Source organism: Musa acuminata, chromosome BXJ2-7, assembly GCF_036884655.1.
Source record: "Musa acuminata AAA Group cultivar baxijiao chromosome BXJ2-7, Cavendish_Baxijiao_AAA, whole genome shotgun sequence".
NCBI lineage: Eukaryota > Viridiplantae > Streptophyta > Magnoliopsida > Zingiberales > Musaceae > Musa > Musa acuminata.
The window spans coordinates 31,985,223-32,054,751 of record NC_088344.1 but is presented as its reverse complement, the minus strand read 5'-3'; the positions used below and the strand labels follow the sequence as shown (position 1 = coordinate 32,054,751).

General features: G+C 38.5%; 7 protein-coding genes across 10 annotated transcripts in view; 3 read left to right on the top strand and 4 right to left on the bottom strand.

Moving 5' to 3' along the window:
• The window catches only part of LOC103992302 (NAC domain-containing protein 92), a 2,250-nt gene extending 428 nt beyond the window's left edge, over positions 1 to 1,822 (bottom strand). The window contains exons 1-4 of one of the 2 annotated variants that reach the window (XM_009411949.3): positions 1,669 to 1,822; positions 1,305 to 1,522; positions 527 to 798; positions 1 to 262 (exon numbers count right to left, since the gene is read on the bottom strand). The exon at positions 1 to 262 is cut by the window's left edge and continues 428 nt beyond it. In XM_009411949.3, the coding sequence (XP_009410224.2) occupies positions 1 to 262; positions 527 to 798; positions 1,305 to 1,479 (709 nt within the window). In that variant the 5' untranslated portion in view covers positions 1,480 to 1,522; positions 1,669 to 1,822. Of the gene's footprint in view, positions 263 to 526; positions 799 to 1,304; positions 1,523 to 1,595 lie in introns of both variants that reach the window. The other variant, XM_065118001.1, reaches the window with a different exon arrangement.
• A 7,339-nt stretch (positions 1,823 to 9,161) lies between these two features.
• Positions 9,162 to 16,369, top strand: LOC103992301 (DNA-binding protein BIN4). Its single transcript, XM_009411948.3, has 10 exons — positions 9,162 to 9,295; positions 10,603 to 10,816; positions 10,992 to 11,062; positions 11,390 to 11,440; positions 11,810 to 11,927; positions 12,705 to 12,751; positions 12,870 to 12,896; positions 14,537 to 14,612; positions 15,200 to 15,318; positions 16,030 to 16,369. Exons 1-10 carry the CDS (start codon positions 9,248 to 9,250, stop codon positions 16,126 to 16,128), a joined length of 870 nt encoding a protein of 289 aa, XP_009410223.2. The 5' UTR covers positions 9,162 to 9,247; the 3' UTR covers positions 16,129 to 16,369.
• A 1,277-nt stretch (positions 16,370 to 17,646) lies between these two features.
• LOC103992300 (protein CHLOROPLAST IMPORT APPARATUS 2-like) lies at positions 17,647 to 20,330 on the bottom strand. 2 transcript variants are annotated; one of them, XM_065117999.1, is made up of 4 exons: positions 19,676 to 20,268; positions 18,396 to 19,588; positions 18,009 to 18,179; positions 17,647 to 17,900 (listed from the first exon to the last, which is right to left on the bottom strand). In XM_065117999.1, exons 2-4 carry the CDS (start codon positions 19,416 to 19,418, stop codon positions 17,841 to 17,843), a joined length of 1,254 nt encoding a protein of 417 aa, XP_064974071.1. In that variant the 5' UTR covers positions 19,419 to 19,588; positions 19,676 to 20,268; the 3' UTR covers positions 17,647 to 17,840. The 2 variants fall into 2 exon arrangements, with proteins under 2 accessions (XP_064974071.1, XP_009410222.2); XM_009411947.3 differs by having other exon boundaries at positions 18,015 to 18,179; positions 18,396 to 20,330.
• Positions 20,331 to 25,147: 4,817 nt separating this feature from the next.
• Positions 25,148 to 29,006, bottom strand: LOC135617603 (beta-glucuronosyltransferase GlcAT14A-like). The gene is made up of 5 exons (XM_065117998.1): positions 28,512 to 29,006; positions 27,559 to 28,169; positions 26,682 to 26,757; positions 26,477 to 26,592; positions 25,148 to 26,111 (listed from the first exon to the last, which is right to left on the bottom strand). Exons 2-5 carry the CDS (start codon positions 28,064 to 28,066, stop codon positions 25,576 to 25,578), a joined length of 1,236 nt encoding a protein of 411 aa, XP_064974070.1. The 5' UTR covers positions 28,067 to 28,169; positions 28,512 to 29,006; the 3' UTR covers positions 25,148 to 25,575.
• Positions 29,007 to 30,901: 1,895 nt separating this feature from the next.
• Positions 30,902 to 38,998, top strand: LOC135617602 (uncharacterized). 2 transcript variants are annotated; one of them, XM_065117996.1, is made up of 9 exons: positions 30,902 to 31,350; positions 33,456 to 33,656; positions 33,813 to 33,915; positions 33,998 to 34,077; positions 34,367 to 34,444; positions 35,504 to 35,595; positions 36,539 to 36,650; positions 36,800 to 36,925; positions 38,649 to 38,998. In XM_065117996.1, the coding sequence occupies exons 1-9, from the start codon at positions 31,060 to 31,062 to the stop codon at positions 38,772 to 38,774; spliced, it is 1,209 nt and encodes a 402-aa protein (XP_064974068.1). In that variant the 5' UTR covers positions 30,902 to 31,059; the 3' UTR covers positions 38,775 to 38,998. The 2 variants fall into 2 exon arrangements, with proteins under 2 accessions (XP_064974068.1, XP_064974069.1); XM_065117997.1 differs by having other exon boundaries at positions 36,800 to 36,938.
• A 3,144-nt stretch (positions 38,999 to 42,142) lies between these two features.
• On the top strand, positions 42,143 to 57,600 carry LOC135617601 (serrate RNA effector molecule-like). The gene is made up of 12 exons (XM_065117995.1): positions 42,143 to 42,635; positions 42,762 to 42,865; positions 44,420 to 44,459; positions 53,619 to 53,693; positions 53,850 to 53,924; positions 54,023 to 54,070; positions 54,325 to 54,393; positions 54,478 to 55,281; positions 55,357 to 55,405; positions 56,480 to 56,739; positions 56,819 to 57,013; positions 57,188 to 57,600. Exons 1-12 carry the CDS (start codon positions 42,244 to 42,246, stop codon positions 57,246 to 57,248), a joined length of 2,172 nt encoding a protein of 723 aa, XP_064974067.1. The 5' UTR covers positions 42,143 to 42,243; the 3' UTR covers positions 57,249 to 57,600.
• A 3,167-nt stretch (positions 57,601 to 60,767) lies between these two features.
• LOC135616211 (uncharacterized) lies at positions 60,768 to 66,522 on the bottom strand. The gene is made up of 7 exons (XM_065115404.1): positions 66,229 to 66,522; positions 64,528 to 65,197; positions 64,374 to 64,451; positions 62,188 to 62,283; positions 61,908 to 62,100; positions 61,389 to 61,801; positions 60,768 to 61,049 (listed from the first exon to the last, which is right to left on the bottom strand). Exons 2-7 carry the CDS (start codon positions 65,152 to 65,154, stop codon positions 60,831 to 60,833), a joined length of 1,626 nt encoding a protein of 541 aa, XP_064971476.1. The 5' UTR covers positions 65,155 to 65,197; positions 66,229 to 66,522; the 3' UTR covers positions 60,768 to 60,830.
• Between the last annotated feature and the right edge of the window lie 3,007 nt (positions 66,523 to 69,529).

The following is a 69,529-nucleotide window of genomic DNA, read 5'->3' as shown; positions in this document are numbered from 1 at the left end:
CGGCAAGAGTGAAGGCTCCTCCGGGAAGGTTGAACTGCGGCTGGATTGGCAGGTTGAATCCATGGGCGCCTCTGGAGAACCTCGAGAGCTCCATCAACTCGGCGTTGGAGAGATAGCTCCGAGCTGCGCCGAAGTGGAACGGATCGTTCTGGACCAGAGAAGGTATCATGGGGACGTGGTAGGGGTTGAGCCGCGGCTGGTGCGTGGCACACTTCTTCCCGCCGGAACTCTTCATGAAGACACGGCACACGACCCATTCATCCTGTCACACGAAGGGCAACAGATGCGTGATCACGTTGCATGATGCAAATGCTGCATCTAACGAAGATCAAACTGTTGCAACTTCTGGCTTGGATATTATTATGAGACTTCCTTGTTCGCTTGATATGACAGCATAAACAATCTTCATCTTGTTGCAGTAACAGTTATTTATAGGATCCGAAGTAAGAATCATCCAAAGAAATAATACAGTGTAACATTCGGCAAACCCTAATCGAAACATGCATATGATAGTTGATAGTGTTACCTTGTTGCCTCTTAAGGCAGATTTAGAATGAAGGCGGTACTCATGCATAACCCAGTTGGTCTTCTCCCCTCTCGGAGCCCTGCCTTTGTAGAAGACCAGTGTCTTCTTCATCCCCACCAGCTCCGACGTGTCGCTGTTGAAGATCTCCTTGTCCTTCCCGGTTGTCTTCCAGTAGCCGGCGTTGGTGGCTCGATTGGTTCGGACTCCGGTCGGGTATTTCCGGTCGCGCAAGCTGAAGAAATACCATTCCTTCTCTCCCATCTTGGCTTTCCCTGTTGACAGGCTTGGAGGGTTAATTGCTGTGTCTATACTCATCAACTGCATCTCAAGGCTATAACTAGAAGACGGAAGAAAGAAAAGAGAAACCTACTCATTCTTAGCTTGCTATCAACTTCTAAGAACATAAGATATCCTTGACCTGTTAGGGTAAATAAAGGTTGCACATCCCTCCCTTTCCAACATATGTACAGCAGATCGCAAGATAAAAGAGGAGACTATCCTCTTACAGGCAATTCATGCAGAAAGATGGGCAAATTTTTGGCTTGGACGTGTTGCACTTGATCTTGATACATAAAGAACCCAAAGTAGAACTTTAGCAAACCCAAGTATGTCAAATCGAAGGTCGAGTATGATGACACGATGAGTTACTAATCAGAAATACTGTAGCATATCTGCTTATTTGTGATTCTAATCACATGATCATTCCTCTTATAGGATCATCCTTTTACTTCGGTAAGAAAAGAGCGCATGTTAGAACTCACTGAGAATTGGATTTTACCTGGGAGATCCCATGGTTCGCACTTATTGAGATCGACATCTGCGATGGCTCTTGCACCGAAATCTGCCTCGGTGATCTTGTTGGTGAGATAGTGAGTGATTAGCTCTTCATCAGTGGGATGGAACCTAAAGCCGGGAGGCAACTGTTCTTCCTCCTTGACCGCTCCTCCTTCCATGTCTATCTCCCTCCAGCAGACGGCACTTCAGCCCTTAAACACACTGGAAAGCACAAAGATGTTATGCTTCTAATACTCAAGCTAGATGATCGATGATGGTTTCCTCCCATACATACATAGCGAAGGGAAGGAAGCCACGAAGAGGGAGGATGGAAACGAGCTATGCGCTTAACGAACAGCAATTACTACCTAAAGGTGGGAGATGAAGAAGATGCCGGTCAAGGAGAAACGCACGGCAGCTCCTGCAGAGGAAAAGCGCCAAAGAGTCGTCTTCTCCACACTGTGACGAGAAGGCTAAGATTTAAGTCTTTTGGTGGGGGGTGGAATGTGTTGGTGAAGCTCTTACCAACTAAGGGTCTTCACTCACAAGCTGCTGAATGAATTAATTAGAGCCAACCGCATGCTCATCCAAACAAAAAGCTATGGGTGGTGACGAATTGTCCCCTCTTGCATGCTCTCTGCAATTTTACTTCTTTATCCATGCCTCGACCATCAATAATTAAGCACTCTACGCTCTATTTCTTGGAACTCTTCATTCTCTCTATCGATCTCTAAGTAAAACTTCACTCTTATACTTGCAAATCAAAGAAGTTGGGGTTAACAGTTGTTTCCATGCCTTGATATATAGACTCGAACCCAAGTTAGCTCGACGAACACCATCGTAGCCCATGCATGGTGCTTGCTCGAAGATTACTTTCGTTTTTTCTTTCGAAGATCACTGGAAAGAAGGGATTCAAGTCGATTCCAGTCTTCCATCTTAGGTGGTTGATCAAAAGATTGCCTAATCAAATCTGCATGGACATCATCTTATGGAGCTACAAGATCTAAAACTGGAACAACAACCTCTTTGATGAAAGCTTGTAAGGAAACCGTTGATGAAACGCAGTTGTCAGTCATTAGGATACGCGGATGTGATCGATGGACAAAGTTGGGAAACGAGGCGTCCGTCCTCCGAGTAGGAGTAGGGCAAACCAAGACGAAAGACCAAGCCGACAAGATCACGTATCCCGGACACAGTCAGATTCTGACCAAAACCCCTTCCCCACGGAGGTGGTCAGCAACACGCCATGTGGTGGTGGGGCTCACGTGCTCCTTGGCCCCCAGCCCCTCGTGCAGCTCCACGCCAGCCCTGGCCCCACCCCCACGTCACGACACCCGTTTGACCGGGAAGCAGTCGGTCATGCGAGCCGGGTTGGGGTCTCCCCACGCACAAACCCTCTCCCAGTTTTCTAAGACACCATCACCACACCACTACTCTTTGAATGAAGAAGATGCAGCTGTATCCTGCTTTGGATCGCTCAAATTTAGGATCTCATGGTAGCCATCGGGTGTATTATATCATATCCAACGTTCTTTTTCGTGGTCAATAATTGTCCCTATTTTGTTCCTTTTGTTGTGTCTTTGTACGTGAATCGGAATTTGATATTGTGGTGGCGTTATAAGACATTGATAGTTATTTCTGAGGGACAACGAGACATGGATAGTTGAAGGCAATAATATTACAGATTTTGTTTGGGTTTGTGGAGTTAATTCCCATGAGAACTAAGTTAGGTAGAGCAAGTTCTTTTATTAGTATGCATTTAGCTGCACATTAGTCTGACATACTCTCTGAGGAGACACTGATAATTGAATGCTTTTGTGCTTTTGTCGACAGGCTACAAATATATTCTCTTTATGTACATGAATTGTTGCATAAAAAAAGATAGGTTTCTTTCCTTATGTTTTTTCTTTTATTTTGAGGTAAAAGTAAGGTTTATATTGCTTCAAAAAAAACTCTAGTATGCTTGGTTTTTTGCATGTATGTGCTTCATACTAAATTTACAATGTTAATCTATTGGTAAAGGTGACTAGTTATTATGTCATATTGATGTTGCATTTGCAGGTGTTAATCTGTATGTGTTGCCTAAGATATGTGGGAGCATCTCCCAATATTGCTGATTGCTATTGTCCATAGTTTACATCCTTGGTTTGTTTCATCAGAGCAACAACATCCTGGATTTTGTAATCTTGATCAATGTGACTGAACTAGGGTTTCTGAAATGAGTTACTTGATGTTGATAAGTACCATAGTAAGATGTTTTGTCTTGAATCTGTGTGTGAGATGAGACAAAACAATCTTGCTCCTCAGATAGCTTTAAATATGTAAAGATTTTAGCAGCAATGTAGTGATTGATACACTTTGCCAATATGTCAGTGCTATCACAAATCCCTTTCTGCTGTTACTTATCAAGTACTTCATGACCTTTTTGAGCCATTCTACTGAGATATGTAGGTGGTCTCTCAATGTATATAGTTGTGTCTTTCTCATTTGCATACCTAAAAGGGTTTTATGATATGTTAAGCTTGATTGAGGTGCTTGATGTGCATCTATCTCTCTAGATCAGTTTCACAGTCATGGGCAAAAACAAAATCATTTTCCGGAGTAGGTAGGTTGCATATTTCAGTGAAGAAGAGGTTTTTGCATGTGAATATTAGGGTAATCTTGAACATGCAATCATTCAAACCATCATTGATCATGAATTTTTCTCCTAGTTTCTTGATCTATATATCAGTGTGATGTCCAAATTCATGCATTTGTTGCATCAAGCAATCGACAACATTCTAATGTTTTTATGTTACCTTAAGGGTTTATGCTTGCATAATTTGTTGGAGACATAATTCCATCATGTTTTCAACCTCATTTCTCATTTCTTAAAGTTGTCTCACGTTTTCATATTAAGTTCAATCATGTTTTCCACATCTTATCTTTAAGCTGCTTAGGGATGAAATGAACACCATGATAACCAATTCTGAAAGTTGTTTTGACAACTCATCTCATATCAGAATCAAAAAGATTAAAAAGTAAGATCAGAAGAAAATTTTTATGGTGCTTTTGTCATAAATAAAGATAGATTATACACAATATGCCTTATAATTCAACATAAAATTCATGTATGCATTTATATGTATAAAGATGGACTCAACTTTAGGTTTCACACTAATTGTATGTGGAATATGTCAACAATATTAGATACTCTCATGTTCTCTTGCTTTTTCTTATGTGATCTGATGTTCTAATGAATTCCAGTTGTTGGCTGATCATATTATATAGCACAAATAGTAATTGTTCTTTCATACTTGCTTGTCAAACACTTCAACTATAAAATCCACCAAGGTGTCATCTTCATTATCTTCTTTAATTCGACTAAGAGCTTGTTAAACCTAACATCCAAAAACTAGAAATTTTTTATACCATTACCGAATCATACAAATCTTCTAAGAAGAACAAGTTAATTGTGTTTTTTTTTTCCTTAATTCAACTTCAGGAAGTTATTGGTGGTACAATGCAAGAAACAAGTTATAACTAGTCCTATGTCCAAATCTGAAAACTAGATTGCAGCAAAGACTCATCACTACAAGTGCAATCATACTTCATACAGATCTTCATCCATTGAGTGCTACTTCAATGGTGAAGATGTTTTAAAGACAATATATTGTTTGTCTGCATGAAATCAACATCAAGAGAAAGCATCAGACAATTTTAAATTTGCATCACTTTATTACTGGTTGTAATTATGACAATCTACATGCTCATGTTGGACTAATTACTAAGAATCTTCTTGATTAAGCATTTGGTTACACTTTAGTTATTCAGAAAATGGATGTCATTATGATATGGTAAAACGAAAAAAGATACAGAAGCAAGTCTCATAATCATTTGTGCTTGTATAATTTAGACCTATGCAAAATCCTTAATCGTTTAGCATCAGAAGTAGTCAGAACATAGATTTGTGAATCTTTCTGATAATAATTACTTTGATGCACATTAATGCCAAGCCCGAATAAGAAATTGACTTATGAGGAGAAAAATATGTATTCTATAATGTCTGCGAAGACTAGAGAGCAGTTCTCTTGGAAACCAAATGGAAGTTTCAGTCACTTTTGCCTCATTATCAGAAGAAAAGTCTTGACAGAAGAAATAGTAGAATGATTGATCAAGAACTATTTTTCATGAATCTTTGCCGACTGTGGTGTCGAATTGAGAAGTATTATAAGTTGACCCGAAAACTACTCCTCATCGACCCATTTCAAGGTGGATCATCTGTGATGTAATTGTTCAAAGTTGTTCAAGATCATGCATGCATCTAAAGACACCATTTCAAAGTGTCCATGCCCATCAATCTGCATGTTAGAAGGATGTGCACACTACCACTTGTTGGAGCCATGTCAACCTTTGATTTGTTCAGTGACCAAGTCATTTTGAGGCCATCTTCTAGAGAACCTACTCCTGAACTATCATCAAGACAAAATTAAATGGTCTATATTGATAATATCTTATCATTATTTTGTGTCAAAAAAGTGTAAACCACAGTTTACAACATGTCGGCGAATCTGATGCAGGCATGACAGGCTTCTGCAGGTAGCTGCTTAGAATTACTACTCTTACAGAAGCCTATACCTTTTTGCAATAGCTAGATTGCTGCTTGGGAAATGAGGAGGGCAGAACAAAGTGAGAATGAGATGGGAACTGTGTCCAAACCATATTAGAATGGTCATGAAGAGTAGGTAAGACTGTGACATATAGCTATCCCTATCTGTGGATTTACTTACGAGACACTTCAGCAATTTTTTATCTCTCATTCTAGATAACTTCCTGTGCAGTCACAATCTACTTAGACTGATAGATTGTCATTTATGTTCAGATCAATTGTCACTGCTTGGTGCGGAATAATTACAGTAGTTCATAATGTAAGGATAAGGTCATACTGTTTTTGTTGCTTTCGTTGCATTGCTACATTAAAGAATCAATATGAATCCTAAAGAAATAATTGGTTTTCAGTAGGAAAACAGCATTAAACATCTCATAGATTTAACATAATGTCAAATGAGATTAAATCTTGGACCTCAAGGTAACCTTTTAAGTACCTCCATCTTATTTTGGTATCATCCTTTTTACTAACCTGATAGCCCATGATCCTTTTTCTCTTTCTTTAGTCATTCTTTTAATTTTACTCATGGGAGCTAGGAAACTTCGGCTCTAAAAAAAATTAAGATATAAAAATCTAATTCTTCTATTACTATACCTAGGGTTTCAATTTTATAGTTTACAAGCTAATTTTTTCAACTGATTTTGAGTAACCTAAACTTTGAATTTATCTTTGATTTTTGGTTTGTATGGATCTCTTATGATCTTAGATTAGTGCATAAAGTTATTACTATCCCGATTTGAGTTACTTAAAATCTTCTATTTTTCAAAAAGGGATTCTATTCAAGCTAAATTGACCTACTTAGATATATTATTAGGCTTTGTCTTTTTGATATATTTTAAAATGTTACCTTAGGGTTATGTGAGATTGGAGTTGAGTGAATATCATTTATGTGCATCAAAATATAAGGTTTATAAATTCAGATAGTCTTAACCTAGTTGAGCATAATAGAATATATATTGGTAGTTGAATTAGAATGGTAGTTTAGCCTTGGAATGATTTCATTTTAAGTTAAAATTTGATGTATATTTAGTTTTATATATCTTTAATTTTTTTAAATTTTAAAGATAATTTAGGATCATTTGGTTAGCCAAAATTATGAAATAAAATTTCTTTATAAAATTATATAGTAGTTTGATTGATACTAACTAGTTTATTTGATTATAGAGTGAATTATTAAAAAAATAATGATGAAATTTGGATAAATTTTGGGTTAAGTATAGATTATTTTATGAGAGATTTTATCCACTTTTCTATGAATTATTATAATAAATTATTTTAAATTAATAATTAAAGATGTAGTATTCTTAATTAAGATATTTCATAACTCTATGCTTCTAATTTGATAGGTGTATCGCTCCCTAGTATACTCAATTATTAAGGAATATAATTTTTTATTGATATTTTTATTTTTGAGTTCAATTAGGTAAGTATAAATTTAATATTATAAAATAATTATCATATAAATTATTGTATTCATAATATATTTTTAAAAATATATTTCGAATGATTTGATTCTCATGAGCTAGACATGAGCTAAATATGAATGCATATATTTTATAAGTATAAAAATATATGATTTGCAAGAAAAATGTTATGTATGAATACATATATAATGACGAACAAAGTGAAATGAAAGTGCATGTGGTGTAGGAGTAAACGAATATATTATGATATGTAATATATGTATATGCTATGATGTGTAGTATGGGAGTATACACATATATTATGATATGCTGTATGAGAGTATACATATATATTACGATAACATATAATGTATAATTTTATGCATACATTATAACATGCATTGTAGAAGTACATATATATAATTATATATGATGTGAGAGTGCACGTATATATTATGATGATGTGCTGTGTGAGAATGTATGTACATGCTATGTTACATGGAATAGAAGTTTATGAATTTATTATGTTTCTTGTATGTGCATATAAGCATTCAAGAGATTATAAGATGATGTGACTATTGTTAATTATTGCTAATGATATTAAAATGTTATATATATGACATTATATTTGCTCACTTGTAAAGTTATAAAGATTTATACTTATTAAATGATTATTCACTATAGATTATATTTTGCAAATATGAACAATGAGCAGTGGGTATTTTATGTATATAAATTTTGGATATGTTATATTATATATTTTTTGTTTAATTATCATAATTATGTACAAGTATAAAAAATAATATGCAAAAAAATCTTATCATTATGTTTAGTAAATTAGCATGTTTTAATTTTTACACTTATATCTATAGCAATAATAAAAATTTAAATATAATATCCTATCTTAATCATACATACAGAGTATTAATGAAGTTAAAAATAAAATGTTATCCAGTAACTTTTTTTGCCAAGATAAACTTATATGAATATAGTAACCATTGGATAGGAGACTAAGAAAATAAGAAAAATCAGTGACTAGTTGAGCATTTTTGAATCAACCAAAACAAAAACTGAGCAGATCTTTGATCTGTAGGCTAAACTGGTGTCAAATTAAATTCCTCAATATGAATTGTACCCTCAGAATTTGATTTTACTGGATTTAAATTCCAAAGTAAAGTCAGTTCAGCTATTCTTGTAAATTACAACATTCCAAAGTATACACAGATATTAGACATTTAGATGGGATGATTTCTTCATTAATATTTTATTTTCAATTCTGCAAATAGTACACATGATTGTCTTTTGGGAATGAGAGAAAAAACTGATTGTATTCATTATAATAATAAAAAAATGTAATAAAGATTTTAATTGAATATTCAACAATCCCAAAGGTTTATGTGATTAGAAAAATGATATGCTCTAATGTGTAGTCTTAGACCCAATAAACAAAATCATGAGTATTGCATAAATATACTTAAATCAAATACAGGATAAAATAAAAAGATATTGTTGTGGAATTCATGATCTTTTGATACCATCATAAATAATTTAAATAAATCGATCAATAATCCCAAAATTTTAAACTATGGAGAAAAAACTCATAAATATTTTAAATCAAGTGATTGATAATCTCAAAAGTTTAAGAATATTTATAGACTTTAACTGTATGTTCGATCATTTTACGTTATATTATTAAAGGAATTAAAAGATAAATGTATGGCATTTACTGCTGCAGTATGTTTGGGATCTATCAAATGTGATTTCTGCTTTGAGATCCGCATCCGCATCCGCAATCGAATTCGGACTCGAGCCACTACGACCAAAAGGGCTCCACAAAGAGAGCCGCGAAGCGAGAGGGAAGAGCGGCAAAATCCTTTTCCTCCTCGCCGGACAACCATGAGCGAATCCCGCGAGGGATCCCCCGATTGGTTGCGGGAGTTCCAGGTGCGTTTTACTGCGATCTCTTTCTCCTTTCTCTGTGATCTGCTCGGATCTGCTGTTGTTTTGTTCGTGGTTCGCTTTTTATGTCGATGAAAGCTAGCAAAAGTGAGATGGGAACTAAAGATCCGATTTGTATGCTTGGTTCTAGTGACGATTTCTTAGTTTTGAATGATTTTTACAAGCGTCACTGCAATATCTTTAATCTATGAACTCATTTTTGGTCATTGGTGAAGTGGATTGCACCTCGAACTTGATGCTGTTTTAGTTTTGGGGTATTCTTGTCCTAGTATGTCTCCTCAGTTAGCGGATCATTGCTTGTTGAGTCGGGAGCTTTTGCCTGCCTGTAACCTGTTTGGTCGAATGCTTATGTAGCTTTGCCTAATTTTTGTTTCGTTCTGATGGTTTGGTGCTTGATGTTAAGTTCATCTGAATTTGAACCAATGGATCATAGTTTTAGTTTAATCTAATCAGTTGCTGCATTAGATCACGTTAATAATAAGAAAGCTAAGAAGCTTTTTGTTTTAATGAAGTGGTACCCTTGTTTCGGTGCTGCTTTCTTTTGGCCAGTATTCTCTTTGACTTGATTTATGTATTGTGTTGTGCGGAAGTTTGTTTAGGCTATCATCTGTTTGCGATACCTCTAAGATTTTTTCTTTATGTCATTGGAATTCATCATTAGCTTTTGGCTCCACCCCCTCCCCCACCCCCTCTTTTTTTGATCCTATAACATTGAAAAATTTAAGTCCCCGAAATTCCATGTTAAAATATTTTGGTGTAGCATTCACATAAAATTTGTATCTGCAGAAAATTGAACTTGATTTTTTTGGCTTGTTATATAAGCATATGGTAAATGATCTTTACATTAGCTAGCTTTATCTTTTTTCTTGAAGGCATGCTTTGGTGTCATAGAAAGGTTGCTTCTTTTGCCGTCTTAGTGACAACATTACAAGTTGCAAAAGCAATCTCCCCTTTATGAAGGGTCACACTATGTAATCTTCCCCAAACCCCACATTCGTGAAACTATTGTGCACTAGGCCACTGTTTTTAATCTTTTTCTTAATTTTCTGATGAGTCATATATTGATGGCTTGATGATACTAGTGATTTAGTAATGCCAATTTGCACCTTGTATCTGTTCTCAGAGACTAGCGAGGTCAGTTGGACTTATTTTGATTTTAAAGAAAAAATTCTGAGCTGAAATGACAGTTTGAGAGGCTTAATTTTCACTGAATACTTGTTCCTATGTATTAAAGTTTGCATCCTATCTTAAGTCCATGAATGTTTGTTTGATGTGTTGAACACTTTGAGCAGCCACCAAGCAGGACCATTGTGACACTATCGTCTGGATCTGATTCATCATCAGAAAAAAGCCCAACCAAGTCTACTTGTTTAGATTTAGAGGAACCAGGCAGACATCAGAGACAGCAGGATACCTTCCAAATTGATAGTGGTGAAGACAGTGTTTTTATTGAGACTAAGAAACCAACAAATTTAGAAACTGAAAATGATCAAATTCTAAGCCAAGGTAAAATTAAAAATGTTCTTTTTGCTGCTAAAAATTGAAACATTTTTATTTCCTTTTCACATAATTTCAACAATATCCACTCTGTACATCACAAAGCACGAATCCTATTATTTTTGGTCTCAATTACTGCTGTTTGCTGACCTTTGATTTTGCTTCATATGGTAAAAAAAAATAGATGCCTTGGATGTGAATGAGGAGGGTACAGCTGAGCAAGATATAATACGAAGGAAGCCTGCAGGACCTCCTGTAAGATGCCAATTCTTGTTTTTCTTTTTTACCTGAATTGATTTCAGGTGGAGTAAAGTTCTTGCTTTACTTCATTCTGGTACCCATACTTTCATCATGCCATTTTTTTTGCTGTTTTACTGAAGCATATTAATAACATTGCTTACATGACTGATTATGAATTTGAGTCCTCCATAAAGTTAATAAGTTTTTACCGTTCTAGAAATCAAACAATATGGGATTTATCATACAATTTATCATGGATTCCTGCTTCTTCCTGTTTGTTAATGCTTTTCTAGTTTTCCTCTTGCAACAATATGAAGATTCTAATTGCCTTGTGTATTTCAGGTTTCCTCTAGGTTACCTTTGATGTTACCAGACAAAGTCCAACGATCCAAGGTATATTTTATTCATTTTTGCAGATAGGATGTTTAATATCTAAGGTTTTTGTTACTACATGGCATGTTAGCTCCTAAATAGGATGCTCTAATTTATGAATGATAGTTGATCCTTCAGGATCACAAATCACCATTTTGGTTTAAGTAAGATATCTGTCTTATGCGACAAACTATTCATGGAGTAGTTATTTAACTCAATCTTTAATCAAATTACATTGTAAACTTAAGTTATTTTATATCTGTTAAGATCTATGGGTTTCACACAGTGACATAACAGGTTGCTTACGTTCATGTACACAAATTGATTTTGATAAGGCTTATTGCATTTGATCTATTTCATGTTTTATAAATTACATGTTTTTGCACTCAGGCACTCATTGAATGTGATGGAGACTCCATAGATCTAAGTGGAGATGTGGGTTCTGTTGGACGTATAGTAATTTCAAATGGTCCTACTGGGAACCATGAAATGATGTTAGACCTAAAAGGTAGTATGTATAATACTTAAATGATGCCTTATTGATATTTTTGAAACAATGCTAACTTACACATGATTGCTTTTTTTATATATCATGCTCCCTTTTAAGTGTTTTTCATAGAAGTTTATAAAAAGTAAAACTTGACATTTGCCTCCAGATTATCTGAGTGATTGCATGCTCTAGGTTGTCTAACATCTGAACCCATTAAACATTTCCAACAGATTATCAATTTGCAGTGCAAAGTATGCTAATCTACATAAGCTAGCTTTAATCTGGTTGACATCTGCTAATTGTTCATTGTGCCTGCTAGGCATGACTAAAAGATAACTAGATTTGGAGTTTGCAAGATGGAACAACCAATTTGTCTTATTTTCTTTTGCTCCAAATGTCACAGATCTTTTAATTGTTTGTAAAAGAAAGCAGTGTAAATTCTACAATATAACCTTAAAGATGTTGCTGGTCCTTTTTCCAAATTCCGCATTTAAAGCATATTGAAGTTCCTGTTGATGAAATAATTTCCTTAGTAGTACCTCGTTTTCGACCTGATCCAATTGAATCATAGATTCAATGTCAAGCATTAAGTTTATTTATATTTGTGTTTTTATTCTTTAAACTTTCTATTTTTAGCTTTTTACAAATTCTTATTATAGTCATAGAGTATTTGCAGCTAATTGTACATCAGATATTTTTGCCTATGTGTTTTGTTGTCTTAAATCCGTCTGCTGATAGCATATAGGAATATTATTTGATGGACAACTAACAGTTCTCATGTTTTACATGTCACAGGGACCATATACAAAACAACTATAGTTCCTTCAAGAACATTTTGTGTTGTATGTCCCTCATCCCATCCTGAGCCCGGGACATCTTATTATTGTAGTTAAACATTTGAACACACTTCTTTGAAAGTTGATTTGTGATTTTCTAACTCCCTGTCATATTTGTTTTCAGGTTAGCATAGGACAATCAGAAGCAAAGGTTTGTCATTAGAGTAAAATATTATTGATGCAATCTATGACTTGGTAAAGTAAAAAATTTGAAGATCCCTTGGTTAAAATTTAAATAAAATTTATCCAATGATTTAAATGTGTTCTCTTATCATATTAAGGCACACCTTCAGTTATAAATTGATATGACTCCCATGGATGACCATTTTCATTTGTTTGTCGTTATTGTATAACTAGCTATGTGTTATTCTTTTGTCAAAACTGCTAACCATGCATCTTAGAATTTATTGTCATTATTTTTGAGGCAATGTTATCCTGTCAATCTTTTAATGTCTCTGATGACTTCTATTCTCTAAAGCTAGAAACTTGATAAATCATTTTTATGTTGGTTGTGCCATTGATATTGATAACAAAAACATGCACTTACATCATAATATTTGTACATCATAATATTTGTCTAAGAAGCACAAACATGTGCTTTTGGTGGATGTGTCCATGTCAGACACGTGTTGGACACGGATACGTCGTCGGCATGGCCGTACATGTGTCCAGCACATGTCCAGTCATGTATTTTTTATTTATTTTCAATTCTATTTGTGGGACATGACAGTGCTCCTGCACACATCGTCGCGTGGCCCTCACATGAGGGTCATTTGCTTTGGATTCTGTGTGGAGACGGATTGTCGGCATCGCAAGGAAAGAAATCTGAAGATCATTGCAAGGAAACATATATCAATTATAATTGGACATTGTTAAATATTATTTGATGTACTCAATCTTTATTTTGAATACTTACATTTTAATTGTAATTATTTCAATTCTATTTGATGTACTCAACCTATTTGATTAACACACTTCACAATGCTCGATTTATAAAATTTATGTGTAAATACTATAAAACTCATGTTAATCAAATTATATATATATATATATATATATATATATATATATATATATATATATATATATATATATTAAAAAACACATATGTCCTTGCCTTGTTCGTGTCCTAATTTAAAAAAAAAAAGACATGCTGCTGTCTGTATCCGGTGTCTGTGTCTGTGCTTCTTAGATTTGTGTAGTTCAGAGCTTTTTGATTTATCAGATACTTCTGTGTAACTAGAAGTCTACAACCTGATCTTTATAACACTTTTGCCACCTCAAGTAGCAATATTAATAGTTCAGCTTTCTAACTTCTAACCCGTTGTTTAAACATTATATTTTTTTCTTAACTTAATAACATAATTGGTGGTGACCTAAAAGGATTTATCAACATCTGTCATCCAACTGTTCTCTTGTTTTTAGTAATGTGAATTACTTATGGCAATAGATGAGTTGTTGAATGTCAGTTGAGGCTCATCTACTGTAAGAAATGTAGTAACTAAATAATTTTACTGATTTCTTCATTTTTGATCAAATTATTCAATTTAATCCCATGTATCTAAAAATTTGCTGCCTTAATATTCTACTCTTTGAATCTTGTTGATTTATTGGTCAAAAATATATGTTCTTATGTAGATGGGCCGACTATGCCCCTTGAGATGCATCTATTTACATGGGCTATAACGCAAATAATCCAACAAGATGCTAGCGTTTGTGTATCTTTATTTTATTTTCTTTGCATTGCATATATGACCATGTTTTTTCTCTATTTGAAACTTGGCTTCACAGATAGAGGCAATTATGAATGATTTCATACAATTGGAGCCCAAGTCAAATGTGTTTGAATCTGAGACAATGGTTGAAGGTAAAGGATTTTAATATGTGATTTATATACCATAGATGAAGGCATATGCATACATGTTATGGTTTTTTTCTTTGGAATAAATAGATGATTACTGACTAAAATGACATGGCTAAGTGGTGGATTAGAATTCTGTCATTAACTTATTATTAGAAATTGAACAGAAGGAAAGGGTTTTGGTACAGTGACTTTGGGGTTTCTGGATTTTGCATGAGTCTTTCTCTCTAATAATCTTTAGCTATTTGTAAGGCTGTACTCCAATAACTTGTAAGTAGCTGCTCGCTCCTTCCTTTCTGCTGGTTCATGTGAAATGCCTACTTTGATTGGTTGATTTCCAGACTTCACTGAACTTTTAATCTATTAAACTTCAGTAGTTTTTGCCATTCAGCTAAGCCTCCTATTCATTTTGTAGCTCTTCATCTAGGGTCTTCTTAGATCTTCATGATACATTACCAGACTATCTCACTGTTTTTTCTACCATTATACTAATTTTGACTGCATTGCTAGCCTGCTATGACTACAGTTATTAATTTTATTCCTCATTTCCTGTCATATTGCACTTATAATGTGTAGCTTTATTCTTTTGGCAGGAACTCTGGATGGTTTTTCATTTGATTCAGAAGAAGATATAGACAGGGTAGCAAAGACTTCTGCCCATATATATGATCAGAAGGATGAAAATGGAGATAATACAGAAACAAAGACCAAGGTAAAAAAAAAAATTCATTGAAACCTGCAAAATCTAAGTTTCTCACACATTTTCAATCATTGAAGAATTACGACATAAAGATTTTGCAACATAGCCTATTATTTCAAGATTATATTTAGTGAATATATAGAAATTTTTTTATCAATTGTTACTTGTGCGGCTACATGTGCTTAGCTCTTTGATTATGTTTAGTACCTTAGTGTAGTCACTTGTATAGGTATTTGTTTATTTAATATGTTGCTTATGTTCTGTTCTGAAGGAGTGATTTATTAGGTGTTGTCTCATTTTCTATTGGATTCTTGAAATGACACATGGTCTTCCTTCTAATTTACACCAATGAACCATAAATCCCAAATGCTTAGTGTCTGCTCTATGAAGTCTTTCCTGAGACTAGTTCTATTGAGTACTATATCACTAGTCAAACTAAGTGCCATCAAATCCCCTTGTACTATTTCTGATAAAGTTCTTTTTAGGTCATCCTCTACATCTTCTTACACCATTTATTTGAATTATAATCAAGTTGGATCACCATCAGTTGGGCCAAATCCTTCGTGATATCAGTACCCAACGGGACTTCAATTTCTATTGTGAATGATATTGCTCCATGAACTACCTGCATTGAATACATGCCCTTCCTTTGCATCTGTTACATCTTTGATATCAGTCCCCATTGGGAGAATGCTTTGCTTCAATTCTAGCATCTATTTGCAGGAAACAATGCATAAGAAGGCAAAAACTAGCGCCAGATCTGCAAAGAAAGGAACTAGAAAACCCCTAGTTTCAAAGAGAACAAAGAAGTCTAAGAAATAGTTGATGTGCTTCTTGTGCTCTATGCCCATTGTTAGAATGCATTAGCTGTACTAATTCAAGTGACGGGGAAAAAGATATAGTTGAATCTGACAATGCATTTTTATATTCTTTACATTGTGTATGTATTTACACTTACAAATGAAGCTGCAGACAGCAGGGCCAGAAACTCTCTTTATTGTTCTCCAGAACTTATTATGTTATATTCATTTGACCGGAAAGTATTCTGGTTCTGATTATTGTACATGGCTTCACATGATTAGCTATGAGAAATCTTTCAGGAAGAATGCTCAAAATCTCAACTTCCCTCAGACTGTCAAAATTATTAATATTATAGTTTTTACAAAGGGTAAATGATGAATGTGAAATCTGAGTTGGAAGTTTTTTAGATGATTTACCGATATCTCTATCAGACAAAATTAATTAAGAATCTTGGGATATTATAAAATTTTTATGTTAACATTTCAAGGGGGAAAAAAAAAGGTAATTACACAAGTAAATTTTACTTAAACAAGTGTGTTGAAGCCGAATCAAATACATGGATTTTAGGATTTATATCACCGAATTAGATGGTGTAATCACATGTAAGTGCTTTTTATTTTAATTGGTAGATGATAAATCTGATGGTTGATGGGTGGGTGGGTGGGTGGGTGGTGGCGTCCTGTCTTTCTACAGATGGTTTTGTCGGTGATGCACACACGTTTCATGAGATGCGCAAGTCTCCGAGTAATAATAATCAACATGGACAGAGCTCCGCACTCTTTCATCTTTATTCCTCCCTCAAATTTCATTTCACAAGTTGAATTTACCATTGCCTTTTTTTTTTTTTTTTGCTATTCTTTTCCCTACATGAATTCCCGAACGTAAAATCAGAACACCATCGACATTACATCGTTGTTAGTCGACGTAAAACTATGTTAAATCTCATGAACATATATCCTAATCGATCTTAATAGTTATATATACGTAAAAGAAAACGAGAAGAGAGAGAGAGAGAGAGATTAAAGTAGTGTTGGGAGGTAATTATTCTGCCATGACATAAACCCAAGGGATGACTTTTGTCTTTCACTTTTTCTTTGTTTTTAATGTTTAAAGAGCATCTAGTTGTCCAAACGAGAAGAAAAAGACACAATTATTTGCGTTGGATGGTAGTGATCGTGAGAAATGCTGCCTGATTCTGTTCTCTCCTTGCAGTAAAATAATGTAAATCGATTTCTTTTCCCTCGAGCAGAAAAAAGCAAGTCTCTGAAAACTGCAGGCTACCAACATGGAGCAGCCCCATGATTGGTGGATTGATTTGCCTTGTAAGATTTATGTTCTTTAACTATAAAGATAATTCCAGAAATGTCCTTTTCTTCCTAATTTTAGATGGACAAACAAATCTACAAAAAAGAAAGAAAAAATGTTACTTGGATATAAACTAGGATGAGTCTGTTGATGCCTCATCTGCTAAAAGCCAACTTGTATTATGGATGGGTCAATCAACTGTTAAAACAAAGATTTAGAATCCCACCCTTATGCTGGAAAAAAAAAGTCTTTTCAACTTTGCCTCATTGAGAAGATTTCAAATGATACAGTGGAAAAAGAAACAAAAATATAATATCAAGGGGAGACAAAATCTCATCACATTCATGTCCCCTAAAAGCATTTGAGAGCTTAAAGATCAAACAAAACTTTGGCAAATGCTTCATCACCCATGACCTCATGTTGTGGTTTCACTGGCTCTCTTCCTCTATTGCTTGCTGGAGGAGGGATGGACTCCTCACAAACCTGCCCTGCAAATAGCAACAATCGAAGCAGAAGCCAAAGCTTCTATCACAACTATGTCTTTTGAACCAACACCAGCTCACTGGAACAAACTCAGGTTGAGAAAGAAAGCTTACACTTGCCTTCATCCTCGGCCGTCGGTCGGCGTTTGCCTTCCTCACCTGGTACCTGATCTTCTTCGAGAACAGCCGGCTGCGCCGCTTCTCTCTGTACCGGAGAACGCTAGCTTCCCTCACCGTGCCGGCGCCAGTGGCATCCGGAAAAAGATCGATCTCTGCCAACTTGGCCTGCAAAACCCACATCTTTATGTCAACGAGGATGCAGTCACTCACATTCATGAAGAATTCAGAGGAATGCTTCCGTGTTCATTTGGAAGTACTGAAATGCAAGCGTTGACTGATGAAACAGTAAGAATTGTGATGCTTGTGCTACTGTACTGGTTGCTTGTAGCATCATGCAATCTGCATTGGATTTGTGCTTTTGGGAAGAGACTAGATGCTTACGAGAGCGTCGGCAGATGAACTTGGCGAGTCAGGCCCGTCGGAGAACATGGAGCCACGGCCTGACCATGCCTTGAGGACCTCCTCATGGTTCAGCTTGAGCCCCAAACCAGCCTCCTTTGATGGCGTGGATGTTGCGTTTGTGGTGTTCTTCATGCCACCCGTTTCCTCTTTGGCCGCCTTCTTCTTCTTCTTCTTCTCCGGTGCTGGTGCTGGTGCTGGTGCTGCCGTCGCCGACTTGAGGTTTGGAACGAGGTCTTGCACCGGCACCGCCGGTGACCTCCACCAGTCACCTTCATCCCTGTTCCTCAACGCACGTTGCAAGTTCCTTCCGAACCTGAGCCCGAGCCCGAGCTCGAACCGGCCGCACGTTCTGTATCCGATGAGGCTATGAAGCATGGGATTGACGGAGGCATTGCAGGTGTTCAGTCCCTCATTGTTGTTGTCCTCGCTGGGAACGTTCATGGTGAGATTCCCCATGATGCTATCGATGCTCTCCTCGACCTCTCCGTCGAGAATGGACTCCGCATCGAAGTTATCGTCGAAGGGGTCTGGGGAATTAGGCTCGAAGGAGACACTGCTCATCGGGCTTGTGCACTCCTTCTCGATCGGCATCTTGTACTTGAGCTCAAGCCGGGTGGCGGCCGGCATCTCCGGCTGCGGATTGTGGATTAGGAATGCGGCATCGCTGAGGACCGGGAAGGGCGGAAGAAGGTCGGAAGTTTCCGGGAACGAGTCGAAAGGTTTTGTGTCCTTGGATAGCTTCTTTAGGCTCTTGGAAGAGAAGATGTTGGGGTAGATGGCGGAGAGGAGCGCGGCGGCCTCGTTGTAGGTCTGGTTCGGCCGCTTCCGAGGAGTCCTCGCCTTCTTGATGGAGATTGCGCGCGGCGAGTTGCTGGATTCGGAGAGGGTGGAAGAAGGCGACGAAGAATGCAAGGAGCGGCCCGAGGACGAAGACGACGGCTTCACGATGTCCAGGTCGAAGCCGTAAGTCCGGCCGCCGCCGCCGCTGAGGCACGACGACATGGTACCTTGAAGAAGACGTACTTGTACGGCCTACAGGCCTTAAAATTCTTCACTTCTGACGGGTATGAGATCGAAACCGATCAATTTTGTCCTAAAAATCGAATCTTTATGGAATTCTCCTACACAATTCCACTCCTTAGAACATGCAACCTGGGTCTTAATCTCAACATCTGAAAAGATTCGCCACAAATGGTGAAGAAAATGAAATGAAGAACAGAAACAAGGTTTGGAATTGTGCCAAAAACCCTAAACCCTACCTCGGAAGGGGATTATATGGGTTAAGAACCACAAGAAGAGAGGGAAGCTAACGAGTCTGGATTGGATTCTGCGCAAAACTCATGCTCGATTAGCTGCAGCAAAATCCTATCTTTCGGAAGAAGGCAGAAACAACCACCGGGATTTGGGGACTGAACTGGTGGTACAACCAGATGGAGCAGGCCAAAATCCAACGTTTTGATTCCCGATGATTCCAAAGCTCGTTGCTTTACTCTACCGCTCGTCTCAGAACCCAGAAATTTTCACCTGGGAAGAAGGTAAATGGAACCAAAACGAATCGAGAACCGGGAGAAAAAGCTTCCAAATTCCAAGCACCACCACGTCCCAGAAAACTACTATTTCAGCGAACAAAACAGGGGAATGTCCTGAGAGCTAAATCGAGATGGCGAAGACTAGAGCAGGAATTCAACGGATCCGCGGAAGCACTACAATAGGAAGGAAAGAAGAGGGGTTTTGGAAAGGGCAAAGACGTTGGCAATCACGAGAGTCGCGAAAAGTTCGTTGAGAAGCTGCAGGAATAACAGCAGAGTACAGAGCAGAGGTGGGAGCTTGCGGAGGAATTCGAGAGGAGTGAGCAGGCGTGGGAGGTGCTTTAGAAAGAGAGCAAGACGGGAAGCGACAAGTCTCTGTCGTCAGCCGGGCTGCCCTGTTCTGCTGGACCACCGCAGGCGTCTCCATCGCTCTTCTCATTGCCATTGGTGATTTGGTACCCTTATGGAATTACTCCATTGCTGTGTTTGACTCTTATGCCCCATGACTGCTTTGATACCACTGCAATAGCTTCATAAACAATGTGCACTCGCAATGCAAAACAATTTCCCACAAGAATGCATTTGTCATACACTGCAACAGTAAAAGATTGATGCAGAATATAATACATCAGGCCTTCTTTTCGTTTGATCTCCTTCCTAAATGTTGTCACTGTATCAGACTTGCACATTAGACAAGCAGAAATCAGGATCTGAGTCTTAGGCTTACAAAGAACACCTAAGATATTGTTGTCCAGCTACTTGGACTACAGGGCTTAATTGCAGTTACTTGGTGATTTCAGAGCAACAAGTCTGGCATGGAAGAACTTGTAGTATTGGCATCCATTAATACCATTTCCATATTCACATTTGTTCTGAAACACTTGTCAAAATGATGCATTTAGGATTTCATCCAATTCAGTATCTATCATCATACAAAATAAAGCATTTAAGAATGACAATAAATTCAGCTTTTTTCTGAGTAAAGTCTGTAATTTTTGCCATGCAGTGCCTTTTACAACATGCAGCAATGTATTATTTAATGTTAATTGTCTTTGTTTTAAGAAAAGGATTAGGAGTGAGTGATACCCACCAAATTTATCCCAAAACTAGGCTTTATGTGACAATCATATAGGCTCAAGATCATATATTAACTCAAAATACTGCTTTTTGAAGGGATGATATGTTTGGTTATTTTTCTTACTTTTTATCAGAGACCATTGTTAATCCAATTCTAATATGAATCTCTCCTTTGCCTCAAGAACTTGTTATTACCTTTCTACTCATCATCCAGAATTCCCATTCATAATCCAACCTGATTTTGACCCATTAGCTGAGCTAATATTAGATGGATTAGCCAGGAGTTAATAAAGAAATGAATGATATCAACAAATACAGAATAAACAGATCACAACTTATGTCTTTTTGGTGGAGAAAAAGGAAAAAAAAAACTTTGACATCAATCTGCAAGAAGAAAAAAAAAGAAGATGTTTCAAGATATATATAGTGGCTGAACAAGTGATGTTATGACATGATGTCCAATGAATGCAACCACACAGGTTTGATGTAAGAATACTAAGAAATTATTCCTTTAAGCATTTGATTCCTGCAGCAGTTCCTGAGGCCAGGAAGGGGCAAATCGGTCATCTCCCTCACCTGAGGATCACATATGGGGGTGCTTTGCTTATCTCCTGACATGGCTCTCTCTCATTGGTCTCGCTAGATTTTGAGGCCTACGTGGCCTGAACTCGATTGGCCACCAGGCTTTCACGTGAACCAAGGTGCGGCTGTGGCCCTGTCTCCCTTGGGGGTCTGGTAAGGAGATGTCGATGATAAGAACAATTTGGCCTTGCTTTGCCATTTGATGTGTGGCTCATCTTCCTCATACGTTGCCTCTCTTGGATTCAGTCAGTAATGATGAGGGGCTTTTCACCTCCACAAGTGTTGTTTCTGCTGAGATAGGATGGTTTGAATGACTGGGATTCGTGTAGAAACTGAGGAGGGGATATTACTCCGGATAGTTCGCTAAATATCTAGAAGGTTATCCAGTTTGTGACATGTCTTGATGCTCCACGGAACTTTTCCCATTGATTCCAATGTCCTGTCCTGTTCTTCTAGGAAGATCTCTGTAGACACCTCTCGACATGAAATCTAGATTATTTTCTCTTCCACTATTATGTCGTGACTATCCGGTTCCATTTCATGCATTACAATTATCGATAGGTGAGTTCAAATTTTATTAGCATGATTAAGAACAAACCACAACATGTTGATATGCTTCTTGCGGCTAAACCATTGGGACTGTGACATGAATTCAGAACCTGCAGCAAGAAGCTTAACATCTGAGTCCTTCATGGCTTCATCCCTCTCGACTTGCTGTGCCTTAACCCTCATTGGGTGATTTGGAGAAGTTATGGCCTACTGATATGGATAAAGCCACCCACCCACATGAAGCATGATTGAGAGAGAGAGAGAGAGAGAGAGAGAGAGAGAGAGAGAGGGGGGACCTCAATCTTCAGAAACTTTATATTAATCAAGAAAGAGGAATCCAACTCCCAGAGGAGCAGTACTAGTTCAGTTTCTAGATCTGTAATGTACTGCTCTCTACTCCCAAGTCTACTCAAGATCAGAATTAACCTCTCCTTTGTATTTGAAGAGCTTACACATCATTCGGCTCTGTTCTCTGTGTGCTGCTCCAATCTTGGTGAGAATTAGTGAGAAGAAGACTCCAGTCCACTGTCTGGGTGACAAGCCGACTCCCACCTTATCACCTTCCATGCATGAGACTTGGAACTCTTGAGGTCCTCGGCATGGACACGTCGTGCCATGTCGATCTAATGTCCTTTTTGGAGCTATTGTTGGCATGGTTCCAAGAAGAAGATCCACTATCCATTTCAAATGAAGCTTCTCCATTGCCAGTATACGCTTCTTATCTGATCACAACTTGTTTTGTGGTCGTGAGTTCTCTGTGCTGTCCTAATGGTCATCAAACATAGGTGATAAAGCTATCAATCGTTTCGTATTAGAAACTGCGTTCTACTGGTGTGGCTGAGATATTAGGATGAGCATTTGGTGATGGATATGAAGATGAAGATATCAGCAGAATATATATATATATATATATATATATATATATATATATATATATATATATATATATATATATATATATATATATATAATCAATTGTCAGTTCAATGGATCACTCAAATAGAAAAAAATTATAATATTTTTACAATGTCAAAACTTGCCTCAAAATTACTTACCCTTTTCAAGTACAAATTTCTAGTTTCCTACATCAATTTTTTATTTTTAATTTACATTTACTTTTTAAATTTTAAGGTTCGGTGAAATTTGAATTTATTGATTTTTAAATTTAATACATGTTATAACCAAAATAAAAATAAAAAGACTATTGTAATTATCTTTTAAATCAATATATACATTTCTGCCTACATAGGTGTTGGGTCCAACTCATAGGTGAACTTGGACTAGTAAATTTAGGTATTGAGTTGAAATCTGATTTATTGTAAAAAAATAGGGAAGTGGAGACGTGTGTGGGTGGAAGGTGTGTGTGAACGATGGAGTCTGTAGCTGCACATAATCAAGCGACTAAACTTTATCGATTTTAATTCAACGAAGAATTCTTATAATAAGCTTTACAACCTTAATGGTACCGATCTATAATTTATCTTCTATGAAATATTTTTTTGTTATACTCATTTGATGAAATCTAAAATTTTCTTTTTATGAAATTCATCTGGTGATGATGATATGTTATTGTTGAGTCAAGATCTATGCTCTTGATGTTATTGTGATCATCTAGTTATTTTAGAAAAGATTTATTGTAAACCTATTATCATTATTGGTGATAGTGGAAGTTTAAAGTGGACTACGATCCGATAGTTTTTTTCGCATTGGATTTTTCATGTAAAAATTTGGTGTTTCATTTTGTGATTAATTCATTATTCTATTGTTTATGTTACTTGGTTAATATTTGCTTTAGGTAATAAGTTGGTATTTTATTGAATAACCCATTTTGATACAAAAAAAAAAAATTATTTCGATATAATAATTTTTTTATATATATACTTATGTAATAAGAAAAAAAATTTTCACAGCGTAACGCATATCGACCATCAATTCTATAAATAAGGGCATTCAAGAGGCCTCTAATCATGCCCATCTTATTTATAAGTTTAGAGTAGGATTAGTCTCGAGTTTTTTTTAAAAAAAATATTAATTTTAATGTTGATATATTAGATAAAAGATTGAAGATTCGAAATCTCATCCACTAGTTTTTTAGAAATTACTATATTTTAAAGATTTTATCATATCATCGCAATATTATAAAACCAAAATATCATTCACCGTCAAATCTTCTATCTACTTTAATCTAAAAATAATTAAGTTATTAATGAAGATCTCCTTTAACATCAAACGATTTCAATCTCCTTTAACATCAAACAATTCCATCAAATTGAGTATGACTGTATGTGTGATAGCATCTACTATACCACGAATATCAATGAACCCAATTCTTGTAATTACTCAGGATATCCTCTTTTAGCTTCTAGATCTATTTCTTAGTTTAAGATCCCTCTTACTAATTAGAATAAAAGAATTAGTAGATCTGAACCCAAAACGAAAATAGATTGGGATTATGAACTTATAATCATGAACCTTTAAGAAAACCAAAACAAAAAGATTAGTAAGACATTTATTTTTGTCCATACTCTGCTGACTGTTTATTAACTATAAACAGAAGTTCGTTTATAAACAATCTTTTGTATGCTGTTTGTATGAGCATTCACAATAAAGTTTCTCAGTGAAAGAGAAACTTTCACATCAATAATTTTTTATGAGCCTTTGAAGACCACTTCCATGGTTTATGTGAGCTTAGCAGATCTCATAATAACAACTCCCAAAGATCTAGGAAATGGACCAACTTGCTTGTGGATTCTGGTTTCTAGAACTCCCTTAGTCCAGTAAATGCTGTGTAGTGATTATAATCTTTAAACATACCCAGAAATCATGCCTGATGGAGTTAATCTTGATCTCAAAACCCCAAACTCAACTGCTCCCCAACTACAAAAGTAGATGGGAATCGGACCTGGACTTTGCCAAGTTATGTGAAACAGGATCCTTCCATGTTCTACATGAAAATATACCATCAGAAAATAAATGGAAACTTCAAGATGATGATACTGAAAAGACATCATTATTAGTGATACAAGCGCATTGATTTCTCTGAACTATGACCATAGTTTATGTTCTAAAAAGAATCCAGTGTCTAATAGTTGTGTGAACAATCAATATGACATTAAAAGAGACATATGACTACATTGTCCCTCTATAATCCTCTATCAGCCTATGACTCCTTCCATCCCTCTCACCCCATCCACAAATGCAAAATGCCCCAAAATATTATAACACAAATCTATATAAAGGAAGCTAAAAAGAATTCAGTTTCAATTCGTGGAACCCTGCTGCCCGATGAGCGCCCCAAGCACTGGCCATGTGATTCATCATGCTGGCTGCTGGTTCAACTGCACTCTATGAATGATTTTGCACTGATTTTTAGAGAGATGAGCCAAATTGCTGAACTTCCAAATCATAACCAGGTCATATCATCAAACTTTACATTGGTTTGAAAATAAGCTCGCCTCTGAGATGAGCTCCAGCACCAAACTTTTTAACCTTGCTGCTGATGGGCCTGGCTTGACGGTGTTGATGTCAACCCCGCTCGAACAGGTATCGCCTTTCAATGTCTTCTCTCCCTTAATGTTTAGCTGGGCCGAGCACCACTGTCCAAAGCCAACTCCATTTTGTGCCCGCTTTAGTATCTTCTTATCCACCTTCTTCAGCACTGGATCATCTTCCATGAATCTCCTAGCAAAGGCTGCTCTGCTCTTTATCATGGCCTTGTAATATGATTGGTTAAGAAATAGAGGCTCCAACCCTGGTGGGTTGTCCCAAACTATGTATCTTAGGTCAGTATTGACTGTGGTGTTCTGGAATTCAGGAGAGTTGCATATCACAGTTTGGAAGTAGGATTCCATCGAGTAGGCTACGTTGGCAAAATACATGAGTAATTTCCTAGGGAGGTTATCTGAGCCATGTATACAATGCTCAACGAAAGCTCTGCTAAGAATCACCCATGGAGAACCTGTTTCAGGTCAAAAAAAAGGATAAAACAGTACCATTAACTAAAATGAGAAGTTAATCAAAGAAAGAATAAAGCAGTACCATTGGCCAAAACGAGAATATTAGCAATATAACACTTGATGACCTTGACGTTATCAGGACAACACTCGGATTATAAGAGAATCCGGCCAACTTCATGCTAGACATGATCCCAAAGTAAAAAAATTTTAAACAGCAGGACACAAAATTCAGCTTTCGCTTATGTGATAACAGTGAGTCTAAGATTTCAAGAAAACAGAAAATGAAACATCAAAGAATAGGAGGACATAACACTGGTGAGAAATGGGAAGAAACATTTACGATACGCTCTTTGGCAAATGCAGATACCTGTGAAGATCTTAAAAGCATCTGGTGTTTTACGTGTTCCAGAAGAAATAAGCAATTGGGAATTCTTGTCCATATAAAGGCTGGGGTCTACAACAATTTTGTCAAACCTGTCATACCTACATCAAAAAGGTGCATTATAAATTAAAGAGATGCTTAACAATATAGATAAACATAAAAGTAGCCATAAATTTGGAGCTAGACTCACTCTTTCCAACCAAGATCACTTGTGTGATCAATGAAGTTCAGATTCCTGGGCAAAGAAGTGAAAACATGAAGAAGATCTGTACAGCAATGAAATTTTAAACATCACAACAAAGAAAATAGGAGCATGAAACACACAGGATATAAATATTTGGTAACTGAGCAAACAGCATAAAAATGGTCCATTAATGCTATGGACAAAAGTTACTCATGCTCGACAATTTGATATTTCTATGACTTAAATTTCTAACCTGAAAGCATAATTGTTGAGTTTTTGCAGGCAGAAGTCTAAAAGATCATCACAGTAATGTTTCATGAGTTGACATTGACATTCCATATCTCAAAAGCTACCCAATATTTTTTAGTGCCTGCATGTGATGCAGGACTAAATGCATGCTAACATGGAGTCTTAACATACCAAGACATGTCAAGATGGATCCTAATTTTTCGCCTCCTTTGAGCATGGTTATCTCATCAAATTTAGGGTTTAATCATGTAGACCTGTGGTTACCCTCAATTACATGCCACAATCAGATTGTGGTCATGTGAGAATGAGAAGCCAGGCACAGAGTTTAAAGCAAGAGGACAGGATAATATTCAGATAACTAGAGCCACTGTAGATGCAAAAGAGAAGATCTTGATTATCTTGATAAGAAAAATCTCTGCTTTCAAGAGGCAGTCCGTCCCACATATTAGTTTGATATGTTCTTTCACAGAGAAAGCAGATTAGTAATACCTCTGATTGTTAACTCTAGCTAACATAAGGTTTCAAAATAACTATATTGCAGTAAAGCAATCTGAAATGCTAATCGTTGAAGGTCAAGGTTACAACCTAGCCAGAACAAGATAAGTCAGCATGATGCATGAACACAAACTCTTACCATCTTGGGTCATAATTGGATAATCTGAAGAACTCAAGGTGATAAACCAGTCCCAATCGGCACTAAGCCTTAGCAAAACCGCAGCTCCATGAAGTGTTGCACTGAGTATGGAAGGACCTGTTCGATCAACAGCATAATTTTGGCCAATAACATCAACATTTCTGAAAGCTCTGAAGAGCCTTTCAGACTGAATTGAGTGTGCCAGGTTGATCCTCTCAAGAGCTGAGGAACCTGCATCTAGGTGCAGAACATATCGGTTCCTCGGATGATACACTGCCTTCAACAACCTCAGCATCTTCTGACCTTCATCACCAGTGCCCGAAATCCAATACGCGAAAACCGGGGGATCAGCAGGCCCCTTCAACAGAGGTCCAACAACTAGCCCAAGGTTCTGGTCAGCAACCGATGCCCCTCCTCGCAGAAACGAATGGGAAATGATTCCCAAGATGAATGCAGCAAGGACGAACACCAAGATCCCAATCCATGGAGAAAACTTAAGCAGCCTCATCGGACCACCTGAGTCACTATTCAATTTTTTTTGTTTTGCATCGGATAATTCAAGCTTTCAAAATCACATTCTATCAGACTCCATGCGTGGAAGGCCGACCAAACTGGAAATAATTAGACAGCATATCTGAATTAGTAAGATCCAAATAAGGAAGCACAATAGGGTACGTGAGAAACTTCCTAATTAGTACTTCAATAATTTAGAGACGGCATCCTAATTTGGATTTGGCAAAATTCATGAAGCAAATTCCAGGAGAGAAGGATCTAACTATTTATAGGAAAATTACCCTGACTCCAACAAAATCACGACGCAAACAGGCAAAAAAGAAAGAAGAAATCAAGGTTTATCACGCCAAGATTATATATAGACCGATCTAAATCGGCCAACAAAGAAACAGGTTGAGAAGAGAAAATTCGAATGGAGAAAGAAGATTGCAAGACGCCACCTTTCCTCAGAATCAACGCCAAACCCAAGGAAACGGGAATGCCTGGCCGAGAAAAACGTAGTTTTGTTCAAAGACGCAAGTGGGGCATCGGTGGTGGATTCCCGCGCACGTCGCGGAAAGGAGTGATCCTTCGGAGCGCCCACCGCGGCATCAGCGAGAGGAAAGACGAGATCTTTCCCTGGTGACCCGAGGAAACCGTCCTATTCGGGGATGAAAGCGAAGAAAACGGATCCAAAGCGGGTCAAAAAGTGAACGCAAACCGCAGGGGCACAGCAGGGTGTGGGGGTTGGGAGGGCGAACGACCACCAACTGAACACTCGAATGGAGTAGAAAGATTGGTCACGAAGAAGCGCCGAAGCAGAGGGGCAGTGAGTGCCGGAAGAAAGGCTTGAACTTTGCGATCCGGCAGCGCGGAGAGGGAGAAGCCGAGAGACTCCAAGAAATAATAGTACGGGGAGGACGCGAAGGAATTCGAGGTGGTTCCGTTGCCGTCCTCTTCCTTGTCATAGTTCACATACACTGGGAGACGACCGGGGCCCACGACACAGTACTGTAGAGAGAGAGAGTGGCAGGAGAAAAGAGGCGAGAGAAGTGGGTGTCATCATTCCTCGAGCGGTGGTGGTTCTGCGGTCGCTTCACAAAGATGATAACGTCCGATATAATTGCACGACCCGAGAATAACCGGTATAAACTTGTCAGTTTCATCGTTCGGACTCTTCACCGACATAGTAACGGCCGATATAAACTATGTCGGACTCCATGTTAATGCGCATTGCATGATAACTGTTACGATGCAACTCGACTTATTCCTTGTTCTTCCATGTGAAAATTGCAGGTGACAGCTGACACAAGACAAATAAATACACCATGGAATCTCCACCATTTCACATGTTCTTCTACCAAAGTTTTCAGGGATGTGAAGGGTGTCATATCCTTCACTTTAGCATCACTTGAGCTTACACATTTGCGGCAATTCAATGCGACCATCACCAAGTTTCTTCTCTACTTCAATTTAGCATTAAATGGCAGTGAATGCTCATCTGAAACTATGAGGCTTCGTCAGTGTGAAGTAGCTCAACTCAAGACATCAGCTCCAGTCAGTGGAATCCATTGTCACTTGTCTGCAACTGCAAAAGCTGAGCTTTCAGTCTTGTCAAAAGTCTGTTTCTTAAACACAGAAGAAGTGAATGCTTCTGTGTTTGTCGTCGACATGATAATTATATGGGTTGAGGACACTATTAGGCAGAAGGTACAGCACTGCTTTCTCGATCATCTTCAACATTATTCCTTTCAACTACAGATGCACAGAGAGTTGATGCCATAATGAGAGGATCTATCAACTTTTGGCTGCCGGATAGAAACAAAAAAAACCTCTATAAAGTTGCCAATCATTCGAGGCAGAACCTACAGTGAGATCTCAACAAAGCTTCCTTTTTAGAACAATTTACATCAATTGGATCAGTTGATTCTTTCAGTTCGTGGAAAATCGATCAGTTAATTCCTGATTTTTCAGTCTATCTCATCTCTCGGATCCAATTTTATGGCTATGATTCACACAAGACTTTCTTCTTTTCTATGAAGATATTAGTTCATAGAAAGGTACTTGCAATACTGATAAGAAGGGAAACTGGGTCACTGTCAGTCCCCATCTACAAATCGCAATCTTTGCACACTGAAGGCAGATGTGTGGCAGAAGAAAGTGGTCGATCCGAAACCGGGCATATGATGTTTGATGGGAGTAGCAACTCTATCCGTGTTGGAAAGAAAGCATAGCAGATGTTTCTTAAGCAACAATATCTGAACTTTGATTTAAGATTTTTATTCAGATCAGATACCGAGGGTTTCTTTGGCATCTGGCTGTTTGTTTGCTTCTGCTACTAATCATGGATTATGAACACCAACCATGAAAACATATTAAACTGAGAGAGAGAGAGAGAGAGAGAGAGAGAGAGAGAGAGAGAGAGAGAGGACATATTTTCAATATATGGAGTGCATAAGTAAGTTGTTAATCTTGAAGGAAACCTGAAATCACCTTACAAAATCTTCAAATGAGACTTGGTGATTTATAATGACAATTAGATCTTTGAAATTATAATACCAGCATTCTTCATTGAGGATTATATTTTTATAATATATACAAAAAAATAAAAAGGAAAATTATATTTATGAAAATATTTTGTAATTACAGAATAAACTAAAAAATTAATTATCAAAAGATAAAAATTCAAACTCCAAGGAAAATTATATTTATGAAAATAATTAATTATAAGACGCGAGTTCATTCGAAATTTGTCCAAGGAAAACAATGGTATTTGGTGTTTGGGACGATCCAGCTAATCTACTACCAACCTCGGAGATGAGGCAAGCAAAATCCAGTCCATTACATTCAGTGCACGAAACGCCCACTCAGCGCAGTGAAGTCGCCATCTCCCCCGGCCATCTCATCTCCTTCCCGACTGCTCCCATCGGCCGCCTCCTCTTCCCCTCTTGCTTTTCCTTCCTTTCCATCTTAATATTGGAGTGATCTGCTGTTTCATCTTTCTTTTCGATGGAAACGCTATCGAACACCATCTTGCCCTCCGGGCTCGCCGAGACCTGTCCCCCGCGCCAGTTCCCGGTTTCTCCCTTTTTCAAGGTCTCGCCCTTCCGCCGTGGGATCCTACGAACACAAGAGAATCCATATGTTCTGCGGCTCTCGATCTGTCAGTCCGATGCCTTGAAGTGTTCCCCGAGGCTTCGAGCCCTCGCCGGTGATGTTTCCGGGAACAGCGAAGGAGGAGATGAAGCGGTGGGTCGTGGCTCTGGGTTCCTCCCCGCCGAGGGTGGTCCCTTGATCGAGGTACTCTTGTCATCAAGATTTGATCTTTTAGTGTTGTATAATACTTTTGTTCCTTCTTGGTACAGTTGTGAAGTTACGTTACAATCAATCGCATCTTGACTCCGATACCGAAAAATTCCATTTGCTTTTGGCATCTGTGCTGGTAGATTGGCTCTTTGCCTAATTTGAGTGGAACATGACCTTTGAACGCTCTCAATTGTTTCTAGATTAATGGCCATTGTTGCCTATTGCTCCGAACCCTATTTGATAACCCGTAGGCTAAGATTTGTGCTTATGTTTTTCTTGGTCAGCTATCCTGCCAAGTCAAGTTTGACGCTGATCGGTTTTTTATCTTGAATATAATCTCACAAAAATCATTGGCTGTTTGAGATGGATAATTGACACATTAATTTGTTGAGTTTAAACTACTGACTTGGAATTGCTTAAGTCAAAGTTCTTGATAGTACACCCATCAAGTCTCTATGAATTAATTGAAATTTTTTTCCACTTTTTATATGACACTAAAGTGGGGGTGTTACAATGGGATTGCTACGTTTATCTTCATCTTTCAATTTCACATCTCAAAGTGCACAAAAGTTACCAACTCTTGCAACATCTAGCTTATTCTTTTGCATAAGATGTCCAAGATTTAAGATGATCACCCCTTTGATGAGTGCATTTGAGATTGATTAGTTACTTTCTTGTTTAGTGTGCATACAACTTCAGCGACCATCTTGGTCAAATTTGCAAAATCCTATGTATTTTTGTTATTGATTGTTGGATTTGGGAACAAGATCAAAACTGATCAGATCTTCGTAAAACCACTTGGATTCAGTTGGTATCTGTTTGAGACCAACTAAGACCTTCATAAAATCAGCTAAGTCATATCCCAGATCAATTGGAACTACTTAGGTACCACCAGGACCAATAAAATTTTATCATGTATCAGCCAAAACTGCTAAAAAGCTTGACTGAACTAGCTAGAAACCAAATGTAACAGAAATCAAACAACACAATGAAAAAACTATTGGCCAATTGCTTGCTAAATTTAATAATTTCTCATATCCAGTTACCCTTCTTGTTTAGGTGTCGATATAGTTGCAGGATGGACACAATCTCTATTGGAATATCTGGATCATGATTGGTTAATCCGGTGAATCGTGAAGTTGGTCCGCATTTGAAAGGTTGATATATGACATTTTAATTTTTTTCTGTTGCTGTAGGCCATTAAATGGTCCAACACACCTGTATCAAGAGAACCACCAACCATGTAAGGGTGCCTTCCAATTGGTTTGTAGCACTCTTGGCCTGCCTGCTGAACTATTGGCTAGGGTGCCGATGTGTAAAGTTAGTGATCTTTCATAGGGCCTACACCACTGACTGATGGGAGGCAGTCCTTCTCTGGTTGGTGGCTTGGCTAAAAAATAGAAGTCAAACCTCTTTATGGAGGAACAATCTACTTCTTAACAGCTTATTAATCTTCAAATAGTTCGTCGACAGCATCCATTTATTTAGCTTTGCAACTTCTTGGGTTCTTTGAAGTCTGAAAGAAAATCGTAGAAGAGCAAAGCAGCTATTGTGTTCTCTAGTGAAATGTTGCATACTTGAACCTTCTAGTCTAAACTCCATATTGTATAAATCTGTAATCTCATGGCTTGCTTATAAGGCATTCAACTATGAAAACTTTTAACTTTTCGATTTGCCAAACTATCATCCTAATGCATACCTCTTACAAACTTAGTCCAAACAGTTTCTTCTTGCTTGAATAGATCTCCAATCATATATTTGCTATTCTTTTTAAAAGTTTAAGCCATAAGAAATACAATAATACTTTTATTTATATTCCTTTTTGCAGCTTGTGTTGTCTACATCCAATATGGATCCAATTTTTGGTTTTATTGAATTCTCCCTTGGTGTATATTAGAGTTGATTAGGATGAAATTTAGATATAGGAAAGAGGTGATTTATGAAAAATTGGCAATCTGCATATTTAAAAATGTTTTTTGATATATTTGTAAGCTTGCAGCATCCATATCATAGATATCTTCGACTTCTCTGCTTAATGAACAACTGGGTCATTATTTAAATAAATAATCATTCTGATTGTTATTGTTATTCACTTGAAGAGAGATTTAGACCTCGGTGGTAGCCATGAGATGGGTGTATCAGAAAACCCGGACATGGTAAGACCTATCGCTGGAGGAAGTGGATCAAGTGGGTCTAGGTCTGGGCTTTTCAGGACACCGATTTCAGGTGGTGTACAAACTGCAACTTCCACTCATGATTTACCTTCTCCAGCCTTGGCTGTTCGCAATCTAATGGAGCAGGTGAGGCTATTTGCCACTACATGCGATCTAATGAGGCTTTTAATATTTGACTGACTATCCTGTAATTTATTTGTCTAAGATGAGTTGATTTCTTTTGATCTATGAGTGGAATTTTTAAATTTGTATATTTTTTCTGATTTATTGACTAAATACCAGGCTAGGTTTGCTCATTTATGCACCGTCATGTCCCAGATGCATCATCGTCGTGCAGGATACCCATTTGGTTCACTAGTTGACTTTGCACCAGATTCAATGGGCCGTAAGCTACCATCTTTTTACTGTACATATGTAAATTAATTTCAAATAGTTCCAAACATGCCATCCATTACCATTTTGTGCAGACCCAATCTTTTCGCTTTCACCATTGGCTATTCATACACGGAATCTTTTGGCAGATCCAAGATGCACTCTTGTAGTACAAGTATGACAATATTGATTATTCATTATTTAAATCATGGTTCGTGTTACTGGTCTGTATCAATATACCGATCGGCTATTGGCATGGTGCATATCGATCTGTACCAATGTACTGACACATGATATGGTGGAACATACCGACAGACTGGTATTTACCGCCCATATTGGTCTCTTGTCAGACCAATATGTATCGCTCATATTGGGCGGTATGTCATGATACGACAAATCTTGGTTTAAATTATCTTCAAGGACTTTCTTTTATTTATTCATGCTATTGCTTGCTTATACTACAGATACCTGGATGGAGTGGATTGTCAAATGCACGTGTGACAATTTTTGGTGATATTGTGCCCCTCCCGGCTGATCAACAGGTTCCTAAGCCATGCTTACTCACTAAGTTGCTTCCTATCTCCCTAAGTGATTGAACTGATTTATATTAGTTGCATCTATTTTCTCTATACTATTTCAAGCACAAAATAGTTGACAAATTAAGACATGATATTCTCAAGAAATATGAATATCCCTGGTCAAATTTGTTTGTAGCGGTAGGCCATGGTCTTGGATCATTTTTAAGGTCATTAAAAGCTTATCATATTCTAAGGTAATTATTGAAGGCATCTTATCCCTATGGTGGATTGTTTAGTTTTCTATGAACGTTTGAGTTCAGTTCATGGTAAACTTCCTAAAATCACACATCAACGTGATATTATGTAATAAAGATGTTCATTCATCTAGTTCTTGACATGTTGGTAGAAAATGGAATGTGCATATTTCCCACATCTGTTTTAATTAAGCTTTTCTGGGATGTAGCTCTGGACCTGTGTGCTTTCAACTTTACATATGTGTGTGCATGCACATGGATATTTTGAAGTATTTTCTTTTAAGATTCTTATAACGTGCGTCTACAAGAACAGGGTACCTATCTCCATGCCTCTAGAATTTACCTTGCTAGTTGTATTACAACCTAAGGTTGAAAGGCTCATGGATTGTGAGACTTCATTTAGTTAATAATTTTTTGATGCTAATTAATTCAGATTCTATGAGGTCATGACTATTTGGTATTGATTGATTATATATTTGGGTTGAGATGATATGATAATGAATATATCACTGGGTTTTCCTTTTTAAGTTTTACTACTTTTACATGATCTCTTCTCCAGACATATGGAATCGCTGGGTCCTTTGAGCTTATGTGATTTCCAACTTTCTATTCTGAGAGCTCCTCTATGTTATACTTGCAATAGTTGATTGCCGCATTCTGAGCTTGTGTCTTACAACTTTCTTGTGTATGATATTTCTGATCTTTTGCTTTACTTGGAATTTGAATCATCTACTAAGTTTGAAAGAAAACTTGTTTCTGTTAACCCTGAATATATTTTATGATGAATATTGCATAGTCGATCTCAGAATAATTTCTTCATCCACTGTAGGAATGGGCTCGTCAACAGTACATGGCCAAACACCAACAATGGTCATCGCATCAGTGGGGAAACTTCTACTACTACAGGATGCAGAGTATTAGGTTTGCCCTTGAATCTTCACCCTTTCAAAGTTGACTTTAAACATCCCGTGCAGGAGTTTTGTCTTTGTGTTAACCTAGTAATATATCATGGGTAATGCAAAAAAGTAAAGTTGGTATACACCAAAAAAAAAGATTGAACTTTAGTTTTGTATTGTAATACTGAAATACACAGACATATTACTACTGGATCCAGAAGATCTGTTAAAATATTAAAGTAATTACACCATGCTAGTTTATCTTGTGGCATTTGATTCCTAAAAATAAAGGATGTAAAATTCTGCCACTCTGCATTTTCAGTTGGCTACTTGATTTTCCAGGGATTTAAAATCCTTTCCCGACTAAATGGACATGCCGCACTAATTTCCAAACAGGAGAAGAGATTCCTCCAGTATGATAACATGTCAAGGTTTGCAGAAAAAAATATTTTTATAGAATAATTTTGTTGCTTTGAAGGAGATAATGATTAAGGGCTGTAACAAAAATGGTATTTGATTTTGTTTGAAGAGAGCAGAGAATTGTGTACAGATTCTGCAGACTCATTAATCAATTAACTGCATGGTGACGCTTGGTGATTTAGTGGATTTGATATTTAGGATTGATGGTGGTATATGCATCTCAACCAGAACATGTTCCTATTGTAGTTTGGCATTTTAAGTTTAACCATGAGAAGGGAATTATGGAGAATCAGCAATCAACATTCATCTGCTGCTTCAATTTGCTTTCGCTGTTGTTTGATATATAAGGTGCATTTTCTAATCAATGTTATGTACAGATACAAAATGTCAGAGTTTGGAAGCATCATGTTGTCTGAAAGCTTCTTTTAATTACTTATTCATGTTTTTGTTTTGTTTCAACTTATTCTGAAGTATATATGTTTTGAAAGATATTCTGCATCAAGTCATTTATTCCTGCTCATGATATTTACCATTACCTGGATTATCAGCGACATCTATTTTATTGGAGGATTTGGGACTGTTGCATGGGTCAACGTCAAGGAATATGAGGCCACCCAGCCTGACAAGATTGCAGCTGATGGCGGAGAGCAAAATTTAAAAGTAAACATGTGATGCAAATTTCAATACATCAAATTCTTGTGTGTGTACATCTATGGTAGCATAATTTTGAAGGTTGCATGCAAACATTTGCAAACTTGTCTTGCTATGTGCTTTTGTTTGCTTATGCTATGAACATGCATCTGCCGTAGGAACTAAATGCAAACTTCTCAAAACCACTAAAAGAACTCTTGTCCATGGAAGCGGAGATAGATGATGCAGCTCTCATATCCATAGATAGCAAAGGCATTGATATACGAGTTCGTCAGGGTGCACAGGTATGGAAAACAGGTGATATAGACTGTGTTATATACATTTCCCTTGTGGTTTCAATTCTTCTAGTGAACTTGGTTTTGCAAATAGCATTATTTATGTTTTAATAAGGTCTGTTGTTGCATTTAAAATTTCCAGAACTATTATTGTTGGAAGTTATTTGATTGTCCTTCATGTATATATGACTTATTTAAAACTCAATGAAGGATGTTAGTTGATCCAGCCAAGGAGAAATTCTTTTTGATAATCTTGTAGTCAGGGATGTATTGAACCTTAGGAACTTCATTACAGAAAACTCTGTTGGGCTTAAGCCGTCTAGTAATTCAATATTTGCCAATCTCACTGTCTATACACACACACATATGTATGTGTGTGTGTGTCTTATTTTTGGTGGAGGGGCTTCAAAGTAGGGGGAAAAGTTAGAGAGGAACTTGGTATTATAATTGATCAACATGGGCTGAATTTTGTTTAGGAATGTCAAAAATCAGAACTATGGTCTAGGTTATGAAAGGAATTAAAGGCTAGTGTTATAGTCAACTGAAAGGCTTTTGTCTTGATAAATTGAAGGGGTTGTATGCAGATAAGGGGTTGGGATAAAATCATAAATTATTGAAAAATTATTGACTTTGATCACTGAGGGATATCCAGGTTTCTCCTCCCAAAAGTGTGCATATGTGAATGTTGTCATTGATTGAGAGGGGTACTGAGAATATGGATAGTTCTAGGGTTTGGATTAGTTTACATATGTTTAATAGAGGAGTCTAATTTGTGTTTCTATGTACTTCAAAGTAGTGAATTTTAGAATGAACTGTTTTATATATTAGCTTTAAGTCCCCATTTATCTGTGTGCAACATTATTAGAGAATAAGATGGTGGATATGTAAAGAAATTTTTGACTTTCGGAAGGGAAACACCAGAAATGAGAAATAATTTAAGTGGATGGTTTTATAGTATGTCAGGTTGCTTAATAAGGATTGTGCTTTTTTTTAATATATATAAAATTTTAAATGATGTGATCCACTTTTCTATGTGATACTATAGATAGTTTGACAAAGCATAGCAAATATATAACACCAAAAATTGGTGGATTATGAGTCTCATATTAGGATTAGAAATTTTTCATATTATCGTTGGCTTGCAGTGTTTTAAATACCACTCAAGTATTATTAATTCAACCAAGGACCTGTACTTGGTATTGGTACCAATTGGCATTCTTTTTTATTTTATTTGTTTTCAGCCATAACTAGTGGTACAGGTTACCACTTAATACATCAGTACCCCATCAGCCGATAAAGTGTCGAAACTAATATTGGGCCAAGATATTAAACCTTATTATGCCGTTTAGGAGAAAGATAGTCATTCTCTTGATCTTAGCATAGGATGTAGATTTGATTGAAATGTGTGAATGGGCCTCAAAGGTTGGCTAACTAGTAAGGCTAAGAGCTATGAAGTGTTATTTTACAATTTTTTCTTTTCTGGTTTGCTAGTGGAACTGGTTGTTATTTGCTTGCAATTATAATCCTGGAAGATAGTCTGAGAGTGGTGTCATTATAAATGCTGGTAGTCTCCAATAGACAGTTTCTGAAAAAGAGTTTGTTTATCTGTCAATCAAAATAAACTGATTGGGTTGTCCAACTCTTTTTGGCTACACAATATGCTGATGTTTTTTAATGTATATTGTTTTCTTTATGTTCCATAATCTTCTTAGACCTTATCTTGACCATACAGTTCAATATTCAAAGACTATCGTTCGAGGTGGAACACTCGATCGAGACTCTGGAGGAAGCCAAAAGAGCACTGCAGAAGATTATTAAGGGCTACAAGTCAAATCGAGGTCGCGTTGGTAAAAGCTGAGCACTCTGCATTTCCATCACCGGTGTCGTCTATGACCCAGCGTGGCACGATAAATGAAGATTCCTTTGTCTGTGACTAGAGTGATGAGAAATAGGGATCTGGAAGATGTATCTGCTTTTCTCCAAAATAAAGAATTTGTTTCAGTTCCGATATGCTGTAAAATGGTTCATGAGAACATGATCTTGGTGGGACCTTTTTCGAAATCAGAAATGGGGTTCATGGCACTTGATCTGAAACATTTAGGATTAGTATGATCGATTACTAGTCACGCAGACATGGTAAAGAGCTTATTCATGGCATTTCAGATAGATAAGAGCTTGCCGAGGTTTCACAGGTTTGCAGTTGTATGCTTCGTGGAGGTCAGACTCACATCTGAAGTTTTTCACAAGCTTGTCAGACGGGAGATCGAAGAGTCGGAACAGGATCCAGACAAGGGTGGACTCTCCATATGTATTTTTAGAACGCGCAAGCGGGGGAGACTGGTCGTCGGTGTTCTGAGACCGCGTGATGGGGTCAATTGCCCGAGGCCCGTCCCGCGGGAGGCAAAAGCAGCGGGTGGAAAAATAATTTCTGGATCACCTGTCACCTTCCAGTCACGGTTCAGCCATTTAATCTTAAGTCTTCTCCTACAATGGGACCCTTCCGCTGTGGGAGCCAACGCCAATGGGCGAGTAAATTTTTGAACCTTTCGAAACACGGGGCTAATTACAGATTGCCCGTCATTTAATCTCATGTCTTCCCGTAAGATGGGACCCACCGCTGGGCGTGAGGCAAAACAGCATGTTAAAAAACATTCATATTGACATTTTTGTGAAATATTTAATATTGTTTATCATAATATCGTCAGTTTTATTAGAATGATAGGAAATAATAAATAAAAATAATAATTTTAACATCCTAGTTATATTTATTTTTATTATATCTTAATTAAAACTTCTTAGTTGATTATTGTAATTGAGGGTCGTAGGTGACTATTGTGATAGTGGTTGATCTTGCTGATATTGATTCAAACATCTATGATTCTTTGAGATGAGGGTGACGATCATGATAATGATAGTAGTTTGATGATGGTGGTGGTGGATCTTGGAGACGTGAGAATGAAGAAGAAAAAAAACAATGACGAGAGGTGAGACAAAATAAGAAAAGGAAGAGGACATGGATGATATGTTATGGGAGATAGCATCGGTACAGCCATTATCCTTGTGATAGTATTATCCCACGAGGGAGGAGGAAGAGGAGGGTGAGCAACGACGATGGGAGGAGGAGGAGAGAGAGTGATGGCGAGAGGTGAGGCAAAAGGAGATGAGACAACTGCTCTTCCTCCTACCCTCGCAAGAGGAGGGAGAGCAATGGCGATGCTATCTTCGACTTTTGTAGCTTTTTGCGAGGGGAGGAGAAAGAAGATGATGGAGAGCGACAACGAGAGGTGAGGCAAAGGGAAAGAAGATAGCAGCTCTTCCTCCTTGCCCAACAAGAGGAGAGAGAGCGACGATGATGCTACCTTTGGCTTCTGCGATTTTTTGTCGGGAGAGGAAGAGGAAGAATATGGAGAGCGATGACAGGAGGTGAGACAAAGAGAGAGAAGATAGCTGCTCTCCCTCCTCTTCCCTTCACAAGAAGCCATAAAAGCTGGAGATAGTGTTGTCGTTGTAGTCCCTCCTCTTCCTCCTCCATATGCGGGATGATAATATCACGAGGATGATGGTTACACTAACACTATCTCTTGTGACACTATCATCCTAATCCTCTTTCTCCTTTCTCTTTACCTCATCTCTCGTAATCACTCTCCCTCCTCTTATGGTGGGAGGAGGAAGAGGAGGGAGAGTAGCTATCTCCTCTTGCTTTACCTCTTTTCTCGTTATCACTCTCCTTCCTCTTCCTCATCCATCTCTCATAAGAAACTATTGAAGTTGGAGATAGTGTCATTGCAGTCTCTCTCCCTTTCCTCCTCCTCCCCCAGTAAAAAACTACAGAAGCCAGAGATAGCATTGTCACTACTCACCCTCCTCTTCCTCCTCCTCCCTTGTGTGATGATAATGTCATGAGGACAATAGTGCCGATGCTATCTCTTACGACATTATCAACCTTATCCTTTTTCTCCTCTCTGTTTGTCTTATTTCTCGTTATCGCTCTCCTTCGTCTTCTTTCTCATATTCCTAAGATCCACCGCTATCATCATTAAACTGTCTCACTACTCTCACTTTGATCATTGATATTCGAATCAATGTCAATAAGATCAACTATCACCACAATAACTACCCACGACCCTTGGCAGCATCATCGTCCACCATTATCATAATAATTAACTAAGAAATTTTAATTAGGGCATAATAAAATAAAACATAACTAGGACGTTAAAATTTTTTTTATCTATCATTTTCGTATCAGTTTTACACCTGTTATCACGTGACGTGTTGTATGTTTCATCGGAAAAGCTGAACGATATTTTAGTAAATATAATTAAAAATTTTATTTTAATAATTATAGAGTTTTTAATAAAAAAAATTTAAGTTTAAATACCGAGATACTATAAGGTTTAAATAAATGAGATAATGATAATTTTTAATTAGCCCGGATATACTTATTGTTTATCGGTAACTTCCTCAAACACAAACATCAAAGCATAGGAAATAATAATAATAATATAATTACTCACGAGTTGCATCTCGTTTATGATTATATTTAAGTGGGATTTGTATATCCTTGTCAAATTTGGAATTTAAGAACATAAAAATGAAATAGTTAAACATCTTTCTCATTAAGATGTTCATAATAGTTCATTAATTATGTAATATATAAAAAATTATGTTAAAGCAATGATATATTACTGCCATGCTCACACTAGTGGCCGGTTTAAGCTAAGCATTATTAATTGTTACGGTTACATTACCACTTAGTAAATCCGATTAATTTTCATGTTTAAGCTCTCCAGTGATCCATATTTGGTATTGGGGAAGCAGGTTTGAGCCAAGCGTTATTAATGGTTTAAGTTCTCATTTTTGCCTTTTTTTTTTCCTAATAAGATGACCTATTTTCAGATAATACCTCAAATATCTCTCACTGTGGTGCAAATGTACTATTCCCACCACAGACACCCCTATGAGCCAACGGTCTATAGTTTGGTGAAAATACTGTAAAAATTATTTGAAAATATTATAAAATCTACTTAAAAAATATTTTCAGTACGTTAATAAAAATATTATAGTGTTATTAAAAAATACTGTAAATGAGCTAAATAAAATCAAGCATATTAAAAACTATTTGATATATCATATATATATATATAAATATATAAATAAAAAGAGTGTATTTGTAATATTCGTAACCTAAGGGGTCATATATGCATGTGTCGAGTTCGGCTTAAATCTCCTCCATTTCTTTCATCCCGAACTCCTCCCCCCTCGTTTTTTCTAGGGTTACCGCTCAGATCGATTGCTACGGTTTCCGGATCTTTTCTATCACCATCTTCATGGCGGACGTCATCGATATGCCCACCGAAACCCTTGATCGTGGCCTTGATATCCAGCCGCAGCGGCAGGAGAGCCACGGCGGCGGATCCCCCTCATCGCCAGCCCGGCCTCCGAAGAGGCGGGACAGGGATATGACGGAGAAGAGGGACGAATATAGGGCCCGCTCGCCGTCGCTTCCCCCGCCCCCGCCGCTGGGGCAGCCGCGGGACGACAGGGATCGGGAGTATCGCAGGCGGGGTAGTCGTAGCCCGCCACCGTACCGTGACCGACGGCATTCGCCTCCTCGCCGATCCCCTCCCCCCGGATCCTTTAAGCGAGCAAGGAGGGATGATGGTGGATATGAGCGGCGCCGAGGTAGCCCGAGAGGGGGTTATGGACCGGATGGCAGAAGGTGGGCAAGAAATCTGGTCCTTCAATTTCAAAATATGAACTCCAGCAAGAACAATATTTTTCATCGATAGTGGGATTGCCTGTTTAATGGCTCTGTTAAGTTGATGCTATTTGCTTATAATTCCAGGTATGGTTATGATTATGGTGGTGGGTACGATCGAGGTGGCTCAGGAAGCAGAGGTGGGTATGGGGATGAGAGGCCTCACGGTCGCTATATGAATCATCCATCAGGTAATTGTGAAGTCAGCACTCTTTCTAGCCGCTTGTGGACTTCAATTAATATAAAAATCGTTCAGATACAGAGATACGCTGAAAATTACTATGCTTGCAAACTCTTCCAGTTACATAGTGAGAATTCCTGATTCCGTGCACACCTGACCTGAATGAGAGAAGTGCTTCATTCCTTATGTGTGATATAGGTCCTTCTGTCAGCATATATGAAATTCATACTGAGATGACCTTGTAGGTTCTAGTTTGCTAATTATCGATATCTTACTCATGCATACTCTGCATATTTCTTGCATCTTATATTGCAAGTCATAGTTGGTTTTGGATATCCTTTCTCATGTGTTGCCTTTGTACACACCTACTCTTCCACCACTTTAGTCTGCATAGTTATCACCTCCTTCCTCTTTGGGCATTGGCCGATCCCTCCTCTACCTTTGTTGCAATTGCAGCTAGCAACTCTACATTCAGGTGTCCAAATAGCTGCGCCTGCTATTATGCTTGCATTTGTGCGTTTACCTGTGACTGTTACTTGCAGGCATTTTCAATTTCAGACAGCAGACTCCCCCTAGCGCTCATTGATAGACATTCAATATTAGTGAATGAGAAGGTTGTTTTATAAGAAAACTGGGAGGAAATTCCAACTGTAAAAGAATTAGTAGTCCAGAGCTGAATGCAATTTTATTTGCTTATTTTGTGTGCCAAAGTGTGTTCTTACAGCCAGAGGATGACTTTTGAAATTGCTAGAACATTGAAAGGGATCTGGACAATCTTGTGGTGGGGGTTGTAGAAAGAGTTGTGAGTATGAGAGAAGAGTCCACCATTTAAATGCTGAATGTTGTCCCATCTATTTACAGGAAAGATGACTGGAGGAGTGCCAATGTCAGTCTGAGGTTTCCATGTTGGAACCTAGTGCGATATGGTCGGATCTCTCCCACAATTTCTCACATAATACCTTCTAACAGAGGGGAAGAAAGCATCTAATTTCTAGTGGGCATGTGTCTGTACTGCAAAGAGACAAGCATTCTTCCTGGGCTGTATGTTATCATACTAACAAATTTCTTAGTAGGATGCAGCTTTTATCCATGTGGATGATGTAACGTGCCAAATTGCCTGGATTGCAACCTTATCAATCCACTCATCTAATCTAGGTGGAAATGATTGCCATATTGAAGGATCTTTTAATGTCAGTTCTCATGCTTGTGCCTTTGTTAAAAGTACTGAAGCAAAATAATAAAGTAGTTACTGGTTAAAGTTGTCTTGAGTTAAAGCAAAATGATTTAGTTGGTTATGTCAAGATACTTTTAGTAATGCATATTGCCATTCTGATGATGTAAAATAATTATTTGATGTATTAGCATTCTTTAAAGTTTTATGCTTTTGTTAATTAATAAACGTTGTCTTGAGTTAAAGCAAAATGATTTAGTTGGTTATGTCAAGATACTTTTAGTAATGCATATTGCCATCCTGATGATGTAAAATAATTATTTGATGTATAATAGCATTCTTTAAAGTCTTATGCTTTTGTTAATTAATAATCATTGGATTTGCCTGATTCAGGATATGATGGTTATGGTGATGGTTCCGAGGTTATTCAGAGGTTTGTAATTTGTCACATGTTTTTATTAAATATGGTTCATGTTCCTTTGTTATGCTCCCTTTTGCTGGCTTAATTATGTCTACCGTCGTTCCCTATCATGTTTTTTTCATGAGTATTTCTCTTTTAGAGAATTTTTTATTAATTTTGTTATGGCATGGACATTCAGCCATTATTTTATAACATGAAACTCTAGCAACACAAGTTCTTAACTAGGGTAGGACTCTCTGTTCTCTAGCGCCCCCAAGATAGGACTCTCTCTTCTCCAGGTCGCCGTCCCTTAGCTCTCCCTCTTATTGGCAACTAGGATAGGATTCTCACTTCTCCAGGCCAGTGCCTCTTAGCTCTCCCTATTATTGGCTATGCAAGTCCTTCAATCGAAATAGGTATCAGATTGAGGAGGGTTGGTTCTCTAGGTTGATCGCATATCCTTCTCTTGATTTGAGTGGGCATCAGATTGGGTTTGCTGCAAGTGGAGTTTATGTTGGTCTGACTACAACTTGATCCGAAGCTTAAGATTGGGCTTGCATTGGGTTCGGCCAGATTGGATTTAACTTGGAGTTTGACTCGAACTCTAGTTGAGTTGAATTGGACTTCGATTGGAACTTGGTTTGAGCAAAACTTGAGTAGTCTGAGCTATGTTTGATTTGGTCCTTGAGCTCAAATTTGAGCTTAAGCTTGCTTCGGTTCGATCAAGATCGATTTGAAATCGACTCAAATCCCGGTCGAGCTGAATTGGAGTTTAGCTAGTACTCAGCTTGATTGTCCTAGATTATGGATCCCCCAATTGGGCAATTCAACTCATGATGAATATGGTTTTGAGGTTCTTCTCTCTATCTGCGAGTTTGGGCCATTGGAGGATTTCGTTTGGCTTATCATCATGGTCGGTGTTGCCGTGTTTAACTATGCCATCTTTTTGTGTTGTCTTGGTGGGGTTCTTGTTGTCAATCACCATCGATCCGAGGGTTTTATTTTTCAACTTCTTGAGGTTGCAAGCTTGTTGTTGCCCTTCTCTATTTCTCCTCTTTTGTTAGTTGGAGGATTTTGATTTTCCCCATGTTGTAGTCAGAGCCATGTGCTTTCGTCCAGCGTTTATCATCCTCTTTGCTTGGCCATTGGGTGCCAAGTCCACCATTGATTTAATCGGATCTCGTGTGATGAGAAACTTTCTTTCATCCTTCTAGAGTTGACACTTTTGTGCTTGACAGAAATAAGCATCTCAATCCCAAAGGTAGGGCTTTCCAAGGATGACTTAACATATGTCATGAGACAGTACTTTGTATGTCGCCTCGTCGATCTATTGAATGGTTATTGCAAAGCGAATCTTGCATTGCCGGTCGATCTTTATCTCCACATTCTTGTGTAAGCAACTTGTAGGATATGAGTGTGGATGCGGTGTCATCTCCAAGTTGAGCTTTTGGACCAATCTCACCGAGATCGAAGATAGTGCTAATGACCTCTTGTTTCACCTAGATCTATACGGTGAATGAGTTCTTCTCGAACTTTTAGACCGTGGGATGGACTCGAGTGTATGACCTTCGGTCTTGCCATCATCGATTTACTCGGATTTGCATGAACATCGACGCATTGTCACGAACGGTCGTCGAGCACCCGTAACAACTTCGTTCAACGAACCGTTCACCGCTTTTGTTTGCATGTACAGATGCTTGGCAGCATGTTTTGGCTTGGTTTTATGTTCTTTTGCTTGTAAAAAATATAAGTTCGAACAAGTTGCAGTGCTATAGTGCGACTGCTCACTACACCGAGCAAAACAACCCAAAATGGCTTCGTTTTCGGGTGCCACAGGTTGTTTGCTGCAGCCCGCTGCTGCATGCGAAATGTCAGCCATCTCAGCACCTTGGAACCATCCGGGTGGCACCATGGGGGATGGGGCTTCGATATAGTGTTGGACGTTGAACAATCTTTCACAAGTTCGCACGTTAACTTGATGAGAACTTGTCTTCGCGCCCGGCACTCGGTGAGCAGCTGTTTGTGAACTTGCAGCTATTCGTTCAACCTTCTAAAGTCCTTGTTTTCCTCCCTTCTCTCTTTTCTCTTGTGCACGCAAGGTGCTCACTGAATTGCTTGTAAAGCTTCCCCTTTCGCGAGACGTCGGGACTTATCGTCGCTCGTTCTTCGAACTAATCAACTTTATCTTTTACAGGTCCTTCGGGACCTGAGTGAGGTTGCAAATTTGTTGACCTTTGCAGACGTATATTGCAAGGGTGCGTCATGACTCAGGCAATCCTAGCTAAGTCCGAGAAGTTGGCGCAAGGGCGCTTCGCGACTTAGGCAACTCAAGCTAAGTTCGCGTCTTGGCCGCAAGGGTGCCTCACGACTTAGACAATTCTAGCTAAGTTCGTGACATTGTGGTATCAGAGCGGGCAAGCAATTCGAGCGAGCAGCGAAGGAATTTTGCAATTTCACTATGGCAAAGCATCGTGGCGAATCAAGCAAGCCGGGGCAAGCCGGACCCTTGCCCCAAGCAACCGCAGGTGGGCTACAAGTGCATACTCGCTCTCATGCTGTTGGAGCCGCTCAGGAGGAGTGCGACAGCGAACATGATGAGCGAGAAGTTGGCTACTCTTCACGAGCGGAGGAGGCGCAATCTGGAGCGCCAACCAGGAAAAAGAGTCATAAGGAGAGACTCACAGCGGCGGAAACCCGTTTGGATGTTCTTGAAACGAGCTTGGAGGAACTCTACCATGGCCAATGAAACTTCTTGGGGTAGAGAGCTCGTAAGAAGAAGCTGAATCTCGGATCGACAAGGTTGAGGCCTTAGTTGACCGACTGTCAGATGACACCAAAGACTTCGTACAACATCTGCAAGAAGTCGTGGCGGAACTCACTTCCAGGGTGACCGTGCTCACAAGAGCACTGAATGCGGGAGGAAGCAACACCTGCGTTACGCCGCTACAAAACTTAAGGGCACCCGAGCCGCATTGTTATGGAGGTGCTAGAGATGCTAAAGAGCTCGAGAATTTCCTATTCGACATGGAACAATACTTTCGAGCTACGAGGCCTGATTTTGAAGAAACCAAAGTTTCTATAGCAACCATGTATTTGAATGGATATGCAAAACTTTAGTGGCGAACCCGCTGGGAGGAGATTCAACAAGGTCGGTGTCGGGTGGACACATGGGAGGACTTAAAGTGAGAGTTGAGAACTCAGTTTCTACCTGAGAACACAGAGCTCGTTGCAAGGAGGAAACTAAGACAACTCCGCCAAAGTACTTCCATCCGAGATTACGTGAAGTAATTTTCTACACTAATGTTGGACATACAGGACATGTTCGAGAAGGATAAGCTGTTTAGCTTCCTCGATGGTTTGAAGCCATGAGCTGAACAAGAACTGCATCGAAGGAATGTCATCGATGTGATCGGGGCAATTGCTGTCGCAGAAAGGCTCACCAACTTTGTTTCCTCCGAGGACCTGGGAAAAAGGAAACAATCTTCAGGAAATTGCCCTTCAAAATATTCTTGAGGGAAGGAGCCCGAAGGCGAACAAAGGAAGAAGAGTTCCCACAAAGGGCCGAGCTCTAAAGGCAAGGCTCCGAAAACTGGCGGATGCTTCTTGTGCGGAGGGCTGCACATGGTGAGGGAGTGCCCACAAAAACAGGCACTCAATGCTTTAACAGTTTCCATCCACCTCTCAAATCAGACAAGGGCAAAGCCGTCGCCCTCAGTTCAAGTAGTTCAGAATCCAGCAGCGACGATAAGGAGTCGCAAGGACCCCGGGTAGGAGAAATGTGTTTGTTGAACGTTATGCGGGGTCAAGTGGGGGAGAACATGAAGGCAAGGCCACAAAAAGCAGGAAGCAACGAGCTGATGTACGTAGACATTAAGCTCAATGGCCAAACGACACGTGCAATGGTAGACACGAGCGCTACCCACAACTTTATTACCGACTAAGAAGCAAAGCGACTTGGGCTAATCTTGGAGAAGAACCCAAGTCGAATGAAGGCGGTGAACTCAGAGGCCAAGCAAATCTCCGGGTTGGCAAAGGGAGTTTCCATCAAGATCGGAACATGGAGCGGGAGTATAAACATGATGGCGGTGCGACTGGACGACTTCCAAGTGATTCTTGGAATGAAGTTCATGCATGCGGCGAAGTTAGTGCCAATGTCGTTCCTAAACTCCCTATGTATGATGGGAGGCGTTGACCCCTGTGGTTCCCGTCTCTCGGAGAGGAATCAGGGAACCCCAACAGATATCGACATTACAACTAAAGAAATGGGTACGAAAAGACGAATTAACATTCGTGGCTACTATGAAGATAGAGCCACTCGACGAGAAGACCATTCATGAACATGCTGTGGTGATGAACGTCCTGAAGGAGTTCACAGATGTTATGCCACCCGAGTTGCCGAAGACTTTACCGTCATGCAGAGGCGTGGATCATCACATCGAGCTGGAGCCAGGAGTAAAGCCTCCAGCGAGACTACCCTATCGCATGCCCTCTCCAGAGTTGGCAGAGCTCAGAAAGCAGTTAGGTGAACTGCTAAGCAGTGGTCTCATCCGCAGTTCTAAAGCACACTTCGGAACTCCAGTTCTCTTCCAAAAGAAACAAGATGAGAGCCTTCGTCTATGCATTGATTATCGAGCCCTCAACAAAGTGACGGTGAAGAACAAGTATCCCATCTCGCTCATCGTGGACTTGTTCGACCAATTGGGCAAAACCAAGTATTTCTCCAAACTTGACCTCCGGTCGGGGTACTGGCAGGTGCGCATTGCTGAAGGCGGCGAAGCGAAAACTACCTGTGTGACCAGGTATGGAGCGTTTGAGTTCTTGGTGATGCCTTTCGGCTTAACCAATGCTCCGGCCATATTCTGCACTCTTATGAACCAACTATTTAAGGAGTATTTGGATAAGTTTGTGGTCGTCTACTTGGACGATATCATCGTCTACAACTAAACGCTCGAGGAGCATGTCGAGCACCTTCGGACAATTTTCAAGGTTCTCAAGGAGAACAATTTGTTCGTGAAAAGGGAGAAGTGCTATTTTGCTCAGACGAAGATCATATTCTTGGGGCATCGAATTGGTGATGGCTCCATTCGGATGGACAAATCGAAGGTGCAAGCTGTTGTGGAATGGCGAACTCCAAAGAAGGTGCTGGAGTTGAGATCCTTGGTTTCGTCAACTACTATCGACGCTTCATAGCGGGGTATTTGAAGCGTGCAACTCCACTGACGGAGTTGCTGAAGGAGTAGCCTTAGAGGTGATCTAATAAATGTGAAGCTGCATTCCAAGATCTGAAGGCTGTTGTGTTGGAAGAACTGGTGCTCAAATTGTCGAACTATGGGGAGCTCTTCGAAGTCCATACAGATGCTTCTGACTTCGCTATTGGGGGAGTACTCATGCAGGAGGTGGCCTATGAGAGCCGCAAGCTCAACGAGATCGAGCGGCGGTATCTGGTGCATGAGAAGGAGATGACAGCTGTGGTCCACTGTCTACGAGTTTGACGGCACTACCTTGAATCGCGATTTGTGCTGAGGACAGACAACATCGCTTTGAGCTATTTTCAAACTCAGAAAAAACTCTCCTCAAAGCAAGCACGATGATAGGACTTCCTTGCTGAGTTTGATATGATAATGGAGTACAAGCCCGGAAAGGCAAATGTCGTGGTCGATGCATTAAGCCGGAAAGTGGAGCGAGTGAATGCCGTACAGTTGGAGTGCAGAGGCCAAGCAAGTCAATTGTACTCCAACTTCATTTCCAGGATCAAGGATGGACTATACAATGATCCCCAGGCAGTAACCTTGATGCAGCTCATCAAAGAAGGCAAGACACGACGATTTTGGGTATATGAGGGACTCGTGTACACAAAAGGGAATAGGGTTTATGTTCCTCAAGTGGACAATTTGAGGCGTGAGCTCTTAAGAGAGTGTCACGATTCTCTTTGGGTTGGACATCCGGGTATTCATAGAACCTTGGCTCTTGTGGAGAGGGCCTTCTACTGGCCGAAGATGGGGACTGATGCGGAGCAATATGTTCGAACGTGCCTCACTTGCCAATAAGACAAGGTGGAGCAACGGAAGCCGGTGGGACTTTTGGAGCCGTTGCCCGTACCAGAAAGGCCGTGGGAGAGCATTTCCTTGGACTTCATATCAAGCTTGCCGGCAGTAAGGGGACTCAGATCAATACTCGTGGTGATCGATCAATTTTCAAAGTATGCAACCTTCATTGTTGCACCCCTACACTGTTTAGCGGAGGAGGCGACCAAGTTGATGATGAAGAATGTGGTGAAGTATTGGGGAGTCTCACACAATATCATCAGTGATCGAGACGCTTGGTTCCTAGGACGATTCTGGACTAAGCTATTCAAATTGTTAGGGTCTAAGTTATACTTCTCCACAAGCCTCCACCGCCAGACGGATGGTCAAATCGAAAGGATAAACTCGCTTCTGGAGCAATATCTTCGGCACTACGTGAGTGCCAACCAATGAGATTGGGTGAAGCTGTTGGACATAGCCCAATTCTCCTACAACTTGCAGCGGAGTTTTGCGTCCAATAAGTGCCCCTTCGAGATCATTACAGGACAACAACCGTCAACTCCTCACACTATAGCAATTGGGTATACTGGGAGTAGTCCGTTAGCCTACCACTTTGCAAAGGAGTGGCACCGAAATGCAGACATTACACGGGCTTACTTGGAGAGGGCGGCCAAAAGGATGAAGAAGTGGGCAGACTTGGGAAAGCGACCGTAGGAGTTCAAGGTCGACGATTTGGTGTTGGTAAAGCTCCAACCAGCATCACTCCAATTCTTTAGGAACAAAGTACACAAAGGATTGTTGCGCAAGCATGAAGGGCCCTTCCCAATTATCAGTAGGGTGGGCAACGCCTCTTACAAGTTGCAGCTGCCGGCGTGGCTCAAAATTCATAATGTTTTTCACACCAGCAACTTGAAAGCCTACTACTCAGATCCGCAAGATGCTTCCCGAAGTGTCAACTTGGCTACCCTCCACTAGAGCCTCCTACGAGAAGCGAGTTGAAACCATTTTAGCGGATCGCAAGATAAAGCTACCCACTAAAGCTGAGCAGACCGAGTACTTGGTGAAGTAGCGAAAGCTTCTCCAAATCGAAGCCAGTTGGGAGCTCGAAGACGCCCTACGACATGAAGAAGCATTCATCAACAACTACCAACAAGCGTCGACGAGGGCGTCGATAGTTTAAGTGGGGGAGAATGTCACGAACGGTCGTCGCGCACTCACAACAACTTCGTTCAATGAATCGTTCGTCGCTTTTGTTTACATGTACAGATGCATGACAACATGTTTTGGCTTGGTTTTATGTTATTTTGCTTGTAAAAAATGTAAGTTCGAACAAGTTGCAGAGCTACAGTGCGATCACTCACTGCACCAAGCAAAACAACCCAAAATGGCTCTGTTTTCGCGTGCCATGGGCTGTTTTCTGCAGCTTGCTGCTGCATGCGAAATGTTAGCCATCTCAGCACCTTGGAACCACTCGGGTGGCACCATGGGGGATGGGGCTTCGGTATAGTGTCGAGCGTTGAACAATCTTTTACAAGTTCGCACGTTAACTTGACGAGAATTTGTCTTCGCGCCCGGCACCCGGTGAGCAGCTATTTGTGAACTTGCAACTGTTCATTCAACCTTCTAAAGTCTTTTTTTTCCTCCTTTCTCTCTTTTCTCTTATGCACACAAGGTGCTTTCTGAATTGCTTGTAAAGCTTCCCCTTTCGCGAGACGTCGAGACTTGTTCGTCGCTCGTTCTTCGAACTAATCAACTTTCTCTTTTACAAGTCCTTCGGGACTCGAGTGAGGTTGCAAATTGGCTGACCTTTGCGGATGCATATCGCAAGGGCGTGTCATGACTTAGGCAATCCTAGCTAAAGTCCGAGAAGTTGGTGCAAGGGCGCTTCGCGACTTAGGCAACTCAAGTTAAGTTCGCGTCTTGGCCGCAAGGGTGCCTCATGACTTAGGCAATTCCAGCTAAGTCCGTGACAGCACGCTCGATGTAGTCGTTGGCAACGGTTGCAGTTGCTATCCATTAACTTTGGTCGTTCTTTATCCAATTTTTTGGGAAGAATTCCGAGTGAACCTTCCAACTTTTCTCCTTAATGTGACAGTGGTCATAGAAAAGGTCACTTCTCTATGAAGAAGAAGAATTCTTATTGTTCCTCGAATTTTCCTTGTCCTTCGATTAGGCCCCTTTGGCCTTCTTCACAGTCTTCTCGCTACAATTCTATTCTTCCTTTCGATTGCCATGACTATCCCACTAGCACTCAAGATGTCATACGCCTAGAAAAGGCTCAGTTTGGTACTGATTAGAATATGCAAACCAGCAATATATTTCATGACCGTCGAGTGCCACCGCTTGTCATCGGAACTTGGTGGTGTAATCTTGCATCGATTGTTCTTGTCCTTGGTGCAAGTAATGCCATCTTTTCCACTAATATTCATGATAGGCCATCGGGTAAAAGTCGTGATGGATGAGCCTTCTAAAGTGTTCCCATGTCACCTCTTCATCGTTGTAGGATCATAGGTGTTCCACCATTCTAGAGCATGGTGTGCTACAATTGGAGCTGATGTTGGTCTAGTCACAACTTGATTCGAAGCTTGAGATTGGGCTTGCATTGGATTCAGCTAGAGTGGAGTTGAATCAAAATTCAACTTGAACTCGGTTGAGCTGAATTGGACTTTGATTGAAACTTGGTTTGAGCTGAACATGAGTCAAGCTTAAACTATGTTTGTTCTAGTCCTTGAGCTTGGATTCAATCGTGAGCTTGGTTCGGTTGGATTAGGATCTATGATTCTATTTGGATTTCGACTCGAACTCTGGCTGAGCCTGGTTGAGTCGAATTGGAGATCGACTTGAACTTGGCTTGATCGTCCCAGATCAGATAATACAGAGGTTAAATATTGTTGCATTGTCTGAGGGAACATCAGAATAGATTTTCTTTGTCTACTCTTGTGGATCATATGTTTTTTAAGAAGTATGATGTGAAAACAAAATAGTGTTACATGAAGCTTTGCTAAACTTTTCTACGATTGAGAAGATGGTATTATTTTAGCAGCATGGATGACATGACTGTGTTGGATTGCTCGTGGTTTTGGGTTTCAATTGCTGAAATTCCAACACAATTGCTGAAATTCCATAACTTTTGGAATTCTCATTTATCTACTTGTTCATCATTTTGCAGGGGAGGTTTGATGACATACAAGCAGTTCATTCAAGAACTCGAAGATGATATTTCACCCACTGAAGCTGAGCACAGGTACATGTATTAGGGATACTAGGTATCACTTCAAAGAGTTAGTTTGTGATAAGCATTGTTGACCGTGCCACTTAACTTGTATCGGATTAGAATACTTGCCAATTCTGCTAGTTGTTTAGCTAGTATGGATGTTCAATCCAAGTTTTGATCATGTAGGTATGAAGAATACAGATCGGAATACATTTCCACTCAGAAGCGTGCTTATTTTGAAGCTCATAAAGAAAAACAATGGTACATGGTGCTTACATTATTCCATTTTTTATTATATTTTCATATGGAAGTTATGTAATATGATTGAAAACTTTTTACATGACTGCCTCCTGGTGTAGGTTGAAAGACAAATATCATCCAACTAACTTAGTGGCAGTCATTGAAAGGTGAGTTTCAGTGTATGCCACAACATAGACATGTTTTTAGAAGACTATTGGTAATTGTACATTGAATATGATTTTCACTGTCTTTTACTTGAGGATTTCCTCCCTTTTTCCCTGTTTCAACCAGACAAGCTTTATTGTTTGTCTCTTCTTCATATGGTCAGGCTAGTTTGGTTTCATTTTTATATTTGTGCTTCTTCATTAGATTATTATCTTCACACTTCTAGTGCTATCATTATGTGTTGCATGCTTCACAGGAGGAAAGAACAGGCCAGGACGCTTGCAAAGGAATTCTTGCTTGATTTACAGAGTGGGACACTTGACCTGTAAGAGTTTCTTCTTAGACCTCATATGGGCTTTCCTAAGGTTTATGTTCCCTTGACTTGCGTTTTCCCTGCTCGTATCATCAGTGGACCAGGATTAACATCTTCAGCTAGCAAGTCTGGGAATGGTAGTGAACCAAACTCTGAAGATGAGGCGGGCCCTGGTGGCAAAAGGAGAAGGCATGGTAGGGGGACAGAGAAAGAAAATGATCTGCTTTCTGCCACTCCCAAGGCTCACCCAGTTAGTTCTGAACCTCGACGAATTCAAGTTGACATTGAACAAGCACAAGCCTTGGTCCGTAAGCTTGACATGGAGAAGGGTATTGAGGACAATGTCCTTTCCAGTAGTGGTCATGGTAAGTTGGAAGTGGAGAAGTCTCATGGAGGCTCCATGGGGCCAATTGTAATTATACGTGGCCTGAATGCTATCAAGGGCCTTGAAGGTGTCGAACTGTTAGATACTTTGATTACCTACCTGTGGCGTGTCCATGGCTTGGATTACTACGGCATGTCTGAGTCATCTGAAGCCAAGGGTCTTCGGCATGTTAGAGCTGACAATAAGACACATGATGGAACTGATGCTAGTGGATCTGATTGGGAGAAGAAACTTGATTCATTCTGGCAAGCAAGACTGGAAGGTCAGGATCCCTTGGAAACATTGACAGCCAAAGATAAGATTGATGCAGCAGCTACCGAGGCTCTAGATCCTCTTGTGAGGAAAATACGAGATGAAAAATATGGTTGGAAGTACGGATGTGGAGCAAAGGGTTGCACAAAGCTTTTCCACGCTCCTGAGTTTGTTCATAAGCATCTCAGGCTGAAACACCCAGACCTCGTAATGGAGCTCACCTCAAAAGTTCGAGAAGATCTGTATTTTCAGAATTATATGAAGTAAGAATTCAGCATATCTGGTGTCCCAAAATTAGTGGCTACATTGAGAGAACCACTGACTTCTTTCTAATGCAGTGATCCAAATGCACCTGGTGGGACTCCTGTCATGCAGCAATCTGCATCAGTATGACTTCTTTCTGTAGTGTTAAGCATATTGTTTTTGCCTTGTGATTATGTTGTATTATTTTTTTCACTTTTGTGTTCTTTTACTCTGAACCCAAAGCACATTTACAACTTTCTAGTCAAGGTTTTAATTGTTGGTGTCAATCAATTAAAAAAAAATGATGAGAAAGAGGTTTCATCCATAGAGTTATTATAAAAAAATTAAAATAAAATAAGAAATCAATAAGGAATAGTTAAAGAATGCAATGGAACAATAATTAATTAAACTCCTTCCATTGTCCCGATTTATAAAATTGTACCTTTATGCAAATGGATTTATCTAAACATGTTGATATAAGCAGAAAATGCTGATTGATGATAATGATAGGTAAAAGAGGAGGCAAGAGGTTGGTCTAATATTTCTTTGATTATTCTCTAAGTCACCTGATGTTTGAATGAGTGGTTCTTTCCTTCCAATATTATTTTATAAATCTCTGGAATATGGAAGTTTGTGAGATGGGTCTACTCCCGTTGGACATCTCAGCATGCATAAATTTGTAAACTATCTTAGCAACTAGTTATAGAAACAGAAAATCGATAAATTAAAAAGAGCAATTAAAAAAATATGCAACAGTTTTGGTGATCTTTGTTGGGAACTGATGTCTATCTAATGCTAGTTAAGGCTCTGGATTTGATATGTATTCTAATTTTAGTCATTGGTATATCCGTATTGTCTAACAATATTTTGTCTTATTGTACACTCATTTTGTCTAAAACTTGTCATGTAGCTGAAATTGCAGAAATTTGTTTTATAATTTAATGAACTTATTGGAAATTTGTTTTGTGCAAAAGTGCTTTTAAGGGAGGACTAGGGATGTGAATTGTTTAATTGGATTTAATTTGGTTCTTCTGTTTAAAATTTTATTTGATCCAATTTTTTAACTTTTAATTTTGATGTTCTTTTATAGAAACTTCTTCTACTTTAGATTAATATTGCATTCTTATACATAAACAATCACTTGGATATGAACTTTCAAATATGTGATTCTGTGATCTTGAAATTTATTATTTTATTAGTTACACTTTCCGTGTGCAGAAGGTGAAAATGCAGAAGAAACGACTGTTAGACGGCCGCCTTAGAGATGAACGTGGCAACCGCAGAGAGCCCAACAGGAACGATGGAGATGATGACCGGCATGATAGGACTGACAACTCACCTCGTGATGCCAATGATGGATCCGAAGTGGAGAATCATGACAAACCTCTGTATGATGCTTATGGTGGACAAGGCTTGCATGGTGCTTTTCCCTCAGATATTCCTCCTCCACCAGTGTTAATGCCTGTTCCTGGTGCTGGGTGAGTCGGTGGTTCCCAGAGTTCAAATCGAATTATTACCTCTATTAATCTTGTCTAAAATTTAATTATTACATATTAGCCCGTTGGGACCTTTTGTCCCTGCCCCACCAGAGGTTGCCATGCGTATGTTGAGGGACACTAGTGGACCATCACCGTTTGAAGCTACTGGTGGCCGTCGGGGTATCAAAGGAAGGCTTGGTCCGCAAGTGAGTGGTTCAACGCCAGTTCTTGCTATGCCGCCAGCATTTCGACATGATCCTCGTCGCATAAGAAGGTCTGTGCCATTCTTGTATCAGTTTGTATGTTTTTTACTAGAACTGATGTACTTGTGCACTTTGTTATTTCTGAACTTTTGGACATGCTTTAGTTCTCGAGGTCGTGCCACCATTATGTGCTTCTGGATTCTATCTTGTCGATGTATTTTTAACTGGTCATCTTTGATTTGCAGTTATCAAGATCTTGATGCTCCAGAAGATGAAGTGACTGTTATAGACTATAGAAGTTTATAGGCTGCTCATATCCTGCTCATCCTTTGGAATGATATTTGTTCTGTGACCAGACAGCTCACTTCTTTTGTTCAATGAAGGATGACTAATTTCCTCGAAAGAGCACGTCACATTTTTGTAATATAGTCACACCTCCATTGAATTCATCGGTAATGTTCTCATTTATGGCCAGAAGGGAAGATTCAATAAAAACATATACTATTTATGCTATGCCATTAGACACTCTGCTTATTACTGCACTGTGTGATTTGTATACTGCATCGTCTCCTTTTGTAAACATTATGGGGATATTTTCTAAGTTGTGGAATGATAAGAGTATGCTAACACCTTTAAGTGGCTCAGCATATTTAATTGACATCTTTATCGTGAGAACATGTACCGCATGCATTTCTTTATGTAAGTTCCCTATAAATTTCCTATGCCTGTTGCCATGTTTAAATGGTTGCAGCTATCTCAAGGATGAGGTGTTATTACGTTCCTCCGTGGATCGTCAACTCAAAGCTTGCTGTAAAGATTGATGTCTATCATACCGAATGGTAAACTTTCCTCTTCTGCAAATTTACTTGTTGCTATTCAATTGAAACGACAGATAATTGTAGATAAAATGATGCAGAATTCAGCTGATCGGCCGTTCTGATCATTGAGTCGTACCTTGGTGGAATCTGAAGAGTTTTGGTTTCCATTCGGTCATGCAAATTTGATAAAAAGATGTATTTACAAGCTAAACACTAACTGCATGTGAAACCACTTGAATTCTGGTTTCTGTAGATGAAGCATGGAGGCAAAGTAGTCGGATTATGGAAGCAAATCACGCTTCCATATATATATATATATCATCTGGTCTAAGATTTATCATCTGGTCTCAATCTACTTCCCTCCCAATAAATTCAAGCATTCTTTATCTCTCTTTTTAGAGAATCTTTTATTTTGTCCCTCGTAGTAGTGGTTTGCTATCAGTCTTTAACCCATATTTAACCTTGGAAAGGAATGGCAAACAACTCGTGTTATCAACAAGACCTCATGGTGTGGTGGAGAACGGGCGAGGGTCTGATCCTCCCTAGCATCTTCTCAGTTCAAAGGTAGCCTGTTCCTGATTTACTCGCCGGTTGTTAGGAAAAATTCTCTTTTAAGTTTCTTTCTTCTCTACTAGTGTATTTGCTTAAACTCCATCAACAGACTTAGCTTGATCTAGGGTCACAATCCAAGGTGTCGAATCACATCGTGGTTTGGGATCCTCGAGGCCTTGTCGATAGTTGACTTGTTCGAGGTATCTACCATTCATTGTTCGGTGATTGTAGATGGACTCTCTTTCACCTGTTAGATTATCTGACATATTATATTATTTTATCTAATTATGTAAGATATATTATAGATATGATTATCGATCAATAAAAAAAAATCTAATTATGATAGAATTTCTTACAAGATACCTTGATGGGAAAGACTCTCATACTTATTACTAACCTCCTAAGGACTTAATATGGATGTGGATATGTGAATACACAGACAAGAGAAGATAAGGATATGTGACATTACTGAGAGTACAGATCTTTTCTCATAGTCATGTAAACCAGTTAATGAGAGATTATAGATCTTCTCTCATCTCCGCGTAGTCACGTGAACTATTCAATGTGAGATTATATATCTTTTCTCATCTCCTATTTATCCCTAAATTTATCGCTCATAACAATCTTGTGAATGATTGGAAGAGAGGAGAATATGAGTCTAGTTCTCCTTATAAATCAGCATCACTATAGCTTTCGGATCTGACGATGATGCATTCGCAGATCAGATAAAAGTTTTCTGAATGATATTGAAAGGTGCTCATCGTAAAATAGATCTATTGTTATTTGATTTTAGATTTTGATATTAAAGTTTTTCACATAATAGAAGCATAAGGATGATTTTTATACTCATAACTGGTATTAGAGTCATGTTTGTGAAATTAAATATTTTATATCTATTTGGTAGCTTATTTTGCTTATGAAAAGTTATTATTTGATTTTTATTTACGATGTATGAACATTTCATTATCTACTTTTCTATCTAATCCATCTTTTTGCCTGCTTGCGAGCAATGTGAGGTTCCTCGTGTTTTATCGATCGATCATTATCGATGATAATATTGTTAAGAGCGATGACCTTCGGTGGTCACTAACTCAATCACAAGCAATGGTTGCATATCCAATACAAGCATTATGAGGTGTGACAGCCTTATGATGGTTATGCAACATCGCTACGTGCAACGATTGAAGCAACGCCATTGCCCATAGCTAATTACATATTACCCAATGTATTTAGACCTCCTTAGCATCATGCTCTCTAGGCTTAAAAAAATTTATATTAGAATTTCTATAGTTACGAGAGTAAAACATCTATATCTATTTACCATAACATCGTTGATTTTACTAATAGAAACACGAAAACAATGGGCAAAAAATTAATTTCAATGTTTCAGTTAATGGTGGCAAATGGTGTCAATGGTTGTGAACGACAATACTGCTGTGGGTCACGGGTGGTTGTTGTGGATAAGAAGAGAAGTAGTCAGAGATGAGGATCGCTCTTAACGTAGTTGCCGCATTTATATCGACGTCGACACATATGCAGAGCGATGTTGTTCCACATCTACATTGATACTGATATAGATACCGAGCGATGGTGCTCTGCATCTATGTCACTGCCAATACCAATGTAGATGCTAAGTGATCATTTCGTCGCTCGATAACTACGTCGACATTGATGCAATGAGAGGCCTTTTCGCCACTCTACCTCTACGTCATTGTCAAGAGGCCCTTTCCATTACATTAGTGGCCCTTTCACTATTTGCCAATTGCGTCGTCGTCGCAACCATCGACACCATCTATCACCGCTAATTGGAATATTAAAATTAATTTTTTATTTTTTATTTTTATATTTTTATTGATAAAATCAATGATTTTATGATAAATAGATCTAAATATTTTATTTTTATAATTATAACGACCGTAATATAAATTTTTTAAGTTGAAGGAGTAGATATCTCATTTATTGCAGGCTGACAAAATCGAAGTGTCAATTTCAGTTAAGGTCACACCTGCTTGAAATCTCCCGACACAAAAGGGATGATGATATTTCGAAAAATAAAAAGTAGAACAGTTCATGTGGAGGTATAAAATGAAATTTACTGATTCCCACATATGGCAGTGTCAGTAACTGGTTGAATTGAAACAATCCCAGAATTTAATACAGCCAGAGTATACTTAGAGAAAGATCAAAGATTGCTGTGATGTTATGTGATTTCTCATCCACCTTTCAAGCAAAAGAAAAGGGTATCACAGTGTATGAGGCTTCCTTCATTTCGAGGTCTGAGGTACTACTGGTGCTAGATACTTCAGGGCTGTAGAATAGAGAGGCTGTTTCCTGAATCCAAATCCATGAAGGTCATGTTTTATTAAGTCAGCCTTATTATTCTTAAACCTTAATTGGTAGAATAAGTCAAGCCTTGTTACTCTTTACACCAAGACAAGAATGATGAATAAGCAGCTACAGCAATTCTTTAACCTGAGATTGCAATATGAAATACTATTTATAATGTTAGTATGAATTATTATTCATAATGCTTAATCCATATAGGAACTGAGAATACAAGAGTTCCCAGTGCAAAAGATGGAAAGATGGTAATAATGATGTAGAAGAAGGCTCTCCAGCCATGTCCAGTCTTCCACATACTATATATCTCAGCAGCAAAAGTAGAAACTGTGCTCAAGCAGCCAGGAAAGCCTAGTTGAAATCCACTGACAATGATTGCACATTTCTCTGTGTTCACCTGAACAAAACAACAAATTAATTAGTGCAAGCAAAACATCACCCACACAATAAAGACAAGAAAAAAACACATTTGCTTGCTCAAAGGAAACCTAAAAGATTGTGAGTAGATGCATGTATGAATGCAGATGCAGATCTGTGATTTTGTGCGAGTGTTCCCTGCCATTGTGTGGGGATCTATCAGACCCTGAATTATGACAATATAAAAAAAAACTTGCAGGAAGCAACTCCCCTCTAGCAGGTGCAATTTGTTTCTAAATTGTCAGTTCAAAGTAATATTAGTGAAGAACAGCAAAATATAAGTTCAAGATTGACCCTGAATTTTGCACCGGATGCTTACCGCTTTGCTTATAATAGCAGCTGCAGCCGAAATGGTTGCTGCAAGTACATTGGCCAACAGAGTTCCAATTGGTAGCCATTTGAGCATTCGCTTGCTTCCTATACCTCGTCCATTAAGCCTAGCCAAGCGCCATCGGAGCCACACACCTGGGGGACCGACCAAGAAAGCTAGCCAAAGAACAGCAGAATTACTGACTCTGTTCAACTTAACCCTAAAGAATTCTCCACTCAGAGTCCATAACAAGCACCATATCAGTAGAACAGCGGCCAGCACAACCACATGTTTATTGCGGTTATTCACCCTCCATTTTTCCAGATTGGTATTTCTCTTGTCACACCAAGCAATAATGCCTCTGCGGAGTCCTCCAGCACATCCAACCCCAACAATGATACTATAGTTGACAAGGAAAATCCCTATAGATGGGTAGAAAGATAAGAACAAAAACTGTGCAAGCGAGTGACAACCAATAAATCCTCCGCAAATTATAAGCTAACCTGTCTTCAAATTATGTTATCTTACCAAGTATCAGGCCAGCAACAGTATGCACCCAATGGCCCTTGGAAGACGATTCGAGCATCTTCTGGTTCCATCCACTGAGTGTGGTGAGACTGCCCAAGTACCCTGTACTTAATCCTACCAGCAAATGTTCAGATACATGAAGGATGTCAGCCTTGAAGACAAATCCAATCCACCCCATCAGGAAGGAACCTATCTGTTAGAAAGCACATTCTGAATTGCATCAGTGAACGGAGAAACAAACTTTACTTTATCAAACATGAAGAAAGAAAAGAGAAAAAACCATATTGGAGGGAAGATCAAGGTACAACGGGCTATCCCCTGTGAGACGCAAGAGGTCAGGACCAAAGAGCTTCTGCAGTAAGTATCTTGTATATACCTATATGATGAAGGGGCATTCACTTAATTCTTGTTGCACTGACAGAAATTTAAACAAAGAAGAAAGCAAGTACTTATTTTGATAGATACAGTTTGTTAACATTGTCAATCATTCTTCATAACTGATAACAGAAGTGATTCCTGTGGCAACAGGATGAAAGTTTTCCCCTAAACAATCATGGTAGCACACTTGGATGCATATTCTAACTCATTAACTCCCAGTGAGCTGCTTCAGTAGCCTAATTTGTTAAAAGAACAGGAGGCCTAATTTATTCATTTTGGCTATATTATATATGATCAATGCTGACTAGCTTTACACTAATCATTTCTCTTCTCCCAGTAATTATGTGGTTCTTAAATGGAGTAATAGGTACTATAGTAACTCTAAACAGTCCAGGACAAGAGAAGATAGAAGAGATCAGAGAATGCTAAAAGCTTACTCCTGTCTCATAATAATATTTTTCATCATCTAGTGGATAGTAGCAAAGTCCAATTTTGTTCCACTCCATTCAATGCTATTACAAGATTAAAAAATTATTAAAAAAAATGGAATATGTGAAATCGTTATTTAGAAAAGTGAAATCTGTCAAACCAATCTATTGTAGAGAAGAACAAAATATGTGGCACGGACGCCTTTCAAATCACATCAGACAGCACCTATTCTAATGTTTCCAGAAAAGTATCACATGCTCATAAATATGTTTTTAACTTTTATCCACAGGAGAAAGAAGTCAGACAAATATTCTTTTCCATTGTTTAACAATCAAACATAACTTCAAGAAACAAGAAAATTGAAAAGTTAAATGCTCAAAATTTTCTTTAGAAGGTTTAAAGTTTTTCTTTTTCGACAGATATAGCAATAGAGAAATTCAAAATGCAGAATCACACACTTCTTCTATCATCACAACGGATTGTTTTTGGCTCTGTATATACGTTTTTAATCATCTCTCTCAACTCAAAACCATGATATGCAGTACCGAATGATACCGCCTGGTATAGGCAGTACGTACCGATCCGACGACATATCGGTACGCGGATCGTCTGGTACCGCTACAGTGCTACAGTATTACACTGTAGCAGAGCTATAGTGCTATACTACAACAGTGCTATAGTATAAAAAATATATAAAATTATTCGGTACACCCTGGTGTACCGCTCGGTACGCCTTGGTGTACCACTTGATACACCGGTACCGTATCATACCGAGCCAATCTCGAAACACCGGTACGGTACGATATTGCATGCCTTGCTCAAAACATTCTTGTATTTTTTTTTTGAATCCAAAAAAAATCTAACAAGTCAACTTAGTTTCCTAAGCTCTTCATTTTGATGTTCCTGGGTAATTGTTTTGAATTTGAATCTTTTCATCCTAAATGAGTCCTTGATGTCCAAGCAAACGTAAGGAATCCCTTTCCCATAATAAAAAAAGTGAATCCACTTACGTATAAATTGACTATAGGCCGAGGAGATTAACTTAATAATGAAGTCCCCTAGATTAATCCAACCAAAGAAAACTGGTCTAGGAAGGAAGTTGCACAGAAAAACACAAGTTCATGCTGAGATTTAGAGATACTATAGCTCATCAAGCATAAACTACTTTATCCTAACAATTTCTCACCAATAAATATGACAGCCAATTCCTTTGCACAACCTTTCTAGAATGATTGATGCAGTATCTTTCTTTTTCATTTGGATTTGAACAGCATATGCAAATCTTTTCTATTTTAGTTCCCATTAACTTTGTTAGAAAGAAATTCTTTTGCTCTGTTTTCTATATTCAAACTACAAAATATCAGTCTAATTTAACAAAAAAAAGCGAGGATTTATCATATGCTAAATCTTTACAGTCCTCAACTGGCTTAATCATTGCTACAAAAGGAGAATTTTTTTTAAAATGAATAATGTATTTGTAGCCAAGAAATCTCACTAAACAAATAATGGAATAATAAAAAAAAGGAGATACAATAATCACAGAATAAGTACAGACAAGGATTACAGTAGATAATGGAACTATAACAAAATCTTAGCCTCAGTTACTAAACTCTGCTATACACTCTTGGTAGACATTGGAAAAGAAGTTCAAAGTTTTACCCCAAGAATTCCAAAGACAGCCAAGTGACTCAAGTAAGAAATATAGTCCAGCCAAAATGGAAGCTTGTATTGCTTATCCTGCAAGAAAACATACAATATCAAGAAAGTAATTTTCTTCCTTCGAAATTAAAATTTAATCATATGTGAAGCTCACCTTTGGTGATGCAATACCTGTCATATGACTCTTTCCCTTTCCAGACAAGATGGAATCAGTTGGAAGAGGAGACACAATTTCCTCAGTTAATGGAGTTACAACTGATGGCAAGTTTGCTTCATATGACCAGGAATTAAATGATAGTATTAGAGAATCATCAGCAAATGTCACAACTCCGTCCACATGTTCTTTATCATCCAGTCGACTCCCTCGGCATCCTACTTGTGCAAGTGAACTATCTATCCTATCTGTTAGTTCCTGTGGAAGTGCCAGATTATCAATAGTTCCATGATCACTAGAAAAACTAATCGAACACCTCTGCCAAGATTCCCTACTAATTCTGCTTAGTGAACCTTGTCTGAGACCATTTCCAGCCATCTCAACACCGACTGCTTGATCGTCACCAGCTGCTGCTGGTCTAGTGGTGTCAGTTGGAATTCCTTCAACTATGAGGTTGGGCCTGATAGATCCAAGATGCCAGTAACTTGTGCCAGCGATCCTGCCCAACGATGCTGTCCTCGAGAAAATCCTTTGACTAGATGAATCTAAGCTCAGGCGGATACCAAGTGATCTTGCGATCGGGCTGTTACTCTCATTAACAGCATTCCTTTGTGATGACCCAGGCATCCTGTTATGCTCCTGTTCCAAGCCTGCAAAAAAACTTCTTTTGCTGCAAAAGAAAAAGATATATTTTGAGGCATCCAGTTGGAGATCATAGTGGTAAGGTAAAAAGCACACCAAAAGTGTGGAGGGAAACTTTGTTAGTTGTCATAGCCATACAAGAAGTGTGGAAGGAAATGGAATTTGTTACTGTTGCAGATTGTGGAACTCATGCGATGCCATCAGACAATGACATGGGAAACCGAAGCATAAAATACTAATATAAAACTAAACCATGAAATGGTTGCAGACACATGAAGACAAAGTTTACATGGCGGTAAAATTAAAATGGGTCAATTGAAGACTGATCTACAGCTCTGTGATCGGAAGCACACAGAGGATACAAACAAAATCATCTTGTTGACAGGATAAAATTCCTAAAACAAACAAAACTGTGATTCTTTTCTGATCAGAAAAGATCAGTAAGAGATATACGAAGGCGAAGCGAGTAAAAGGCATCAATCAAACTATGCATACATTGAGGTCAAATATGCAGCAATCAAGGTGCAAAAAACATATTGAGGTTAACTATCGCTTGCACATTGATTCCGTGGAATCTTGGCGTCAGTGGATTAAAATAATAGCTCGAAGGAATCATGGCAATAGAATTGAAAGCAAAAGAACACGCATAGGGCATTGTAGGAGACTTGCAACAATTTGAGGGCCCACCGACTGCTTCAAATATTCGAAATAGGAGGACGAAGAAAATGGAAAAACATATAAAAGAGACTTAAATTAGATGAGTCGGTGATTCGCAATATCATTCGTGCATACAAGCACAAATTTGTGGGCTAATTTTGCTCCCAATAGATCACATGAACTAGAAAGTTTCTGGTCGATCTTCTTTGAGGGGAACAATACCAAATTTGTAGCAATATAAACAAGAGTCATAATTTCTTTCCTTTCCATTTGTTTTAAAGGGAAGATTACCACGAGCTACCTCAGATCCAAAAAGGAAAAAGCACGAATTCATTTCAAATCAGAAAAAGATGGTTTCTTAACGAGAGATATAGGAAAGAAAACAACAGAAAGAATACGCACCCGGAGGAGGCGGAAGAGGATGCAGTAATCGATCGGATCACCGGGACAACACACGAACGAGCGGGAGGAAGAAGAAAGGCCGCGGCGGGAATACACCGCCCGCAACCACTAGCGTGGGAGCGTCGGCGACGCCGGTCTCCGGCCTCACTGCCCGATGGACGTATCAAATCAACGTCGAGAGAGGAAGCACAGCGACGAGGGTTCTTTTGCAGACACACGTACGTTTGGAGGCGGCAGCCGCAGATTGGTGAGATGCCATATTAGTAAACGGGTTGGGTCATTTCAACTACACCTGCCCGATCCGTTTAAATTGGAGAAAGGATCCATTGATCGAACCCAATTAAATCCTATTAGAATATGGTTAGAAAAATTATTATGAGTCGAGCACCGATTCATCGAATGAACTTAATCTATGTAATTTAAATGCGGATGATAGGCAATGCGGGAGGACAATTAGGTTTTTTATAAAATTAATTTTTATATATCTCTTAGTGAGAAACATATTATTAAGATATATTATATGGTCCTTTATAATTGGATAAAATATATAATAAAATTAATTGAATTCTTTAGGGGATGTCCTTGATAGGAGTAACTCTACTAATAATGTATCTTAATGATAAGAAGAAAAGCAAAGGAGAGTCTAGTTCTTCTTACATATTGATAGTGATCTTGGATTTAAAAACGATGTACTTACAGATTATATAGGTATCCTTTTCAAATGATATCAAAAGGTATACATCATAAAATCGATCTAATATTATTTGATTTCAATCTTAATATAAATTTTTTTTGTATTCTTATAATATGATCTCTTCTCGTGCAAGAAGGAATGAAATGTCTTTAAACTTAATGAGTTATTTGGTCTTGAATTGGTTAATCAGATTGTTGATCTTGCAATCTGATTGATTGATGACGAAGATGGAGATGAACAACTTAAAATACATCATTCGGCCCAACATGGCAAATCAATCAGATTTGAAGTGCCCCCCTCACTAACTTATTTCTTGTTGCCAAAAAGCCTAATACAAAAAGATAAAATACAATCTAAAATATCCCATTAATGACAAGAACTTTATTATAATTCATATCTCATAAGCCTATCACCCTAAGCTACTTTGGTAACTATTGATCAGATGAAACTTAAGAAAATAAATTATAAATAATATTCACTAAATTTCTTTGTCTTGATTCATGCTGCCATTATTAATATTATTTTATTTAATATCATTTAGGACTAATTTCATAATGTATTTTATAAATTATTGGTCTATGTTACTTTGGTGGTTGTAGGATCAATAAAAAAATATAAAATATAATTTAAAACGTCTTATAAATGATAAGGCCTTAATTCGAATCTCATAAGCCTATCATCTCATGTTACTTTGGTAGTTATCGATCAGAAAAAACTTATGAAGATAAATTATAAATAATATTCATAAATTTATTTATCTTGATTAATGCTAAAGCAATTCAATAATATAATAACAATCATAATAATTATTAAACATTAATCAACAAAAAAAAACTCATATGATAATCATGATAATATATATATCATGTATGTGAAAGATAAATATTATTTCACAATTTTAAAAATATATACATGTGAATAATCAAATGAATATCCAAGAACAATAATTGAATTTTATTTATCACATGTAAAAATATAATCAATAATTCATATGAGAAAACTATAAAAGTAAACCATAATTTATATTTTTTTAATTAAAAATTAAATCCAATCAAATAATCAAAAATATAACCATAATCAAATTCAATCATAATTATAATAAATCATATTTATTAATTTTATAATTAAGAATATAACTTAAAATTCTCAATTTCATAAGGGTAAAATTATAAATATGTTGATAGGACATAAATTGGAATTATGAAGTTATGTAGGGCAAAACTGTAATTTAGCAAAAATAAGCATCGAGGGTAAAACTGTAAATATGCTAAAAGAATTAAATAATATTAATAAAATACAGAAGGGCAAAATTATAATTTGACCAAGGGAAACCCTAGGGCAAAACTGTAATTTTGTCCAAAAAAAAAATCTGATTTGCAGCGCCGCCGCCTTTGCGCGTGCGGTGCTGCCACGCCGCTGCCACCGCGGGGCTTCCTCTACCCGCGCGCGGTCGCTGCGGTGGTTCTTGCCGCGCGCGACCGCCGCCGGTGTGCGGCTGCCACGCCGCGGCGTTGCCTGGGCTTCTGCACGCGAGCGACCGCCGCCTGGATGCGGCCTACCCGCGCGCGGCCGCCGCCTGGGTGCGGCCTGTGCCGACGCACGGCCACTGCCGACGCGCGGCCGCTGACCTCTGCCCACGGGGGGCAGCGGCTGCCGGCATCTGCGGCCACCGCTTAAGGGCACGGCCCTTAAGCGGGGTTATCTAGAATGATCAATAGAGATCACCGCCTCGATAACATCGATGGTAAATTCATCGATACGTAAAATCAATAATCAACGATTGAACAAATCATATTAAAAAAAAAAATCAATAATATCCGATAAATCATTAATGCATCGAAAAAACTTTTATACGAAGACGATACGTACCTTTCTTATTGTTTAGAAGATTGAGGGATTTTCTTGTTGTTCAAAAGATTGAGGGATTTTCTTGTTGTTCAGAAGATCGAGAGATTAGGAAAAAAAAATTAAGAGGTTCTGTCTATAAATAGACAAGAGTCATGAAGATTATATCCTAAGGAATTTTATTTTAACTGAATTTTATTTCTATTAGTCAATAATTATAATCAGAATCTAATAATATCTATATAATATATATTATCTAATTAAATAGGATTATATAATTAGATAATGTATAATATATATTATCTAATTAAATAGGAAATAGCTCCACTGTCACCACTCTGTCGTGACAGTGGAGCTATTTCCACGTCCTTCTCCTCTTCATTCATCTGCTTCCATCAGTGCCTCTGTTGCATCATCATCTTCTTCTCTGGGAGGATCTTGCAAAGGAATGCACCTGAGGAAGTTCTCTGGGTGCCATGAGTGTCATGTGATGGCTGATCCCACTAATGGGCCATCAAGGGATGCTTCCATGAGGCCTACTATCTGTCCTTGCCCTGACCGTGCGGAGCTCTTCATGAGACTTTGGAGCTTCACCAAGCAATTAGCCATTGCAGGTAATTATCCATCTTCATCATGAACAACTTGGTTTCTGGTTCTCAATCCGAGAAACTTGTCATGTTTTCAGCTACTTCATTATCATTTACAAGATACACTCATCTGAATCTTCTGTTCTCTGCAGTAATTTCCGAATTGGGTCCTGAA

Bases quoted from the DNA above. Each gene is read 5' to 3' on its own strand.
- LOC135616211 (XM_065115404.1), bottom strand. From the start codon at position 65,154: ATGCCTGGGTCATCACAAAGGAATGCTGTTAATGAGAGTAACAGCCCG. The intron at 62,101-62,187 runs GTTTTTTCTCTT...GCTTTCTAACAG, and splicing joins TTGATCTTCCCTCCAATATG to ATAGGTTCCTTCCTGATGGG. The intron at 61,050-61,388 runs GTAAGCATCCGG...TGTTTTGTTCAG, and splicing joins CTGCTATTATAAGCAAAGCG to GTGAACACAGAGAAATGTGC.
- LOC135617601 (XM_065117995.1), top strand. From the start codon at position 42,244: ATGGCGGACGTCATCGATATGCCCACCGAAACCCTTGATCGTGGCCTT. The intron at 44,460-53,618 runs GTTTGTAATTTG...ATCATTTTGCAG, and splicing joins GGTTCCGAGGTTATTCAGAG to GGGAGGTTTGATGACATACA. The intron at 53,925-54,022 runs GTACATGGTGCT...CTCCTGGTGTAG, and splicing joins GCTCATAAAGAAAAACAATG to GTTGAAAGACAAATATCATC.
- LOC135617602 (XM_065117996.1), top strand. From the start codon at position 31,060: ATGGAAACGCTATCGAACACCATCTTGCCCTCCGGGCTCGCCGAGACC. The intron at 34,078-34,366 runs GTATGACAATAT...CTTATACTACAG, and splicing joins GATGCACTCTTGTAGTACAA to ATACCTGGATGGAGTGGATT. The intron at 36,926-38,648 runs GTATGGAAAACA...TTGACCATACAG, and splicing joins GAGTTCGTCAGGGTGCACAG to TTCAATATTCAAAGACTATC.
- LOC103992300 (XM_065117999.1), bottom strand. From the start codon at position 19,418: ATGTCGTCGTGCCTCAGCGGCGGCGGCGGCCGGACTTACGGCTTCGAC. The intron at 18,180-18,395 runs GTAAGCATCTAG...TGGGTTTTGCAG, and splicing joins GTTCATCTGCCGACGCTCTC to GCCAAGTTGGCAGAGATCGA. The intron at 17,901-18,008 runs GTAAGCTTTCTT...TGCTATTTGCAG, and splicing joins GGCCGAGGATGAAGGCAAGT to GGCAGGTTTGTGAGGAGTCC.
- LOC103992301 (XM_009411948.3), top strand. From the start codon at position 9,248: ATGAGCGAATCCCGCGAGGGATCCCCCGATTGGTTGCGGGAGTTCCAG. The intron at 11,441-11,809 runs GTATATTTTATT...TTTTGCACTCAG, and splicing joins ACAAAGTCCAACGATCCAAG to GCACTCATTGAATGTGATGG. The intron at 14,613-15,199 runs GTAAAGGATTTT...TTCTTTTGGCAG, and splicing joins ATCTGAGACAATGGTTGAAG to GAACTCTGGATGGTTTTTCA.
- LOC135617603 (XM_065117998.1), bottom strand. From the start codon at position 28,066: ATGAGGCTGCTTAAGTTTTCTCCATGGATTGGGATCTTGGTGTTCGTC. The intron at 26,593-26,681 runs GTGAGTCTAGCT...TTTTTGATGTAG, and splicing joins AGTGATCTTGGTTGGAAAGA to GTATGACAGGTTTGACAAAA. The intron at 26,112-26,476 runs GTATCTGCATTT...GACCTGAAACAG, and splicing joins TGCTTTTAAGATCTTCACAG to GTTCTCCATGGGTGATTCTT.